The following is a 66,481-nucleotide window of genomic DNA, read 5'->3' on the forward strand; positions in this document are numbered from 1 at the left end:
TTATTTTTAATTTTTATAAAAATAATTATGGGTTTTCCCTTTTTTTATAAAAATGTTTTTTCTACAAATTTTAAATTATAGTCGTTAATTAATAAAAAATTATTAACTTAATAATTTTGATGTAAATTATTTTATAGTGATATACTGTATACATTGGGGAAGGGAGAGGGGGGGGGTTGAAAATTTTATTAGCTTATAATGATATTTCGAAAAGGGGAAATTTCCCCTTGCCACCCATCTCTGGCTACACTTATGGGTGTAGTTTAATTCTTTTTAATTTTTATTATAGTCATTTTCAGCAATCAAACTCCTATCTGCCAATTTATGAAATCATATTTTAGATATATTAACGATTAGTACAGTGTTGTGATGATTTAATGAAACATATTGAAGATTAAATTCAAACCCATTCATATAAAATTATAATATTTGCAAAAATAATTAAAATAACAAAAGGAATAATATAAAAAAAATAATGCTTTGTATATATTTTAATTATTTTTGCAAATATTATAGTTTTATATGAATGGGTTTGAATTTAATCGTCAATATGTTTCATTAAATCATCACAACACTGTAAAAAAAATAATACCTAAAGATCCAATATTTTGCAAATAATTGTATTTTTATTTTAATTTAAAATTTAATAAGAACAAAAATAAATTATAATTTTTAATCTTTATATTATAAATATAATTATATTCGTTCGCGTTCAATAATCGATATCTATATGAAATAACAAAATCTATTTTTATTTTCTTTCAAACTATAAGTTGGTTGAAAAAAAAAATTAAACACGATATCTATAATATGTAATAATAAAATCTATTTTTATTTTCTTTTAAATTATTTTATTGAAATGAACCATTAAATAAAATAACCCCAGCAATGTAACAATTGTATTTTAATTGGGTAATAATATTTAGCTTTGATCCTTATTGAATTTTAATGGGTTTCTAGGAAATGAAATAGCTCGTAAATTTTATCCTTATACACAAAATAAAATTATCTCGAGTTGCGCCTATGCCCGAGTCGTTAAGTGTATATGTCACCTTACCCTATATATCGGGGTTTTAATCCATTGCTACGGAGCATGATATATAAAATATCGGAAGTGGCCCCGTGATTTCGTTGATATACATAATAAAAATGGGTCTTATTTTATTTTAATAAAAATTTAGTAGTTGCTTAGCAAATTTATAGGATGTCCAACACTCAATTTAAATTATTATCTTAGCTTAATAAAAAACATTATAAAATTTTGGTACATATCCCTGATACTATTTTCTAACTGTTTAAGTAAAAAGTTTACGGGGCTGATTATGATACAATTGGCTGCAGCGGTTTTTAACATGGATGGAGGTGTATAAAATTTATCATTATGAAGGTGGGCCCTAGATTTATTTTTGAGTTTCTTTATAAGGAGTCATTATATGAAGGTACTCACTATTAGTAGGTTCTTTTTATAAATTGATTGCTTACTAACTTTTCATAGTTTAAATCGATATAAATTTCTAAAGAATTTTTATGAAACCTTTCTTAAGTACTTAAAATTTATTGAATCTTCTGTTTCATAATTCCACTCAATTTTTGTCCTTTTCAAATCCCATCATAAGTGGTATCCAACAAGGTAATCTTTTACTGCTTAATTTTTGTCTATGTATTGATTCCCAAATAAAACACAAATTTAATTTAGACTTTATTTATGGTACTTAGCTGATGTTAACTTATGCGGATTGATAAAATATTTAAAAACTTATTTGTTGTCTTAAATCCATTAATAGAGAACACCTATAGCTCTTGTTTTCCTCAATAACTCCAAACTGAGATTTGCTTTTTAACAGCAAATTCATTGATTGAATTGTCTACAAAATAGTGCCACACGATAAATTAATCTTATTAGATTCTCCTTTAACCCCTCAATATCAGAAAAAGCTTTTAATAAAATTTTAAGAAACTTTTTCAAAATGCCTCCAATTTTTAAACAGTATCGACCTATCAAGATTATTTTTAATTTATATATGTCTATACATACCAAAAATACATATTTTCAGGACCTCTTCTTTTCCAATGATATTTTTACAAAATTGCAGTTAATAACGTTTATTAAAATCTGTTATTTCAAGAATATGAATACTAGATATTAGTAACTATTTTTTAGAAAAATTCATCCTTCCAGAAATAAGATTCCAGATATTTTATTGAATACGTAATTTGTCATTCATAAAGAAAACGGTCATCGCCAATTTACGTGCTCAGTTTTATTTTACGTTTATTATAATTAGACCCTTTCTAATATGAAAATAAAATTGATAAAAGGATATTTTTCTATATAAATGATGAATAAGAATTAGAACAACTCGTTTATTCAAAAAAATAATGAATGACTATTAAAAATTGACATAAAATCATCATAATAATATTCAATCAATAAACATTAATTAATTATATTTCCCGTATTTTTGTGGAAGAAACACAGTAGGACTTGCTATATTCAATAATTAGTTTATGACAATTAACTGCATGGTACACTATGTAATTTCTTAACAGATACAATATACTACAATCATGTTAATGAATGAATAAGAAAAACATAAAGTGTGATCTTAAAATAATTATCATTATGATATTACCAATATCATACATTATTTTAATTTGCCTTATATACTCTACTATACTTCATAAATAAAATACTTATTAATTTATAGACTGAATTATTATAATTTATAGTCAACAATTACATAAACTATATAAAAGAATAATTACTATTTAAATAATTATAATATAAATATGATATTATAATACCCAAATCCAACTATTATTAAAGGGTAATATTTTATAAAGATTATTAGATTTTATAAATTATTATTAAATATCAAACAGTATAAACAAACACATCATTTTATTTTAATTTATCCTATACTCTTATATATTAGGGAATAAAATAATTATCAAACCAAACATACAAAATTACAAAATAAAATACATTTTACCAAAAATAAAGACAATGTTCATTTCCTTTAATTATATTAATTAAAAAAATAAACCTTAGAACGTTAAAATGGTATATTTTTAAAAACTAAGCCTTAAAAAATTTTTCCTAACCTGGGGAGGGCCGAAAAAGTTTGTTCTTAAAAAATAATACCAATATTTTGACCCATAAAATTAACAAAATATAGAAAATCAAAATCTAGGCCCATTCAATCCTCAAAACGGGTTCCATAAATACAGTTTTAGTTTCATTGAAGATGTCCATCTATTCAGGGCCTTGGCTGGGTTACATGTTTAAAAATAATAATTTTAAATTTTCATAAAACTTGGAAATTTTTAAGAGGGGAAGGGTGGCAGGAGGGGGGGGGGCGTAAACTTCTCCAAGTACGCTACCCATTTTTTCTGCTATTTTAATTTCCCACAAATCTACGAAACTGTCTTTAAAATTTGGTTATGCATTGATGACTTATTTAAATATATTTTTGCTTTAACAAGATTTATATTAGGCACAATGCAAAACGATTAACATTTGATCATATAAAATTTAATGTAACCAATCTTTCATATATTACTTGATGAATTCAGACTTAATTTCCTATTGTAATTCAAATTAAACACTGGGAGATCAGGAAAAAGGATTTAAATATATTAATTATTATGATTTTTTGTCTTAGGTATTTATTGGTTAGTAGTTAGTAAAAGGTTTTCAAATTTCTAATACGACCTCGCGCATATTCAACAATGGATACGGTTCTACTCAACATCTCGAACATTATTATTCCTAAGATATAAAAATCCATATTAAATAATTATATTATTAAAAGCATGTAATTTAAAAATAAATATCAGACAATATAATTTTTGGGTAATTATTAACCCCCAACCCCCCCCCCCCCTCCACTTTCTTCAAGCCTTTTTGTACATAATTTATAAAATATACCAAAAATATTATATTTGAAATAAGGATAAAAAAAATTAACATATTTTAAACAACCTCGGCCCCACATAATTTCATGGATTTATTATGTATGCATGGAAACAGAGGTCTCAGGTTCAATCCTGGCAAGGAGCCGTAAACATTTTCAAGTTTTTCTTCGATGACTGATGTGTTAGGATATATGGTAAGATAAATTTCTGAGCTTAGAGATGACACCCCGGTAACCGACAGGTGCTAGGATACTTGTCCAATAAACAAATGAAGGAAACAAACGAAAATATGATAAAAGCTAGGGCGTTCCCTCCAAGTGACGCGCAGGGTGTAGACCTTGATCCTATGAAAAGTAAAATAAAGGTCAAATCAAAGAAAACTAGGTTAGCAAGTTGAGTATTGGTACACTTAAAGGTAAGACGAGAGAATTAGCATCAATGTTGAACAAGAGAAAAGTTGATATAGCCTGCATACAAGAGACAAAATGGAAAGGTCAAAAGACTTTAAGAATTGGAGATGGGTATAAATTGTACTATAATGGAATTTTTAGCAATAGGAACGGTGTCGGCATTATCCTCAGTCAAGATCTAACCTCCTCAGTCGTAAAAGTCAACAGAATCTCTCATAGACCAATGAAAATAAAACTCTGCATTGGTCAATCAATACTACACATCCTTTCAGTATATGCTCCTCAAACGGGTTGCAAAGAAAAAAAGAAAGATGACAGCTATCCTTGATGAAGCTGTAATGGAAATCCCTAAGGATGACCTAGTCATAATAGGTGGTGACTTAAATGCGCATGTGGATAAAGCAAGAGACAGCTACAAAAGGCATCATGGTGGTTTTATATATGGCGAAAGAAATGATAAAGGAGAGCATGTACTGAAATTTGCGCAAGCCTTCGACCTTGCCTTACCAACACCTACTATAAGAAAAAGGATAGTCATTTAATAATATGAAAGTGGTACAAGGAAAACCCAGATAGATTACATGCTTATCTCTCGCAGAAGATTAAAGATGTAATAGACTGAAATGTTATCCCAAGAGAAGATATTGCAGCGCAACATAAGCTACTAGTAATGGATTTATACCTGATAAATAAATCCACTTAAAACAAGATAAAACACCATGCATTAAATGGGGTATTAAAATTGATGACAGATGCCTTTGCAATCAATGCAAAGATTGAAACAATAGATTCCTCACAAGTCAGTGAAAAAATGTGGAAAGACCTTTCATTCAGATTAATAGACACTGCCAAATCGACACTAGGCTTGACAAGGGGAGGGAACCATACAAAGAACTATGGTGGTGGAATAAAAAGGTACAAACGACTATACAGGATAAAAAAGCCATGTATAAAAATATGGTACGAATCCAAAAACCCAGATGACAAGACAAGATAAAAAAAATCCAGGAGAATAGCTACAAAGGCAGTGGCTAGGGCTAAAGTTATGACATACGTGACATGTATGAAGAACTACATACCAAAAAAGGGCAAAATAAAATCAGATTAGCCAAACAGCGAGAAAAGAATTCAGGGATATAAACCGAGCTTCGAAAGTAATCTAAAATAAAGATGGTAAATTGATAATAAAGGAAAAATAAATAATGTTGGAAAGAATATTTTCAGGAGCTTCTCAACTTTAATCTCCACATACTACATCTAGGTGAACACTCTTCATGTCAAAACCTTATACAATCAATAACAGAACAAGAAATAATCACATGCTTTAAGCATATGAAAAACAACAAAGCTAAGGGTACAGATGATATTCCAATAGAAAGCCTTAAAGCACTAGGAGATGATGGACATTTCCTCACAATTATGTACAATAAAATACTGGGAAACGAATTCCTCAAAAATGGAGGCAGAGCTATCTAGTTCCTATCCCCTAAAATAAAAGGGATCCACACAATTGTCAAAATTACAGAGGCATAAAACTAATGTCACACTGTCTTAAACTTTACGAAAAAATTATAGATAAAGGTTGAGAGATATAATCGAAATAGAAGAGACTCACTTTGGCTTTATGCCTTGAAGATCAACAACTGATGCAATCCACGCAATTAGGCAAGAACAAAAAGCTACACATGGTCTTTTTCGATCTAAAAAAGGCCTTCGATAGAATCCCTAGAAAACTTCTCTGGTAGGCGCTACGCCACAAAAAGGTTCCCAAAAAATATATAAGAATAATACAGGATATGTATATGGGCCATACAGCAATGGTCCGTAGCACAACTGGTACTTCAGCAGGCTGCCGAGGGAGTTCATCAAGTGTCGGCTCTCAGCACACTTCTCTTCATAACATTAATAGATGTATTATCACAGTCTATACAGCAAACAGTCCCGTTGAATATGATATTTGCAGATGATATTGTGATTGCCGAATCCAAGGATGAAATGGAAGAAAGATTATTTAGTTGGATAAATATCCTAGAAAGCACGGACTAAAAGTAAATAGAGAAAAGACGGAGTATATGGTGATAGGAGGAGATGGAACAGAAAGCATTGATAAAAATGAATGGTAGATATCGACAATTGAAAGCTGCAAATATTTGGGCTCCACTATATAAACAAACGGCACAATAGAGAAAGAGATAAAGAGTGGGTGGTTAAAGTGGAGATCTTTATCTGGAGTACACTTTGACAAAAGAATCCCGCACAAATTGAAGGGAAAAATTTACAATTCCATAGTGTAACCAGCTATTTCCTATAGTCCGGATACATAGACAACCAAATAATCAGACGAGATAAGTCTACAAAATATGGAGATGAGAATGCTGAGGATGATTGCTGGGGTATCAAAAAAGGATAAGGTGCAAAGTACAAGAATATTAGGAAGTTTAAAGAGAGTGCCTATTAAGACTAAGATAATAGTGAACAGACTTAGGTGGTATGGGCACAAAATGAGAAGGCCTATGAACTATATAAGAAATAAGGTTGAGAGTTTGTAAGTTATGGGCAAACGTAAGGAAGGCCAAGGGGCCATAAAGTTAGAGTCAATATGAAGAAGTATAAATTAGATAAAAGAGATAGCATGAATTAGATAAAAGAGATAGCATAAATAACATAAAGTAGAGAGAGATATTGAAGGAGCTTAAATTTGCCTTGAGAACCACATATGCTCTTTATTTTTTACCTATTATTCTAGAAGAAAAATAATACCATAAATTAAAATATATAAAAGTAAGAAAAGACCTTATAAAAGTGATTTTCTAGTAACAAACAAATGTATGTTATTGAATCTGAAATGTAAATTAAAATACGCTTTAATAAAATATGTTGCTTTCTAAAAAATTATAAATTATAATTAAATTTGATTTGCTCACCAGTTGGAGGTTACTTAGCGGTTGAAGCTTTTTCCAACCTACTTCTAATAATTTAAACAATATGAAGGAACTACTCATACAACTTCCCACACATAAATCTTTCTTCTTAATTAAAAATTTCTTCAATATACCAAATATTCTATATGCTCTACGGTCAACTGCTGTTTTTAATCATCCTAAACCCTTAAAAGCATAATAAAAAATATCATGGAAAAAATAATTAATTAACTTTTCGTGGCATCAAGGCACTTACCCCTGCAATAAAGGAGGTATAGGGTTACGATTACCCATAGCCTTATCAATAAGTGGTTCATCTCGTCCAGTTTGACAAGCTCTAAAATAATAAATGATCACCTGTCCTTGCCAGATGTACTGTTTGATGAAGCCTATATCATATGGAAAGTCTCAGTCGGAAATGAATGTCAACCACCAGTCTCCTATATACGAAAGGATTGGGATAATCTAATGATTGCAAGGTCCGTTGATTATCTCTTTTTGACCCTGCTTCGAAGATCATGCCTATTAGTTTTGCTCAACCAAGGTTCAGGATATGAATACTTGGAAGCCATACCCTCTAAAAAAATTTTCCTCGAACTTTTGAATCAGTTTTGCTGTAGCCATTCGCTTAAAGGTGACAGCCTCAGTTTCATATAAGTGCACCAAGTGCAAGAAGCCAATAAGTCAAACTGGTCGTCATTGCCTCCAATGCATCTTTAGCAGTGGACACTCAATCCGGGATAACAGATGCAATGCTCGAGTACAGTCCGCAGGCTTTCCTGCCACTTTAGAACCCGCAGGTCTCTTTACGGATGGGAGACGACCCGATAGAATTATACAAATTCCTTGGGAGAATAGCCAATTTCTAGCGTGGGATTTTTCCTGCGTTGACCCCCTCTCACCCTCCAACATCAATAAGAACTTTTTAAAATACACAGAGGATTTTAAAACGAATAAATATGTGGATATTCCTGATAAGTATAAATTCTTACCAGTTGTTACAACAACCTTAACATCCTTTGGAAGTCAGACTCTTAACCTAATTAAAAAGATTGGCAGAGCCTTACGAACCAAATCAGGAGACCCAATAGAAAGCGTCTACATACGTCAAAAACAGGAATTCAGTATAAAATCTAATTTCACATGCTCATGGGTACATTCCCCGAGGAGCCCGATTGATCTAGATTTTCTTCTTCTTCCCTTAATTATTTAGAATCCCCCCCCCTCTCTTTCTCATATAATTATTTGCATTAATTATAAATGTAATAAGTTATATATAATTATAATAATTTTGTGATTAATATTATACATTACAATATATATTTAGAAACATATTTTTTCGTTTAAATTAAATATTGTAAATAATAATAATTTTTAATTTTAAATGATAAATAAAACGAATAATATATCAATGAATATTTATAATCAAATAAATATACTTTTTTTATATATAATATTATCTCCATTTGTTATTCTTTTTTTCATTCAATATAATAATTCGTGATTTAGCTAGATCTAATTTACTTGACACATGTTTTACTACAGTCTTCAAGTGGGACAATCACACTCGACACTGTTTGTTTAGCATCATCAGAATAAATTGTTTCTCAGCATCAAATTTTACCCCTCCACCATCTTTTCATCAACAAATAGAATATCATTACCTCTAACTTTAGCATCCGCCTGCTTATAACCTCCAAGCACATGATTCCCAACCAGATCTCCTCCCCCTTTTGGGGGAGGGGCGCTTTGCAAACCCAATCTAGTAACCTAATATATACATTCCCTTTTTCATTTCCAATTATACAAATGATAAACATTTATACTTATTTTAATTTTTTATTTATCCCTTTTTAACTGAACATGCCCGTTCACATCTGAAGTAGCTTCTTATCCTTTTTGATACAATAAAATAATTTTTTGCTTTTGATTCTTGCCAAACCAACGATATAAGAAATTAAAATCTCTTTCTATTAATTTAAATAACATGTTTTAATCTTATTAATAATATATACCAAAAGCCCGGGAATCTAATATGGGGTCACATAAATTGCATGTTCCTAGAATAGTAGCAGAAAGATTGAACTGTTATACATTGACATGCTTAACAATATAAATTCATTTTCTATCGTTGTGCCCACACTAATAACCTTTGCAAGCCTAATATTAATATATGGGTAGATTAATCTCGTCAAGGGTTGTACCTTCGTCAACGACTAGTACATTATATCCATCAAAATTGGACACATTCTCTAAATGATTCGCCTTTATTTATTATGAACTTGCCCTCATTTTTTATCACAAACTAAAACATTTCATTAGAAATTTTCTTTTGGGTTTTTTTTTTAATTCAGTAGTTAACTATAGGAAAAGTTTATTTTTTATTTGTGTTAATAATAGTAAGTTTCAATTATAAATATCCTTCCAATAATATTTACAAATTCACGTGTTTATTATTGATTATAAAATGATAAATATTATATTTTGTTGCAAAATTTATTCAACTTTGTAGCTAGTGTTGTTAAATGGCTCGTTTTGAGCCGATTTTTAAAAACGGCTAACTCAATATTTTAGCCAGAAAAAAATTACCTAAAACTCGAGATTTCGCTAATAGATGTCCAAACCTTTGTTCCTTCTACAAACAAAATCGTCAGGCTTGCGTAATACTATCCTGGATGAAATACTGAGTTAGCCGTTTTTAAAATCGGCTCAAAACGAGCCGTTTAACAACACTATTTGTAGCATTTTAAAGTTATAAGCCTTGATTTTTTATAAAATACCACTTTGTCGGGTGTTATATTAATAAATAAAATATACTTCATGTTTTTACTTTAACCCTAATATTTTATGCTTTGATTTATTGTAAATAAATTTTCGTCTTAAAATTTGTTCTGGTTTGGTAATTAAATTTTTAGTTTATCCTTTAGACTTTTTTAAGTTTTCTTCAGAATTACAGCCTAATTTTTTGAGGTTTGATTGGTAATAAGGCATACAGTATTGGATAAATTGTGAAAATTACTTTTTTAATTAAAAATATTTTAGATTAGGTCTCAACACATGATTTAAAAAACTTATAAATTACCTATGAAGACAAACTAAACAAAAATTATGTGTAGTAATGTGGGAATATATTGTAATATACTATTTATACATTATGAATTATTATATTTGTCAATTAGATATGGTTATAATAATTTTACATATATTTATGATTAATAGAATATTGGGTGAGGTTAACTACCTAACACCCATAGCATCCATTTTGATTATAATTTTCACAATCGATTCCATATGATTTACAACCTTGTGAATGTTTATATTAAAAATTGAGTAAACCTGTGCATGTATGGTTTAGTATAAGAGGATTAGTTTATTGGCGCAACTTAAGGATTCTAAAATTCTAATTAAAACAAGTAAGAAAATAGTTTATTAATTATTAAAAATTGTGCCTCAAGCTAACCAATACTGTCATAAATATAAATAAGATCAAAAAATTACTGGTAAATGGGTCGATCGAGATTTAGTTTCAGTTATGGGACTTATAAATGTGATTAAAAAACTGGACACCGACCGAGCAGGAGAAAAGGACAAGTTCATAGTGAGATTTGGCACTGAGGGCATTGACATTTTTCGGAAACCATTCCAACGACTAAATTTGATAAACTAAGAAATTTTTTACTATAAATTTTTGTACTGAATGAAACCATTTTTGGTAGTCGATTAGAATTTATAAGGATAATTAGAAATAACAATGAAAAAATTGGAGAGTTCGCCAATAGGATCAAAACTGCGAAAGCGTGTTGTTTTACGCCAACAGAAGTTAACGGCAGTTTAAGAGATCAATGGGTATAGACCTGCCAGACCTCAAAATTGATCTTAGGGCTAAATATCCGTTAGCATTGGACGTTAACAAAAAACCGCTGACGTTCCAGTTTGTGCTAGATATGGCCACGGAAACAGAAAGAACTCAGAACAAAATGTCAATTAAGAAAAACCCTGTGAATAGTGTAATCAGGCCGCAGCATGACAGACATAAAATGCCTAATTCACAAGAGTGTGTTAAGAGAGATAATAATTATTGGAAGCCTAATAGTAAGTTTTACGTTAATAAATGTAAGGATTGTGCCTGTGTAGTATTGTAAAATCAATATAATCTAAAATCAATACGGTATTGATTCTACAATATTGTAAAATAAATACCGTATTGATAATATATGACAGACCATAAACTTTACGAATAAAATCTAAAATATAGTTTACACATCTTTGTATCGACAATTATAGATTAATAAACACAAAGTTTTATAGATTTCTCATTCAATCCATAAGGTACATTTAATTTATTTGAATTCATAATATCATTTATAAAACTTAGAGCACTTCACAAATTTTAATTATTCATAATATCATTTATAAAACTTTGAATCAACAATTATAGAGCACTTCACAAAATTTTTAATGAATATCAAACAATAAAAGAATACCTAGTAACAGGAGAATATCCTTTACTGCTTAAAAATTATGCAGGTAAAAAAAGTAATTTCAATGGCTGCCAATATTTTTGAAGCGATAAAAGCATCTCTTAAAAATCAATACTGTATTAAAGCTACAATTTATATTAATTTCATAATCTTACACTGGCTGGAATGAAAAATATTTATGACCAGCTAAATATAAAATGTATTTTAAGTGCCAAAGAAATGAACCGCAACGTGCTGCCTTAGTAAGCCCGTATATCAGAATTTAAACTCAGTGAAAAAACACTTTCCCCCAAGTGATTCAATAAATAATCTTTGGACAGGTGGATTAAGCAAAAGGGTAAAGATTACAAACAAAATAAATGTATCTAGTGTTGCATATGACTATGATACAGGAGCACAAGCCTCTATTATAGAATCAAAAATTTGGGAGAAAATGCAAACCGCCAACTTTTCCCACAAACCCATTATCAGCCTATGGAGATATACCCTTGAATTTAATGGATGAAGCCATGGTCCGTGCACAGGTGGGGAAGGAAATTCGCATATCAGTTAATATAATAAATCGAATAATTTACTTCTGTTTGGATTATTTTAGCATTTGGGTTTAAGTTACCGAGGCAGGTAAGCACACATCAGGTTATCAAATCGAATCGGGCTCCCATGGGTCATTCAAGACCAATGGTATCAAGTCGCTCTTAGTTCAACGATTCCCCGATGACCGTTTAAATACAATCGGTGCCCCCGCGAGCTGCGAGATGTCACTAACGGAGGAAATACATTGTTAATTAAATAGTTCAAAGCCGTTTTTGACGCTAAGCCGGGGTTGATACATAATTTCGCGTGCGACTCCAGTTGAAAATAAGGCTGTTCCAAAATCGTTTCCAGCTCGTCGATTGCCTTTTCCGTTACTCAGATTGGTTGAACTGGAACTAGATCGCCTTGCTTCTGCGGGGATTTTGGAGGAAAATCGATTCGTCTACAACTAAGGTGCGTGGGAGACCCCAGTGGTAAATGTCAGGACGAACAATGGCGAGATTCGTATTTGCGCAGATTTCAAGGTTAGTTTAAATCCCCATCTATTATATGATCATCACGTTATTCAAGATACAGGGAAACCGATTTAGAGTGATAGATTTAAAGAATGCATATCAACAGATGGCCGTAAAGAGAGAGTCCCAAAAATATTTGGTCATCTCAATAAATACGGGATATTTTAGATTCGGATGCCTTTTGGACTTTCGCCCGCCACTATTTTCTTCCAGCGTTTCATGGACAATTTTTTGAAAGACTACCCGATGACAGGAGTGTATCTAGACAATGTAATTATCTCTGGCTAAAATAATGCCTAACATCTGGCTAAATTAAAATAGAACTCGATATGATGCAGGAAACAGGTCTCAAAGCCAAATTTGAAAAGTTTAATTTAAGCAGAATGTTTCATTTTTAGCTGTCGTTATCGACCAGAATAGAATAAGCGAGGAAAATGTAAAAGCAATCCAGGTCATACCTAATCCAGAATGTTTTAGTTATGTTCATTGGTCTTGTCAGGCATCATGAAAGGCTCATTCCCAATCTTCTAGTTTTTAAAAGAAGTTTTAGAATAAAAATCTAGTGAGGTAGCAGTGCACTGATTGACTGGCGTAAAGTACCATGGTGTACCACAAGAGTGGAAGAGGAGGTTATCGACAAAATTAAGACACTGTTATCATCTGAAGAAACGCTAACGCCTTACAATGCTCAATTGGAGTTAATTTTAGAGTGATATGCTTCAGATACATGACTTGAAGTAGTCTTACTCATCAAGTTTTACAGAACCAAGAAAACCCCATCATATTCCTCTCGTTCGTTGTTGGTCTGAAAAATAGTATTCTCCAATTGATTAGGAAACGAGGGCACTGCTGTTCGGAATAGAAAAATTTCATATTTTATTTATGGTCGAAGATTTGTACTTCGGATATGCCATAAGCGTTTGGAAAGGTTGTTGGAGGAAAAGAGGGATCTTCCCGAGATATCAAACAATTGTCTGACTCGTTAGGCCTAGAAGATGGCCGTGTACGATTTATACAGACAGAGTGGTTAGAATCATATACCGACGCATTATCTATGCTACCGTTGCACGATATTATACCGAATCTAAATACAAAACGCACATTAGAGATTCATAATATCAATTTAGAAGATATGCAGGTTACGAACGGTAACCCGCGCAGAAATTTGATGCAAAAGATCTGATACTAAAAGGAGTGGCATGACATATTGAACAAGATTGGAAAGGTTTTGATAGGAAGGAAGAACAGGACTATTAAGTTTCTATACCCAACGAGAAGAACTAACAGTAGACAGAGGAATGGTTGAACGATGGTAGATTGATAATTCCAACTAAACTTAAAAATGCAGTGTTGCAGACAATACATCGGGGACATCCGGGAATAAGCGCGATGAAGTTTATTTTTCGGTTGTATTGTTGGTCGTCTAAGTCTGAAGAAGATATCGAACGGTATATAAAGCTGTGTGTAGGATGTCAAAAGACTAAACGTAATAAAGTTACCCTTATGCTCATGGAATATTACTAAATAGTCATGGGAGTACATCTAGATTTTGCAGGACCATTTGACTCTCTATAGGTTAATGGGCAGATGCATATCTTATGAAGAGAACATTGGCGAAGGAGATGATAATGAAATTAAAAAAGCGGTTTTCTACCTTTGGGGTACCTAAAAGTATTGTGATTGCCAATGGACCTCAATTTATTTTTACAGAATTTAAATTATATTCTGATAAAAACACCATTTGCTACATTTGTTCAACGCCATACCTCGAAGACAAATGGACAGACGGAACGTGCCATTTCGACCTTGAAAGGAAGGTATTATGCCAGTCGACAATCAATTAATGACCGGCAAAAAGCAATGACTCAAAAGTTAGCAGCGTATTATAAGAACTAGTCTAGACTGGACTAGTTCAAAGGTGGAAAATGAGATAAATAAATTTAATGATAAATATAGTGGAATTTGACGTTGGTCAACATGTATGGATAAGGAGCGAAACCAAGGACTGGAGAGAAGGAATAGTCCAAGATAGGAATGGGTTATATTCATATGTAATAGAGATACCAGATCTCATACTGCGAAAACATGCGGACCAGTTAAAAGACTGTGTGGCAGAAGATACTACAGAACGGGTGATTGCGGCAATGAAAGGGAGTGGGATGAGACGCCAAGACGAGGGGTGATATATAAACAAATAATTGAAGAGATATTGGAGTTTTTCGCAATTAATAAAGGGATGCAGTAATGTAGGAAAATATTGTAATATTATACTATTTCTAGATTATGAATAATAATGATTATTATATATTGGGAGATTAACTATTTAATACCCATATCATTAATAATTATATTATAATTTCCGAAATCGATTCCATATGATTAACAATCTTATGAATGTATATATTAAAGATTGAATAACCTTGTGCATATATTATTTTAGTATAAGCGGATTAGTTTAGTATATAAATCACTAAGTATATAATTCTCTTTGAACCGGATAAATATTTGTTAAATTTGGCATTTGATCTTTGATCTTAGCGGGCTATTTATAGTTTATTCAAATTTATTTTCTACAGTTCAACTAAAACAAGAATTATATACTCATTTTAGATAATGAAACTGAAAATTGTCTCTATATAAAACTTAGTTTTGTTTACGTTATTTTTAAAAGTAGCGCACTCCTGTAAAGTAACTTTTCAAAAAAAATAGCTTTTGCTATATACGTTACTTTATAAAAAAGATTACATTAAATCTAATTCGGAATTAAAACATTTAAAAAATAATATATCAACTTTAGACACCACTTTTTACATTTAAGCCATTTAAATAGTATAATATCCTTATCATCATTTATTCCTTTTATCCATTTTCCATATTTTTACTTATGCGATCAAATTGGTTGATTGGTTTAGATTTATAATACAAAAAAAAATTCAAAATATCTATTTAAAGTTTAGTTTTTTTAAAAAAAATATTATTCAATGGTATTGAAAGTATTGTAAAGCTACATTTCAGAAAAAAGTAGTTCCTTACTATAAAACTACTTTTAAAAAATAAATGTAGCATGCTATACAATATAGAGATTAAACTTTAAAAAGTCCATATTCAATAAATTATTCAAAAGATCCGAAAATTAGATTGTTCAAGTAAATAAGCCGAATTATCGATCCATTTTAAAATATTTATTTATTTTCATTTAAAAAAAATATATATAAATAAATAGCCAAATATATAATTATTTTATCCAGATAATCTTATACAGTGTCACACAGGAATTTTTCAATTTATTCGATCTTAAAAAGTATATTATATTATCTTCATATATATTTAGCTAAATTATTGTCCATTAAATTCGAATTATAAGTAATGGTTAACTTTACATGTTTATACTCGAGTTAATCTCTATAATAATTATAAATTGATTTTGTCATATGATGTTCACTTTCTCATATGTTAAATCAAACGTATATCCGGTTCACATTCGCAAATTCAAACTTTTCGAAAGACTAATATCAAAAATTCTGACCAACGACTTGACTACCACCAAAAATTTAATACTTGTTAATATGCCAATACCATATGTGTAGCCAAGGGACGGGGAAGTTACCGCCGCTTTGATAAATTTGTTAATTTCGTAAATATCATTTAAGTCAATTAATACATCGATTATTACTAAATAAAATACCATATATAAATATTTTATTTTTTTTTAAATCAAAAATTTTTAAAATTTGGATAATAATTGTTTTTGTTAGTATTTTAAAATCGTACTTCTCGAATAATAAATTTCCATTTTTTTAAATGACCTATATTAATAAATATTATTTTGATTTTCAAATTTATTATTTCCTAAAATAAAAATTACAATTAAACTTTCAAAATGCTGTTTAAAAACTTTAAAATTTTATTCTTCCAAATATAGATGGGTTATAAAAAATAATTTTTTGTACAAAATAAATTCGTTTAAATAAAGTAAATTATGATTACTAATTTTGAATTTCTCCAAGGAAGCCTTATTATTTGTTTTTTAAAAAAAATTATTTAAATTAAAGGATTTTGGTCTTTTCCCTTAATAATAAAACTTGGTTCTGTTAACTAACTATTTTTTTAATACGGTTCGTATCTTACCAGTCTTGACAATCTACTCTATTATCTATGGGCTTTATTCAAATTAACTCTTGAACTATTCAATTGACACCTCCTATTGGACATTATAAGTCTTATTTTCTTCCAAGTAGAAGAGACCGAAGTTATATGGTAGGTGTTTTTTTCTTATGGTATATATTTAAATTTCAAATTATGGGCCTAATTATATTATTGGATTGAATCATTATTAGACTATACTATAAAATAATTAAATGAAACTGAGATATTTAACCTATCACAGTGTAAGTATTATTAAATTAATTTTCTATTCACATAATTAGGTGTTGTTTTTTCACAAAGCAATCTCTAGGCTTGATTGAGGATCAATAATATACATTTTAACTTAGAAGAACACATTTGTTGCTGCAAGAAATATCGAAGATATTATCTTTTTGAAAATTAGGACTGAATTTTTTTTCCCAATATCCTCTAAATAGCACTTACGTTTTACCCCGCTTACCATATAGACTCGAACTTCCTTACCTTGTCTTTTATCAGGCTTTATTCAATTTCCTCGATCTATTTTTCAATTCAATAATTTTCGTAATCATTCTCTCAATCATGTAAGGCATTATCACGAATTAATTATCATGAGCGCACAATTGTATTACCTCAAATTCAATTTCGAGATGGATTCAATGTTGCAAAGGCATTACTGCAAATTTCGCTTAAATGTTATAAAGAATAAAATTTTGGATTTGATATGAAATGGAGTTTCCCTTAATAAACTAAGAGCCGCTTTCAATTCTAAATTATCAGTTTAATTTTTGTCTAAACAAATTAAAGGCTAAAAAACCTGATACAAGTTAGGGGCGGTAATGAGAAGACTAGGATCATCAAACTGTTACAAAACTTAAGGGTTATTATATTTAGTCTACAAAACCGACTATAAAAGATCTGACTGGCAGAAAAAAATTAATATTAAATGACCTGATGCCACTGAACCTTATATTGATATTTTTTAAATACATGCCAGATGCCTAACACAACCTCCACTTTGTGGTCAACCTAAAGGTCCATGAGGCCCATAGGAAGATAAAAAATTTGGGCTATGTATATATACTTTTTTCTTATATAATAAGAATGATTGATTAGTAAAGAAATGCAATAATTTGGAATTCATATAATCATTTAAAATTTTGCATAGGCCTGGCCCAAGCCAATGACCCGACCCATAGTTTATTTTTATTTAATTTTTGTCAGCCCCAATCCATACCATACAGGGGATTTATATTTTTTTAAGCAAATTTATAACGAAAATTGATTAACGAAATAAGCCCCGCTTTACAAATAGGAAGTAATATTTTCGGGGTAATATTTGAAGCAATGCATAACGTAGAAATAACTTCTCTGAAATACAATTTAACCGATTATAATATTATCATACGAAAACGATTTTTATTCGTGACTCATCATTCTAAATCTTTTAAATAAAACTATCTCCAAATATATTAATGAAAGTCTGATATTGAGAATGGTAAACACTATGAATAAAAAATATATTTTATTATAATAGGGAGATTGCAAAATTTTAAATATTTTTTACAAGCTATTTAGCTTAGTTTACCATGTTTTGTAACATTGGGCATTTTGTTTATGCATGTTCATATTGTAGTTATCTTTGAATTATTCAAACATTAACATGACCGATTCGATTCATTCGCAAATCGTTGCCACCATCCAATCAGGTAATTTTCAATTGAAAAAAACACGAGGGCCTGCTATAAATTCTTCCACAAAAATATTCGGTAAACTAATTTTTTTTCTTTAAAATAATTAAATTTAAAATATATATTATAGTGTCGAATAATTCTAATCAAATTGTGGCCAAAGTCTCTCCCAAATCAAATAACTATGAATGTGGTGATTGCAAGCCCTTAGAAACAAATGTTTTTCGTATTAAAGCATATGAAAAGCCGACAAAATTAGCCCCTTAGTTCATTGCCTCAATATATTTAAAAAATAATTATTATCAATCTTTTAGGAAATTTTAGCACTTTTATAGCATTAAAAAATATATTACACTATGCATTAATTAATTTATTTTCACGATAAAAAAATCATTTTGTAATATATAATTATAAAGTTGCTCATATCAATAAAATGCACATATTTTTTTACTTCATTGTCTATACTTTATGTATTTCTGGTACTTAAAAGAACAATACTTAAAATATTAAAAGTAAAGTTGAGTGTCTTAAAAAAACGTAGATTGACCTCTTTCATTTATCAACGAATACTTATAGAATTTTGAAAAATCAATAATTTAAGAAAACAAATTAAATAATATTGGTACATACCAATAAATATCACATGAAAAATTTCATGAGTTATTAACTTAAGTATTTTAAGTGTTTTTTTATAATATGCATTGTTTTAAAATTTATATGTTAAATATCAATGAAAATGATGAAGAAGCGTCTATTTTTTCCGCCTAAAGGTAAATTTATAGTATAAACGTGACGAAACGGCATATTTATAGTTATTCTTTCTAAATTTTATTTTGTGTAGACCATATCAAAAGTAAGCTTATCAAATAAAGGGCGGTAAATTTTCCTGTTGAGTTTTTGTCCTACATTCTCTAACTCTACAGAAATCTGAGATATACATAATAAGAAGTCAAAGATTTTTATAACGCAGGTGTTAGACTTCTATTCTATATGACCGGATGTCAATGAAGATTATATGGTGGTCAAGGGGGCGAAAATAAGTATCATAGAGTATATAAAACATGAAAAAGGATATATAAGATAATAATGAAACAATAGATATGAACAAAGTTGGGATATTAGGAGGATTTGAGGTTGAAATAGGCTTACAGCAGAAGGGATCTCGAATCCCTTTGATAAAGAAAGAAGTAGAAGCGCATTTAGCTTCATTTATAAGATGCTTTGATAAATGCGGAGTAAAAATTAACTTAGAAGAGCTCAGAAATTTTTTTCATATAAAAATGTTAAAAAAATATTTATCGATATTAAAGTTTAAAAAAAATCAAGAGCATGTCCAAACTAAAAAAAATAATAAGGTTTACATATTTTAGCTTTTTCCCAGTAAACAAATAATATTAAAATGCGTTAGAAACCTATTATTCATTTGAGTTTGGACGAAACCTGATATCAATATTATAAAATAGGAAGTTATTACAAAATTGCGATTTAGATAATGTTGAGGATTTATATCTCGTTTATAATGATCGCGTATCGTTCAAGCCATGTGACACACATCGCTAGATATTCCCCAAAAGCGAGCAAATAATAGGTAAAATTTATAATGACTGCGCGATGCGATGAAATGAATTACATCGCTATAGATTATAAATTTTGCCTAGTATTTGCTTGTTTTGACAAATACCCAGTGTTGGCATCGCTTGGTTTATATTTATAAGAAAAATTAATGGGGAAGGAAATATAAAAAAATTTTATTGAACTCCATAGACGTTTTATTAAAAGTAAAATTTAGGAAAGAAATATAAAAAGAAAAATTATATATTAATACGATTTGTGAAAAAAGATTTCCATATTGTGCTCGTGCCTTTAACGCTGCAAATTCAGAGCGATTATTTTCATGTTAAAAATTAATTAAAAATTTATTATTAATGATATATAATGTCACAATATATTGTCTAATTTATCATTAATTTCAATTTGAATATAAAAAAAATTTAAAAATAATTCAATAAAAACATTCATAATTTTTTTTTTCTTAAAAAAACAGCGATACCTCTTGTATATGAATATTATATTATTTCGCACTAATTTCAAATTTTTTCCTTATTTGTCCCTTTATTACTGAACAATACAAAAAAGGGTTTGAGAGTAGTAGACTTAACGTGAGAGAGGTAGAGACAGGGGTCCACTGGGAAAAGAAATTCCCTATAAAATTAACATTTTGAGGGGGGGGGCAGGAAATATCACCAAATTTAGCACCTATTTTATATATATATATAATTTTAAATATAATATAAAAAAAATATTAATTGAATCTACATTCTTGATTGTCTTACCTACATAACCGCATTAATAATAAAAATTTACATAAATAATTAAGAATTTTATTTAATTCCATTTGCTATACTAATTCATGTCCAGCTTTATTATTAAAAAGTCATCATAATAAATGAACTGGTAGTCTATTTTCTATTATTTTTAATTTACTAAAAGTTCTTTGGCAACTCACTTGTGTAAAAAATAATGTGATAAGTTAAATTATTCACTAAAATTGGTATATGAAGATGTAAACACATATTAAACATTTCCTACATTGTTTGCATTTGGATGCGATTCTGTGTCGTAATCTTCTTTCTATCTTCACTCTCTGCTTCTAATGTCATCTCAACATGAATAATTAAGTTTTCCCTATTTTTCTGCATGCCATCATTTAAATTGCTAAAAATGAAGCAAGTAAATATTTTCTTTTGTAGTTTATTACTTTACTTTCACTAAAGAAGATATTCTTTATTTTTGATAATTTGCCATATTTGTGGCCTTCATACGTATTGAAGAAAAGTCTATAGCCAGAGAAGATTTTGTGTCTTCAATAGTTTTCCAGACTGTTGGGATATCAAAACTTCTTGTTTGTAGATATGCTGATGGTAGCCTAATAATTTCAAAATTTTTCAAAGAATGTTGAGGCTTTAGTAATGTTATAAATTTGAATATTTTATTTAAGAAGGTTTCAGATTCTATAGTCATCATATATATTTTTAATAAGGATTTTAGTCATAAATAAAACAAAATTGTAATTTAATAAATAAAAAATTCTTAACCGATTTAAATGATAGTTTTTTATTTCGAGTAGTGAAACTTCGATTCTATTGGACTGAATTCTTTAATAAATTGTCATAGAATTAAATTGGTAAAAATTTAAATAAAAATAAACATGTATGATTAAATTTATAAATAGATTAATACTTTACTGTCTTAATCTTATAAATTTGGTATTAATAAACATTTTACAAGCTAACTTTGTAAATATTTATTTTAACTCTAATTATCCCGATTTAAAGTATAAAATTTTAAATATAAAAATTTATAATAAAATTTTAAAAAAACATACTATTTGTTATAGAAAAACCCAATTCAATAACTAATTTTCTTGCCATATATAATCGTTCCATATTTAACGGTATTTCAATAGAAACTCCTCAGGAATTGGAATGCTATAATAAATAGTATGAATTTTTCCTCTTAAAAATATTTAGCATTTTAAAAACAATTGAAAAACTGTAATATAAATTTTTAGAACCAGAAATCTCAATCCATGTCAAAATTTCCAGGTCGCTACTAATTTCTAACAAAAGGCTACTTATATATATATGTGTTAGCTGCAATTATTATTTTTTCAACTTTAACTCATTTATTTAGCGCATATGATGAAATTTTGATTTTACTGGAAATGTATTCCAGCATGTTTAGAATACTTATCTTATGAATGTAGACTATTTTGCCGTTAACCTTTGACTCATTTATAGTTTGTATGTAAAATTTATGAAAACATTAGATATTCCAAACAGGCGAAATACATTTCTGGTAAAATCAGACTTTTAAAATTTAAAAAAGCGCTTAAAAAATAATTTAGAGTTTAAAACACCCTGAAAAAACACATCGCCGCTAACCAGGGATCCAAACCGAACCTGAAGCGAACCATTAACTACTAAAATCAATTATTTTTTATTGAACCTAAACCGCTAAAAAAAATTCTAGCCGAACTAGAACCGAACAATTAAAATGCCTCTGAACCGGTTCGAGCCTCATGATTTCATGCTTATAAAATGATGTGTAAGTTATTACTTATTGCAAACATTTTAATTATATTCGATTATTTTAAAGTTAATTATCAATCATTTGATTGATAAGTGTCAGTCATAATTTTTATAAACATAAGTATATTGCCATTTTACAACATTTTTTAAATATTTTAAGCTTATAAATTATAATGCCTAAAAAAAATTAAATCCAATATATAAGTTACATTTAGTATTATAAATGACACATCATATCTGATGTCATACGTGCCGGCTACCTAAGTTAGTGTGGAAAGATGTTTTTCAACAAATAAATTTAAACTATCTCCTATATAGATGTAATTTGATTGAGATAAATCCTGAAAATATTGTAATTGTGCGGCTTAATAAAAAATTTTTAAATAAATAAAGCTAGATGTTGTTCATATTAAAATTAATTATTGATATTTATTGTTATATTCATCAGAGATCTGCAGAGGTACCATTTGTACGGCCCGGCCCGGGTTTAAAAATTTTAGTCCCGGCCCGGCCCGAATATTTAAAAAAATATTTTTAGGCCCGGCTCGAAATTTTTAAAAATTGTATTCGACCTGGAAATTCATTATTTCGTATTTTATCATATTTTTCGGCGAGTATTATCATTTAATAAGCAAGTATATTAGTTAATATTGTTAAACGGTTCGTTTTGAGCCGATTTTTAAAAACGGCTAACTCAATATTTTCGCCAGAAAAATATTTACTATATATGTCTAGACCTTTGCTCCTTCTATGAGCAAGATTTTCAGGCTTGCATAATATTTTTCTGGATAAAACACTGAGTTAGCCGTTTTTAAAAATCGGCTCAAAACGAGCCGTTTAATAACACTAAATATTTATTTTTTTTTTATTCTAAACAGATATTTAGTATATTACAAATTGATACTATAAAAAATTTGTGTAAGTAAAGAGAATATACTATGTATTTATAAAAAAAATAAAAATGATATTTTTAATAAAAAATATAACATATATTATATATTATATAATAATGTATTTAATCCTTTGCGTATTTATTCCATGGCAGGAAAACTATAATTTTATTATGTAATAGATACTATGAGTGTTAGCTAGTGTTAACTTTCACCAAACATTATATTAATCCTAACTATATATAATCATTATTATAACCATATCTAATTGACGAATATATTAATCCATGTTTTATAAGTTTTTTTAAAAAACCCGGTGCGGTCCGGGTATATTTTAAAAATTTAAAATACGGCCCGGCCCTGGTACCCTTACCGGGCCTGGCCAGGCCTGCAGGTCTCTGATATTTATAAATTAAATATTATTTTATAATGTGCAATTAAAAATGAAGGTTTTATATATGTGTTTAATGATGAAATAAAAAAATATATTTTTCTCTATACATAAATCGAATGTAAGTTTGAATATAAAAATGTTCAATCCGGTTTATAGAAGTTCAAACCAAACCGATATTTTTAATTTTACCAAACGAACCTGAACCTTGATTTGATATTTTTATCCGAACCGATATTCGTTTGGTTTGGATCCCTGTTACCTAATATATTGTTCCAATTTTTGTGTGATATATTTAATAGATTTTAGAATTGGAGAACCTGAAACCCTTGAAACTGCATCAAATTAAAGAAGTGAAACCAGAATCTTTTTTAAAATTATATGAGGACCGGAAGTAGAACTATTTTTGTTTAATATTTGGAACGGAAACAAAAATAGAACTTTATTTAAAGGGTCGAAATTCTAATATATAGTATTAGCTCATCTTTGTTATTAAATATCTATAAAACAACCTTCTCAAATACCCATGATCAACTATTTAGTTATTAATACCATCTAAGTATTTTTTTAAACTTATTACCAGGCATATTTGTCTTTTCATATCTTTATTAGTTAAAAAAGGAAAGAATAATTATACTATGAAATAAAAGAATTGAAAATTTTTAAAAAGACGAATGCCTTGCTTTAACAATTTGTAACGAAAAAAAATAGTAATTTAAGTTTCTAATTTAAATAAATAGTGGGTTTTTTTAGTTAAAATATTGAATGTTAAATTAATTTAGCTTTAGATAATAATTTCCAGATTTTAATAGAACAAATAAATTTCTCAAGTCTTCAAAAAATAATTCCGAAGGCCCCATTTTTTTTTAATTTTAAGGCACCATGAAACTTTTTCTCATTAGGCTAATTGGCCAGTCAGTCCATGGGCAGAGACATATAAATATTTGGGTTTATTTTGGGGTATGAAGGGACACTTGGGGTTTATTTATAAGACAGAACTAGAGTTTGAAAAAGACTTCAAAAGATATTGTAGACTAAAAATTTGAGCAAACTATCTTTGAAATTTAAAAATTAAATATTTTTTTTAAAAATCAATTATGATTTATGAATAAATTTTTTAAATAAAAATAACAAAAAATTCCATTAAAAAAGATGTTTATGGAAAAATTATTAGATATTATAAGTTCAATTAAAATAAAAAATTTGAAAACCTACAGAAATTTACCTGTTCTCGTAAATATCATTTAGAGCTAATAAAAATTTTCCATATACCCTCCCCCCTTGTACGATAAGCAATCATTTAAAAGAAAAACAAGTCCAAGTTATTAACTTTTTTAAATATTGACTATGATTTAAAATTTTAAGAATAAAGGCATTAATATATTTAAAAAATTAAAAACTATTATTTTAAAAATGTATTATAGCCTTAGGCCATCAATATATGTTCTTATAGATCTCCAATAAAATTTATAGGGAAAACCTAATCTAATAATGCCCCTTCTATCGTAATGTTTGGCAAAATAGAGCACTTTCATTTACATCTGAAGAAAAGGACCCAGACAATATTAAAAAAATTAAAGCAATTGTGGGAAAGGGAAAAAAATCAAGAGCAGATTGAAAAATGACTGGATTTAGTCTTAGAATTAGAATGGACTTATAGGAGTCAGACAGTATATAGATCAGAGTTGTACATTTGCTCAAAATAAATCGTAAAATTTGAAGATCTTTTATTTATGAAAAAATTTGAGCAACGATCTTAAAATTCAAAGAAGATCTTTTGTACAACTCTGATATAGATATTAAATAAATGGACACCTTTTATAGAACGCTGATATGTAATTATGATAAAGAAAAATACATTTATCGTCCATAAATTTATAATTTATATCCTATAATATATATAATTTCAAAATTTGAAATATTTATTCCAGTAATATATATTTTTAACCTAAAAAACTTAAATTTTCGAAACACTATTTGACATAGACGGTGTCAATGAAAAAGATTTTGTCACTTTAAATTCTTTAAACAGATTTATTTATAAATCATATGGAAAACTCTGTGAATCTTGATATATTTTTAGTAAGCTTTAATTTTTAACTCATCAACTAAACTAATAATTAATAGGATAATAATAATATTCCTTATGAAGAAGATATAATCCGAAATCCATGCCATGTCAAATCATGGTTAAGATATATTCAACATCAAAATGATGAATTTATATCTACTAATTTATTATATGAGAGAGCCTTAAAAGAAATTCCTGGAAGGTTAAATTACAATTTAAAATTATATAAGAAAATTATTATAGTTATAAATTATGGAATAGCTATTTGAAATCATTAAGGACCCAAGCATTAAAACACAAAATTTCACATCCATTCTATAAAAAAGTTAACAATATTCATGAAAGAGCATTAATGTTTATGAATAAGGTACAATAAGTTTTAATTATTTATAACTTATCTATTAATTAGATGCCAAGAATATGGACAGAGTTCTGCATTTTTCTTAAAGATCAAGGATTAATAACTTATACACGTAGAACATTAGATAGAAGCTTACAATCATTACCAATAACACAGCATCATCGTATATGGCCTGTATATATTGAATTTGTAGAACTTCATGATATTCCTGAAACTGGGAAAAGGGCTTATAGACGTTATTTAAAAGTTAATTATAAAAATTTTAATTTTTTGACAATTATTTAACATAGTTTTATCCAAATGATTCTGAAGATTATATTGATTATCTAAAAGGAATTAATGCAATAGATGAAGCAGCTTGTGTTTTGATCAAAATTGTTAATGAAGATAGTTTTGTATCAAAAGAAGGAAAAAGCAATTATCAAGTTTATTTATTTCTTCCTAAATTTCCAATAAAGAATAGAAGGGATTTACTCAGCATATTTAAGTTAGGAGTTGATTTTAAGTTATTAATTACCAATAAAGATAAAAAAAATATTGATTTTTGTTTCATGCTAGAGCACTCAATTTTGTGTTATTTTTATATGACAATATAATTTACAAAGCAACACATCATTTTATAATCAAGTTTTATTTCTAATTTTTTAAATTTTATATAGGTGTCATTTTTTAAATTTTATAAAAATATATGAAATAAATTAGAATAATACAATAATTTTCTATTAAAAACTATTCCCCACCAAATAAACTGTTGTCCCAACTCTCAATTGATACTTCCTGGCTATGAGCCTTATTTAATTATTATTTTGCTTACTTCTAAAAAATTGAAATGGAGCATTTTGAATATAAAAAAAATCTAATTATTTTAAATGTCTTTCCTATTTAAATTTAAAGTTTTTCTCTTAATTTTGACTTTCCACAATGGAACATTTCAATTTTGAACTTATCAATGCCAAATTTATTGATATCCAAAAAACCAAACTTGGAACCTAGACTGAAAAAATGGTTCCAGTTTTGAATATTTTTTAAAAAGGGATTCCATTAGAATCATTCCATGACAAATTAACTAAAAAACTTTGTACTACCCTTAATATGAAACTCGGTATGAGTTTTATAATGTGTAAATTTTATACAAAATCATTATTTTAAAGTTCTAGTTCAAATATACCCAGAGTTATGGGCCTTTTAATCCAGTGGACGTTTTTATCTTTAACTAATCTCAAATCAACTTGAAAAATGTTTAATTGAAATTCATAAATTATATATCATCTTGTAGCCAAAAATTCAAAATATTTTTTTTATTGCTTTGACACATTTCCGATAAAACCAGGGATCCAAACCGAACCTGAACCGAACAGTTAAACCACTAAAAACCGGTATTTTTTATCAAACCTAAACTGATCCTAAACCTCTAAAAACATTTCTAGCCAAACCTGAACCGAACCACTAAAATGCATCTGAACCGGTTCGAGTCTCATAATTGTATGTTTATAAAATAATGTGTAAGTTATTACTAGTAGTATATTGCAAAAATTATTCAAATTGTTTGAAAAATTATTAATTTTTATAAACTTTAGTATATTGCCATTTTACAACATTTTTTAATATTTTAAGCTTATAAATTATAATGTCTAGAAAAAAATTAAATCTAATATATAAATTATTTACATATCGTATTATAAATAACACATCAAATCTGATATCATACTTGCAATGCCAGCTACCCAATAGTGTGGAAAAATGTTTTTCAACAATTAAATTTATATTATCTCCTTATAGATGTAATTTGAGTGAGATGAATTTTGAAAATATATTAAATGTGCGGCTTAATAAAAAAAATTTAAGTAATTGTTCATATTAAAATTTATCATTGATATATTTATTTGTTACATTTATAAATTAAATATTATTTTATAATGTGCAAATAATAAAAATGAAGGTTTTTATTTTAATTATGAAATAAAAAAAAATTTTCCTTATACATAATCCTAATGTAAGTTTGAATACAAAAGTGTTCAAACCGGTTTTTAGAGGTTCGAACCCAACCGATATTTTTATTTTTTGCCAATCGAACCTGAACCTTGAACCGTTATTTTTATCCGAACCTGAACCTAAACCGAACCGATATTAGTTTAGGTTTGGATCCCTGGATAAAACAAAGAAAAAATATTTTAAATTAAAGATAAAACTCACCTTATATGTATTATTTAAGTTAAAAAAAATAGAATTCTAGAAAATAAGAATTTTAATTTTAGGTTCTTATAATTTTTCGAATAAAATAATCGGACATATATTTTAATCGGTTTTTATATTGAATTATGATAATGAAAAAAGGGTTATTTTTACGTAATATAGGATGTTTTAATATATATAATCATTCATTATAATATAAAAGGCCTATTTTTATTATAAAAAAAATGCATTATAGTTATTTTTAACAATAGCGCCCTCTACGTTAAAATTTTCTATTGTTTTTTAAAAGCTAAATTAAATTTATTCTTATTTCCGCAATTCTAATACGTAGATATATTTAAATATTTTGGAGTTCCATCATATTATTATTTTTTGTTTTACCGGATATGAATTTGTGTCTTTAAACAAAATATTTTCAAGTTAATATCAGATTAGTTAGAAAGAAGAAAACGCCCACATAAGAATTCCATAAATTCTGGATATATTTGAGATAAAACTTTTAAAATTATAACCTATATTCGTTTTAAAAAGGATCGTCCGAATCATTGGGTGATTTGATAGTGGAAATGACGTCTACTAATATTTTTTTAAAGTGGATCGGTTCTTAAATATACTATAGATGGGTTCTAGTTCCGGTTTTAAGATTTGACCTAATGAGGGTTCCTGTTCCAAACTCTCTTAATATGCTAATCGCATTATAACATTTTGAACAATATTACATATAAATTACATTTTTTGTAACACATTTAAATATTCCTCTTTATATATTTTTTTAGCTCTGGTATGATTTGTGCGATTTAGTTTGCAAACATCCTTCCCAGATAAAATCTATAAAAATAGATCCCATTATCAGGAGTGGTATCAAAAGATTTTCGAATGAAAAGGGCAAATTGTGGAATTCATTAGCAGATTATTATATAAGGGCTGGCCATTTTGAGAAAGCTCGCGATATATACGAAGAAGCTATTTTAGATATTATGACTGTCCGTGATTTTACTCAAGTATTAAAACTTATAGGATAGGAATATTATTTATAATAAGAAAATATATCATTTAAGTAAATCGTACAAAAATTATACTGGACAAGTATTACTTCAGATAAAAATGCCCCCAATTTTAAAATACTTTAGATAAAGAGGGATTTTTTTAAAAAAATTTATTTGGGTAAAATAAGACGACGAAAATAATATGTTTTTTTTTGATAATATTTAAGACTATAAAAAAAATGATGTTCAGAGTTATATTTTCTATTAAAATTGTAACGATTTTTGATATTATTCAGTTTTTAAAAGAAAATTTTTTAATATATTAAGGCTGAATTTAAAATTATATTAAGGCTGAATTTAAAATTTACCCTGATAATCTATTTATAGAGTTTGAAAATTGAATAAAAAAATGACAAAACTTAATTCTTAGGATTATTATATAATATATATTCTTGTGAGAGAATTGAATTTTGATATTAAATTAGTCTAAATTTATACATATAAAATTAAGCAGAGGAAATGGAAAATATTATATTAAAAATTTATCATAAAATTTTACACAAATTCTGCTAAATAACAAATTCAAGTTGATTAGCGAAATTAGATATGTTATAAGTTTTTGCATTTTTTTTTGTATTCAAAAAGATTAGCACCGGTTTTTGTTGACGTAAGAAAACTATTTCCCAAATTTTGCAAGTTTCGTTCAGTTTGAGGTAGTCCTAAGAATAAAATGCGAACTCTATTTTATTTATAAGTCAAATTATGGCCTCATAATTCTTTTACTGAAAAAACTTTTTAATAAAATATTAAAAGACCTAAACACCAGCCCTCCAGATCCTTGCAAACCATGAGGTTATCCCCTAAAACTAAAATATAAAATAAATGCTGATTGTATGTTGACTAAACGGCCCCAGCCCTGAAATTTCAATTACCTAATTGCATCGTACCCTATCAGAGGGCCATGCCAAACACATTGAAGCCCTTTAAAAATGGGAAGTTCTTTTTAACAATGATTTAAAACGGGGATTTCTTCCGGTGTCCTTTTTTTTGTCCAACGTTATTTTTATCCCTGAGGAAAACTATTTTATAATTTTTAATTGTTATTATTTCATTTTCTTTTAAAAGGTTTTTGATGCGTATTCTCAATTCGAAGAAAGTTCTATTAATAAAATAATGGAATTGAGTTCAGATTCAGATTTAACAGAAGCAGGTTTTTTTCAAAAAAAAATTGTTATCTTACTAAAAAATTTATAAATTATTTATAAAACTGGAAGTTTTTATCAGTTTTTAAACAAAAAATCTTCTTTGAATGAAGTTTTTTTTCGCATTAAATTTCTAACAAAAATCTTTTGTTATTTTTTTTTTGATCATTTTAATGTAAAGAAACTTTTATGATAAAATTAATCGTATAAATTTTGTTTTGACAATCTCTGAAGATTTTTTTATATTAGCAAATGCTAAACCCTTTCCTTATCAGCCCGGATACACGGGTTGTATTTTTATTTAAATATAAAATACACCAATCAGGGCCTAAAAATTTTTTTTTTAATGCTCGGGCCCAGCCCTATATTTTAAATCGCCATTATTCGCGAATTAAAAATAAATAAAATTTATTTTAAATAAATCCGGGTCGGGCCTGTAAATATAAAACCCGGGCTGGCATATCCGAAAATATTTTTTAACCAAAAAAATCTGGGTTGGGTCATGCAAATAATACCTCTATAGGTCTCTAATTTTTGTTAATTGAAATCTATAAAAAATAAAAAAACCTATTGATCGATCTAGTGAGTTCAGAGTCGATTCATGGTCCATTGATTCAAAGACCCGACATGACTTAACTACGTTCTGGACTACTCTCCTTCACTATAAATTTTAACTCACATTATCTCTTTTTTTAAAAAAATGATACTAAATTTTGGCGCATTAGATCGGCCAATTTAACGATATTAGGTGATAACCGATATTTAAAAATATACGAATAGTCGGATCGATCCGATATTTAAAGGTTGATTGCGTCCCTTAGTTATAATTACCTAATATTATTTTATCTTTATAATCTATAAATATTTTTAAAAAAATATTATCAATTCTTCATGTATTTAATTAGAAGACAACGAGCTAGAATTGAGGTTGGCCAGGCTCGAAAATTTAATGGAACGTAGGTTGCTTTTGCTGAATTCAGTTTTATTGCGACAGAATCCTCACAACGTTCACGAATGGCTTAAAAGGGTTAAGCTTTACGATGGCGATGATCAACAAGTAAAATTTTATAATTGTTTTGAGTTTGCACATTTGTTTTTTTTTTTTGGTTAGGCGAGATTTGATTATATGATTCGTTTTAACTAATAATTTATTATTCATATTCGTCGGATATGATTATGTATAATATGTTATTCGAATCAAATTATTCAAAGCCAGATATGGGCTGATTACCACCACTGTTGGTATCAATCGGTGTCAGTTAATGCTTCTATATTGAATTAATTTTGATATCACTAGATTACATCTTTTTTTTGATACATGAATTAAATAAAATATTGTTAAGTTATAAGTATGCTTATTTGTTTTTGTAGCAATAGAACCGAACATAAGCCTGAAATGGAAGACATAGGATGAGAACCACATTTATTTTAATTTTTCTTATGTTATTTCTTCTATTATACAATACAAACATCGCTATATATATTAAAAAAATAAAAAAGTTGTAAAGTGCATCTTTTAAATCCGGAAAATTTTATTTATTTTCAGGTCAGAATTGAGTTATCAAAAAAAAAATATTTTTGCAAAAATTTGGATATTATAGAACAATATAATGGTCGGGCAACGAGGTAAGGAATTTCCCTATATTCATATAAATCGAATATGTTTTACAACAATAATATAAATATTTATTTTATAGTATAAAACGTTTAAATTTGTATATACTTTTTATAGATATAATCATGGAACTATTAGGTGGGTTATTCCCCTAAATTTTATTGAAGGTCTTTAGATCCACTTATTGTAGGCCTTATGTCTTTATTTTATATTTATAAAACATAATTTTGGGTTTTCACTTATTTTTTTTATAAAAATGCTTTTTTCTAAAACATTTGAATTATAATTTATTTTAAAAAGTTAATAACTTTTACTTTAAAATATTCATGATGTATTGTGTACATTTTTGGAGGAGAATAAGGGGTTGGTGATTTTTATTAGCTTAAAATTATATTTACTAGAATAAGCAAATTTACGACCCCCCCCCCCTTTGGTTACGTTTTTGGGTATATTATTATTTTTCATTCATTTTTGAATATATATCCATTTTCGTTTCAAATTTATTGGTGTTGCTATATCCTGCTTGTTTTAGCTATTTTCTAAAAAAAATTATAGTATTCAAATTCTAGTAAATATATCTATTTACTTTTATTTTTCTATTTTTTTAACCATATTTTAGTATGTAATCATATCGTACCTCTATTTGATTTTAGAGTTTACATGAATTCGGTCCTACAACAACCAGTGTAAACTGGTTATTCCATCTTCAGCATACATTAATTGCTTTAGGAGAAATCTTCTCAATAATATTTTATGTTTTCGGGTGGATGAAAAGAGTGATGATAATCTTCAATATTCTATATTGTTTTTTCAATTGGTTTATATCAATTACCGAATACGTCAATGACATGTCATGCGAACAAGGGAAAGATTTTAATTTTTCTGTCGATGGTAGATTCATAGGCCTTTTTGACTTAATGCGATCTTATCAGCGGGATTAGTACCGAATTATGGATTGCTCTTCACGCCACGCGAAAGATCTGATTTAATAGATTATTTTTATGCTTCATTATAAATAAAGCTTTAGTAAAACAGGTGAACCAATTATAAAATAAATATTGATAAAACTCGTTAATCCTTTTTACACTTAAAACCTTTTTAATAATAACTTTGAATGACGGTCCCAACCCAGAAACATATGTGGAGGATGAATCAATCGGTTTTGATCAGTTTGTGAAAGCTATTCATATATATAAAAACTCGATAAAAAAGCCGCTTAGTTTATTACAATATAATTTAATATCGAACTGGTGTTTCGAAGTAATACATCTTCTTTAGATTTAAGTTAATTCCCAAAATTGTAAAAAAAAGGAAATAATTTCACTATCATAAATTTTCTAGGAGCTAAAACAATCAACATAGACCCTTTCTTTCATTCATATTTTTAATTGATATAATCCTTTTTTTCAACAATGAATATATTATTTACCTATTTAAAATAAACAAAATAAAATATAAATTATAATTGGAGATTTTTACTTTATTTTCAGGGAATTTTTATCCAGTAATTCTTGTATTCATGCCAAGAAGAAAATAGAGATACTAAATTTAAAATTAGCAGCGCACTACATTTTGAGAATGTAAAAGCGTTTACAGTACCTAATATAACATTTTTAAATATACTTATGGATTAAAAGATTATCTTAACTTTCGAAGATGCCATTAAAACGGTGAATGAACCAAAATTGACAGTGGGCCGTTTGTCCGATCTTTGGATTGCATATGCCGATTTTTACGAAAAACAAGTTTTTTTTCTACTTTTGAATATATAATCTTTTACAATTTGAATTAGTCGTCTACATTACCAGACCCTCCCTATCGCGGATCACATATTATTGATTTGGAAAGGAGGTGCGTGGTTGTGTCATTTATATTTATTTTTGTATTGGTTTCAAGTATTATTTACTTTGAGAAGAATATCCAAAGAAATTCGGTTATATAAATATTTCTTTGCTTCTTCTTCTAGACTAGAAAAGTCATTTATATATTTGTGGGATCGGGTTTAGATAAATCAGGTCCAATTCAAATTTGACTATTATAAATGCCCAAAATTGGTATATTAAGATTTTTATAAAAAATTTAAATATTCATTTCATTTACCATATATATAGTTATATTCTTGTTAATTTTAATCTGGAATAAGAAATCAATATTAAGAAAATATGTATTATATTATTATTTATTTAACAAAGCATTAACAAAATATGTTTATTTTTTTTTTTTTAAAGGCCGGTACACCCCCATCAAATCATGCAGAATTGGCAAATGAAACTGCCGAGGCAGATAGTGATAACATTACCCACACAAAATTCCTAAATCTAGCACGGCAGATATATTCCAGAGCCGTTAAAGATTCTCGGTACGCTAAAGTGGACCACCTTGCCCAAGTCTGGTGCTCGAGCGTAGAAATGGAGATCAGGTGGGAAAATTACGATAAAGCCTTGGATATTTTACAAAAAGCTTCCACACCCTATATGGGGTCCACAATTGCAACTAATTACTTTGATGAAACGGAAACCGTGCAAGCTAGAGTGCATAAATGTCTCAAAATTTGGGCCCTCTATGCCGATTTGGAAGAAAGCTTTGGGACATTTAACGTTTTTTTATTACTAATATTTTTTAATTGTTTTATGTTATATTAAGCTAGAAATTTACGGTTGTGGTTTGAGTGCTTCTTTGGTTTATCTAGAAAAGTATACGGACGTTTTTTTAAGCTTAAATTTATAGTTCATTTCTAAAGATTACCGAAAGGTGCATTAGTTATTTGCCTATATATGTTTATTTCGAACTCTTTTTAAGTGACATTATTTTTCCCAAATATTACCATTACTTTGTTATGTTATAGTATGTTCTGTTCTTTTGTCTTTAAATTTTCAGGCCGTATTCTGGTTCGTTTTATTTCTAAACAGTAGCCTGTTTAGTCTTCTCTATAGTTCCCTCTAAACCGCCTAAAAAGGAAGAGACTATATGTTCTGTTCTTTTGTCTTTAAATTTTCAGGTCGTATTCTGGTTCGTTTTATTTCTAAACAGTAGCCTGTTTAGTCTTCTCTATAGTTCCCTCTAAACCGCCTAAAAAGGAAGAGACTATTTAGATTTAATTAGGTTAAGTATTGTAACTCTTTCCAAACCAAAATATTTATTTAATGATGTAAACATTTGAAACAAACTAAAATAGGGTGCTCTAGTTCAAATCTATTTAGCCAGTTTCAAATATTTGGAGGCGAATTAAATGATTTAACAAAACTAGTACTAATAATAACTCATAAACCCACTTATATAATAACTATAAATTTTACATTAGTCAACCAAAGCCGTATACGACCGGATAATTGAGTTAAGGATAGCCACTCCTCAAATAATTATGAACTATGGGTTGTTCCTGGAAGAAAATCGATACTTCGAGGAAGCTTTCAAGGCTTACGAAAAAGGGATCGCCTTATTTAAATGGCCGAATGTTTACGACATATGGAATACCTATCTATCCAAATTCGTCGAACGATACGGTGGTACTAAGCTAGAAAGAGCTCGGGATCTATTCGAACAATGTCTGGAACATTGCCCACCGAAATTCGCTAAATGTTAGTTTCTTATTAATTTTATTTATGTGTTGCAGCGATGCGTTTATTTTGCAAGAAATAGTTTCCGCGGGACGCTTATTTTTTTATCCATAAACTAGATGGAAATTGCGGTATCTAATCGCTTTATGAGAGTTATACTCAATAAATTTGAAACTTATTTTATAGTTTATAATCCTTATATTATTTTATCAATTGATAATTAATCTTTAAACAATGTTTACATTTTATTCTTTATTTTTTTTAAGCCATTTACCTTCTTTACGCTAAACTAGAAGAGGATTATGGTCTCTCTCGCCATGCTATGTCAGTGTACGATAGGGCCACTTTGCATGTTCTTCCTACCCAAAAATACGAAATGTTTCAAATCTACATCGAAAGGGCAGCTCGTATTTTCGGTCTACCCAAGACGAGAACCATATATCAAAAAGCCATTGAGGTGCTGCCCAACAATCAGGCTAGGTAAATGTGTTCTTTATGTAATTTATTTATCTATCCAATCTAACATTAATGATGTTGGGATGGATGGACGAAAAACTTGTTTTCCCGTCTAATTTTTTTGAATAAAATTGCTGCATAGTATATCCAATGATCTATATATAAGTATATTGGCAATTCTTTAATTAAAATTTAAAAATTGTTCATGCATAGAAGTCAGCTGTAGCGCCATTTAATGTACTTTAATCGACGTATAGATCAAAAAATAGCACTACAGCTGACTCCTATTTTGAATGGATTTAATTAGTGAATCGCCAATCTAGTAGTATATATTTATACATTATTGGGTATATCTTAACATTTTTCATTTTAGAAGTTTTTGAAATAAATATCCTGCCATCTAATCCTTGAAAAGTAACGATGAGAATGTTAAGTTATTGGGTATATTTGAATTGAATATGTGTATTTATATATTTTTAGAAAATGATACTAAAATTAAACATTATATATTATTTATAATTAATTTTATCAACTTTAGAGAAATGTGCTTGCAATTTTCAGAACTAGAATGCAAACTAGGCGAAATTGATAGGGGCCGAGCTATATACGCCCATGGTTCCCAAATGGCCGATCCTAGAGTAACTATTTTTTAATAATAACAAAAAATATTAACCAGCCGATACAGGTACTGCAAATCGATACAAAAATGATATTATATTTATATATAGTGTTTATTGAAGAAAAAGAAGCAAAGATACAATTCATTAATATTTAAACTCAATTATGATTAATATTGAAATTTTTAAAAGTATCATAATCATAAATTATAAGTAAAAAAAATTAAGAAAACCTCCTTTCTTTCTTTATCTGATTATAATTTTTTTTTTAAATTGAGTTTAAGAAAATAATTAGATTAGTATAAATTATTTTAAGTTAATAACAATTTCAAATTTATAAACCATCACGCTTCTTCTTACTCCTATTCGTCATCTAATTTAATTTAGACCCTTTACTCGGCCCAATTTCTTGAGGTCAACCATTTTCATGAATAGTAGATTAAATATACATTTTTAACTATCTATTTCCTCAAATTAAAAGACAAACCCTGAATATTGGCAAATATGGAAGGAATTTGAAGTTAAGCACGGAAACGAAGATACAGTAAGAGAAATGTTGCGCATTAGGAGAAGCGTTCAAGCCATTTACAATACGCACGTTAACTTCATATCGGCTCAATTAGTCAGCGCTAGGGGTTTTTAAAAAAATTCTATCTAATTTTTACAGTTGTTGTGCAAAACCGAGCGGAATATTTAAAATATGTTGTAAAATAGACAAAATTTTAGAGTATACTTAAGGATTTAAGATGTTTATAATATTATCTACGCCAGAAATTCTTATATTGTTAAAGCTAGTTAAAACTTTACATCTTTGAGTAATCTTTATTTTTTATTTTAGAAAATGTATGGTTCATGATTTAAAATTTTTTTTTTAATGTTTTATATGTAGAAAGCGCAGCTCAAAAAACAATGTCTGTAGATGCTCTAGAAGGTTCCATGGAGCAAGAAGAGCAAGAAGAAGAGTTAATAGATTAATTACTTTTATTTCAGCTTTAAACTATATATTGTATATTATTTATTATAAATAAAAATCAATGTGTATATTATTTTATAGAACAAAATGTGATACAAATACAAATGATGTAAATAATTTTATTGTTTTCAATGTAAATTAAAATGAAAAATATTTTTCAGATTTTCTTTATTTTAATAATATCAAAATATGTCTAGATTTTGGATTTTAAGGAATTTGTTGTAACGCCCTAAAATATAAATGATAGGATTAATACAAAATTTTACCGTCTATTTAAAATAAAATCATGCATTCATTGACTAATACTAAACCAGACTGATGTTTAACGACCTAATATATTATAATAATATAATATTAATATAAAATTTTTAGTCTATTTAAAATAGAGTATGCATTCATTGAATAATACTAACCTAGACTAATGATTTAGAATACATTAAAAGTGTACATGCATTGAAAGGCATTTAAACAAGATGAATTTTAATTATATCTAAGACGAATTAATAATTTTTTATCTATTATACGACTAAAATAATTTATAGTATTAATAAATATTGGAAAATAATCATATATTATTAGGAATTATTTGAAATTATTTCTATTTAATAAAAATTACATAGTGGAATAATTAAGAAACATTTTATTTTTCTAAAATTGTTGTTAACGGCTGTTTTAATTTGAATAAGTTCATAATACAAAATTAGCTTCCGAAAATTGCTTTATGATGGACAAAGAAAGTATTTATTTTTATATGCAATTTATTATCACATATACAATTATAATAAACTAGTAACTATCACGTCAAGAATGACGGGCGAACCATATACTTCTCCTTTGTTTGATGATGGAGAAATCATAAATTTAACTTTTTGCCTAAATTTTTATCACTTTATTTGTAAAATGTTACTAGATGTGAGTTTTGCATACGTTATTTTAGATTGCATAACTTTTTGATGATTTATTATTTCCCTGCAATTATTTATATACAAGGTACTAATACTCTATTAACGTTTTGTTAAATAATGGAAATTTAGTAACCATCTTTCATCAAAATAAATTTTTGGGTCACATCTCATAAGATAGGCAAATTTCTAATTTATTCATTAAAAAAAGGAGAAATATCTGATTTACCAATCATTCTAAAATTTAAAACTTTCTTTTTAATATATAGATAAAAAATACATCATTAATTTAGGGATAATTTATAAATTTATGATTATGGGGATTAAAGATCACCATTTAATCTCAGAGGAATTTCTCATTGCCCAAAGAGAGGCATTATTAATAAAAGGATTCAACCCCATGTGTGCGACTCTCTTCTGTTGGTTGGAGCGCATATGGTTACCAAATATAAATCCGAAAAACTGTTTAAAAAGTTGGTTGTTGTCTGGTTTGTCTTCTACATGATATGAATATTATATTTTCTTCATTACTATATCTACTATTTTATCTTACTAATAAAATTTGTTTGTCTTTTATCCATAGTTAAATTTTACAAAATAAATTAATATTCAATCTTTTTTAATTTATGGTTAAATAAAATTTTCGAATCGAATAATCATTTTATTATTCGTACGAATGCGAATAATTCTTTTCGAATCGAATACGAATAATGCAATTATTCGATTTGTATTTTTATAGGTATTTTAATGGCGTCTACAGCTGAATATACACAATAATCAAATTTTGTAGCACCTAATTTGGACATTTCCTGGCAATGATCTAATATTTCGATATTTTTAATTTCTTGTTTTTCCAAATGTAGGGTAAATTATAAAAAATAGCTATATTTTTTCAAAAAATTTTATTATGAATTATTTTCCAAATTAAAAAAAGAAGAAACAAATTCTATGTGCAGTCTCTTTTAAGATTTGATCTCCTTCTAAATAATTATAAAATCGCTAATGAATCTCATTAAAATTGATTAAACCCTCAACGTTTTCTGAAAAGAAACATATAATAATTTTGCAAGTTTATGGATAAAGGAGTTTGATAATCAAAGAAAGAATAATTGTAAATATGTATTAAAGAAATAACCTTTAATGTTATATGGGGTACCCTTAGATCGGAATTTTTTTTATTATAAATGTAAAAATATAGCAAATTCAATATCATTTTAAAGCTAACAAATTATTTGAAGATAATAAAGCATGCATTAAAATATTAAAAGACCCGTATAAACCAGGGCCTCAGAAAAATGCATACCTCCTTTATATAATCCCAAAATCAACATAGCATTTAACCCGGTTTAAGAATCGATTATTCGATTCGTTCTGAAGATTAGAATCTGATAGTAACGAAAATATCAAAATATCCAGAATTATTATTACATTTTTTTTAATAAACCTTCTAATATCTATTCATAACCCAATAAAAAAATCTGTATTTTCTTATTAATTATTTTATAATTTAAAAAACGAATATTTCGAATCGAATAAATATAATAGCAAATTTTATTATTCGTACTAATACGATTAGTAAAATATTCGATTCGTTAAAAGAATTGTATACGAATAATGTACTGCAGGTCTAACTAGACCTGTTCCCTAAGTTTTCCCATTAGCGGTTCTACCTCAACCATCTTCTAAACAAATCTGACACGCCTTTCTTAACTTTTCATTTTCAAAAATTATTTTGTTATCACTAAAGATATCTTGACTTTTTCATTGATGGATCTGATTAACAACTATTAAAGGCCCTTGCAAAAATGGATCAATCTCGTCCATATATTCTCCCTTGGTTTTTTACTTAGTGAAAATTAATTTTGAAGTTGTGGAGTGTTAATCGATATATGGCCCGCCTTGATTGATTTAGCATGTATAAATATAGAAGGCAGCCGCATTTTTGATAACAATGTGAAATCAATATTATCTAAATCTCTTATCACTGATGAGTTCCTGACACTTCTGATATTTTCCAACCTAACTGCTTAAGATCTATCGCGATATTCATACCGGTTGGGAAATGGAATTATCTTGACATGGAATATTTCAATGTCAATATTTTTTTCCAACCTCAATATCAATACCGTTTTACAACCGGTTAAAAAAATTAATAAATACTCTCACTGACAAGGATATCACAACTCTAATTATTCCAACCCTTGCCTAAATTCCCATATGATATGCAAGGCCGTACATAACTATAGAACTCCCACAATATTTGCATACTTGTATTTTATTTTTGGAATAAGCTTATTTAATTTTTTAAAAAGTATAAATAATTAAACTTATAAATTAACCAATTCAGTCATTTACTACGTCCCATTACAGACTTAATATTATTAGCACATGATAGGATAACACAGAATATGAATTTGCAATTTTTAAAAATGCACCCGTCATAAATTTGGCCAAAATTTTGTTATCAATATTTTTTCATTTATGCTGGCTACTTAAGTGGTTAGAGTTTAATAAAGCACTCCCCCTCTCAAAATATTTTGGTTACGACTCTGAAGATATAATTCACATTGATGGTCAAACAGTTCAAGGAATATTCAACTGTAGAAAATTTTTTAATTAGATAAAATATATTTACAATTAAACAAGTATTTTTAGGAAATAGGATTAAAGGTTAGAGATATGGGCTAGGGAAGCTCTGAGAGATACGAGTTAGTTAGGGTTTAAATTGGTTAATTCAATCTTATTAATAACCTGTCAAACCTGACAGATCATGTGAATAAATGAATAGAAATTTAAGGAAATCAGCAGTGGTGATGATTATTTTCTTGTTGGGCCAATCTTAATATTTGCCTATATTTATTACTTAAAAATACTTTATTCTCATCTTTATATAATGTTATGTTAGAAATAAAAAATTTCCTTGAAATTAAAATTATTGCTTGACAAAAAATGTATATAAAATAATACAAATTTATAAACAAGATTAACAACTTACATTTTTTTAACAATTATAATATGAGCATGATTTACAATTTATTTAATTTTTTTATATTTCTTTTGTACAAATAGAAGAAAAAAATCTTTTAAGTGGGGATAAAATATGAATGATGACCGGTATTGACCAAGCTTTTCCCAAAAGTTTTTGTCTTCTAATGGGGCTCAAATTGCAATAATCGGTAAAATGTTCCGGAAATCCAAAAATTCTAAAAGAAAACATTTATTTTATAGTAAGAATCTGTAAGGAATTTTAATCGTGTTACTTTTCGATTTCATTGATCCATAGATTATCGTAGACCGGGCATTTAAGCAGGTTATCTTCTTGAGAGACGCATTCTAAATTTGTTGTGCAAAGTGCGCTCTTTTGAACACTATTTCTATTCGTTGTTATAGAGTTGACTTTAAGGTTACTAGCTGTCCTACCCGTGCGAGGAGTTATTACATGAGAAGCTTTCAAAAATTCGCTATTCGGATCGTGTTGAAGTTCTAATAATTTGTTATCCCAATTTCTAAAGAATACATATATTTTTTTGGAGAGAAAATTTGGAATTAGCCGAATTTAAGTTTTTCGATACTCTAAATGAATTATATAAATATAAAAAACTTTTATAACCTATATAAGCCCGGTACATTTCCCCAGAAGTATCGAGTTCGGTTTTGCGGGGAAAACATGGCTGCATTTATAGCTACAGGATCACACTTTTTTTATGTCGCAAAGGTATGTAAAGAATTATGAATAATTTAATTAACACAAGAATAATATGATAATCTTCTCGTATATCATTAATATTAATTGCCTTAAAATATACTAATATATATCGTATTGGGATATGGAATCCGTGAGGATTCAATTTCTCTAGATTCTAAGTCTTTTACCGAGGGCGATTTAAAAAATTTTAATTTGATTTAACCCGAAAAGTATCCTAGGATGTGCAGAGTATTAACGCTATAAATTTCAGACAATTTCCGCCATACATATTTTCGTAATATAAAAAATTCATGTAAAATTTAATATAAATTGAGAGTAGTTCTACAGGTCATGGCAATATTGTTTGAAATTTACATTTGGGTACTCTATACATGCTAAAATACAATTTCTGTCAATTAGTAAATGATTCCAAATAGAGAGATTCCGAATCCCCAAGGATTCCATATCCCAATTCGACATGTATACTAAACAATGGCCTGGTCAAGGGGCCCTCTGCGCCACATAACTCCCTGAAATTTTATTTAAAAAAAAAATAATAATTATAGATTTAATAATATATTAAAATGTAGCTAATAAAGTTCAGAACTAGTTTTTCCAAAAGCTTGGCTCCATGCTTAAAGCGTGACGTCGTAGTTTTTATTTTGTTTATAACTTAGTTTATTTTGTTCTCTTATTTGATACTCGTTAAGGCAATAAATATTAGCGCACGCCAGATATATAAGTTTTTATATTTTCTTAACATGATACCCATTTTGGCAATTATACTGTCTACCAAACGGATTAAATTAATATACAATTAAGCACTAAACATTGATAAAATTTACAGAATAAATGCTACTTTTTAATCTTAAGGTTAGCCAAAATCTTGTTACTAATTTTTACCTTTATATTGGCTAAAGTCAGACAATAATAAAGCACAAAACGTTGCCATATTTTATAATTAGTTCTTCCTATTGTTCAGGCAACTTAAATGGAGATTATATACGGAAAATAATATATAATAATTTTTTATAGAAGAAACCCGCCCGAAGGCCGGACAAAACGGAATTTGGGACAAAGCCCTTATGAAAATATTCTACTGCACCCTGATATTAACCTTTAACTATATATCGCATTTTACTTCGTAAAAGTTTTATTTTAAACAATCATTTTCAACTTAAACTCATTACAAGTCCTATAGTATTTAAATTATACTTTTTAGAAATAAAATGCTTATGTATATTAAGTCGGAACGGGCCTATAGTATGTATAATGTAATTTTAATTAAACAAGATTATTTACTAATTTTTAAATTAACCTCTAGGAATCTAGATATCGTATCACGCGTTTTAATTTCCATCTTCAGAACATTTTCATAGAGCCAAAAAAATGGTATGACATCTCCTGATTTGTTCCTATTAAATCTCCTTATCAAATTCAGGATTCTATAATATTCGAAGAATAGTTGTCCTGTACCATCTGTTCTAGATAAAAATGTTGGTTCAAAAATTAACAATCTAATTATTATAATATTAATTACCCCACAGTCCTTTTCTCATATGATTAACTAAAGCTAAGTCATTGCACGGAGAGCCTCCTATGTATAGATCTATAGGACAGAGTTCCTCTATCTTTAGTATAATATATATATGTCAAAATGGAGTTAATATAAGATTTTTATATATATTGGATTAATAATATGTTCCAAGTAAGTCTGCGAAACAAAATATGTATATAGGATCAACAAACATAGTCAGGGCCAAGAGTTATTTCAAGGATGGGGGGGGGGGGGCGAGACTTCAGTCTGTACGCAATTAGTTCTAAAATTATCGAATTTTTTTTGAGGGAGTGAAAGGGGGGAGAGAATATAGGGTTTAGAGGTCAGCATTGGGCGGGTTTTCAGCCCACCTGCCCATCATGGGTGGACGGGAGAGCTGGTTATTTTTTTAAAGGAGGGCGGGTGAGTAGGTTAAGATAAATATTTAAAATATGGGTGGGCGGGCGGATTAAAAAATTTACAACTTTTATTTGTTATATAAATCATTTAAGTAAACATTAAAAAAATTATGCTCCCTGAAATTTCAACATTTTTAATAACAATGTACTGATAACTGGGGATGTTGTTATCGGTAGAAATTAATTAGGTAAAAAATATACCGAAAATATGTTGGATTTGTTTGCATGGATGAATATAACATCAATCAATGGGGATAAAAATCTGATTTAACTTATTCCTTAAAAGCAAAGATAATTCATTTAATGATTATTAAATTATAAATGCAATGTTTGAAATAGGTGGCATTCACGTCAAAATTAAACAATAGATGGGAAGATGTGGCTGTTACTGAGGAAAGCATAACCTAATGACATAACAAAATGTTTAAATCTTAAAGTAACGAGTTTTTGTTTAATCTAGCAAGATTTTAGGCTACTTAGTTTAATTTGCAATTTATAAAGTAATTTAAATTATTTCTCTTTTTATTTATTATTAATGGATTTACTTTTTATTTAAATATCTCACTTGAGTAGAGGATATACTTCAAATGGATATCCTACTTTGATGTAAACTACAAGAAAAGATTTATCAACGCTATCTAGATTAGCTAGAAAAAATATTGGCAATTCCAGCAATTAGTGTCTTTTCTGAACGAGGAATTAGCATAGCTGGAACGTTTTTAATATTAAATAAAAATTTATAATATTGCACAATAGATCAAATAAATTCCTTATCCGTAATTTAAATTGAATTTTTTTTATGTTTAATTATAGCAATTTCCTATACTATAAAACTTTTTTGTAGGGATGTAGCGCTGAAACTAAATCATTTTTTTTATTAGATGCTTAAAATTGAAAGAATTATTTTTTTGGAGATTTATTTTAAGATGTTAAATTGTTTTTTTCCAAATTTTCAAGGAACTAAAGATTTCAAACAAGCAGGAAAAGACGATTTCTCGCGAAATCAAAACTAAAAAAAGCTATAGATATTTTTTTAAATGTATAAGTCCTCTATATTTAGTAGAATTAGAATATTGTAATTTATTAGAATTCCTGATGAGTGTATGTTTTTTTTTCTTCTTAATTATGATCCTATTATATATATGTTACAAGGTCAAAATTAATTTTCAATTATATTTTCCAACAATTAAAAAAATTCCTTTATATTTTTATAATATGCCATATTAATCATTATAAATACAATCACCACCGTTTTTTCAGTCATTTTTGTCACATCTCCCAAATATATGGTTTGAGAATTCCCGTGAATGGTTGATATGAGAATCGCGTCTTTGTCAATTTCCGAGGCAAAATATTTGTCTATGTCGAATCCCAACTGCTCGAGGGCATATCTGCCTATCAATTTTAACATTGAAAATGTAAGTAATGCTAATATCGAATGAGATACTCTAAATATTATAGGCAATATAATATTTTTTAGAAATTCTTTTGAGTATTCTTCAAATTTTTTTCCCAGAATTTTATAAACCATGAATGAAACCTGATGCTACAATTCTACATAGTTATACCTTTAAATACTTTTTTATGAAATCTTATTTATAGTAAAATTAATTTATCTCTTGGATGACTATTTTACCGAAGGTTTTTGCTTATATATTGATCAAAAAAACAACCTGAACTAATTCCATCGAAGAGTGATAATACGCGAATCGGATGTAGTACGGTGAAATGTGACTTATCTATCAATTCCTTCAAAAAAGTTAAAAACATAAAGTAAGATTCGGGTAATAATATATGCCGTTTGTCTATTTGCTAAACAACGACCAACATTTTTTAAATTACAATATGACCTATTTATTTTTTAAAGAAATAACGAGGTCTAGCCCCATCTACTATATATCATCCCTTCCCCCTCCAAGGAAGGAACCAAGTAGTTGGCTTTAGTAAAAAAAACATGGCCCTTGTTGGATTTGAACCCAGAACTATCGGATTGTGATACACGCATCGGATTGTAATGCACGCACTGAGCAGACTAGGCCATATATGCTACTCGAAAACATTAAATGTATATAAGGATAAAATTACAAGGCTAATATTTTAATAAATCATATAAAAAACAAAAATTAATTACCATGTTAGGTTTTTTAGGCATAAACAGGTTCAGTAAATTTTCTCTCCATTCATTCCTTGGTTGCAACAATCCTAAAGTAGTTTGTGAACACAAAAAACAGATCCAGTCATCGTTTTCTTCTATCTTTTTTATTATTGTCAATAGAACAAAATAAATTATTAACCTCCGTAAAATTTAAATAAATTATTAAAGTAATATTTAAAAAAATTAATTTATAAATATTGAAAGAGTGATTTTTTTTTAATTTTTTTTATTTTTTATAAATTATATTTAAAAAAAATATTGGCGTGCAAAAGTAATGTTAGCTTCAATAATTATACTACTTTTTTTAAACTTTTCAATAAATTCATAAATAATTAGTTTTCATATCGGTACTTAACAGGGCTAAAGATTATTAACAAAATTATTATAAAAATAAAATCATATTATAACTTGTTTAAAATCTGGAGTTTGGTCTATTAGAGACTTTAAACATTTTACACAATAAGATCGCAAACATTTTTGTTTCGAACACACGAACATACTTCCGCCCTCGAAGCAAATGGCGCAGTAGGCCTACCGATTGATACAAACAAATATAAATTTTATAACAGATTGTCATTTATAATTACTCATAAATCGTTTTTTAAGCAAGAAAATAAAAATGTATTTCGATTTCCAATTCAAAATAAGAGAAATAAAAACACGAAAAACTCTTTTATTTTTTTTACGATGATGCTATGGATAATTTTATTTCTCTTCATTTTATCAATTTATTATTCGTTTGTAATTTTAAATACTTAATTTATTTCCAGTGTTTGAAACCTTAACTAATTTCCAATTCCTGCAAATATTGTAAAGATGTTCTGATGCCCTTTCTTAGATATGAAAATTTTAAAGATTTATAAATGATTAATTTTGTAAAAAAAAATCACTGGGTTCTAATTCCGATTGATATAAATTTATGAGATGGTTTTCTGATTTCCGGTTCTAAACAATGAAATAAAGAAGATCATTCTAATTTATAATAGTTTAAAAATAAAAGATTCTAGATATTGTAGTGAAATAATATTCATAATTATTACATAAACATCGTCGTAATGTTGGATCGTGATGCATTGCAACATTTCATCCTTTATAAAATAAAATAAATTATTTTTTAATAAAAATAAATGGGTTAACTCATTCATTATTTATTACCTGCATAAAAATTCGTATTAATAATAATGTAGTCCATTTTGACCGAAATGGACGAAAACAAAATCTTACGATTAAAATACAAGCCCGCAGTAAAAAACATTTTAGACTCAGGCCGGGCCCATATATAATATTAAAGAAATTCCAAACCTGGACCAAGTCCATAATAAGTTTCAAAAAAATTTCTAAGCCCGGTCCAAACCCATATTCAAAAAATTAATTTATTATATTTAATAAAAAATTAGCAATATTTAAGTGTATTTGCAGTCATTTTGTTACAATACATAAATTTATTATTAAATAAAAAAAAATGGCAATTTCTTTGTGTCAAGCTAAATTTGAATTAAATAATTTTAAAACCAAGCCTACTAAGCTCATTAAAAAAATATCAAAACCCCATGCCCATACCCACTAGAAAATATGATATTAGACTCATACCCGGCCCATGATGGTCTCTGCTCTATATCACTTATTTATAAATTTCATGAATTTTTATTATTACTAAAATTGCGATTATACAAACTAATTTATTGAAAATTAATTTTAAATTTTTTTAAAATTTGATATTTTCTCAATCGGCTTGGAATAGAGAAGGTCGATGAAGGAACAAGACAAGACAAAATCAAAGAAATCGATATTAAATTATAAGACCGACATAAGAAGAACGGCCCGGGAAGTAGCTGCGAAATATGCATAAAGTGACTAAAGTTTTCTCAATATTATGCTTAGGCAGCACAAAGTTTATATTATCATTATTATAAATTCCAAACATCCACCATTGCATATCCACCTGTGAAAATTCTCGAATATACCAGAGTAGTATAGTTAAATTTAGGTATTTCAATCATAATCATATTTAATACTCAATTCTTACAGTCAATATAATACATTTTATTTAATAATTAGTATCGATTTGAGTAAAAAATATAATTAATTGACCCTTATCAATATGAGTTTTTCTGTTATAGTTAACTTGTGCTGAAACCAGGGAGGCACAGGAGTCACTGGCTGCCACAAATGATAATAGCAAAAGTTTGCAAGTACTTTAAAGAGTTTTTAAATAATTGTATTCATTTATTTTAATAATTTAACCTGACATTCTGAGCAAATGTGACCTTTAAAAAGAGGATGCTCTTGAACCAATGTAACTTTGTCACGATCATTCTTACAGGAGAGACAAAAATCTATATCAAAATTTATTTTTAAAGGAAAAAAAAATCACAATGAAATTAAACACGCAAAACCTTCCATCTTTAAAGAATATTAAGGCCCTAAACGTATAAAATAATTTTCAATGGCAACCTTAGGTCAGTAGATTTTTAACAGACTTTAATTGTACACTTATCTTGCATAATCTAAGTTTTTTATTATATAATTAGCAGACATGCAGTCTTGATCCTAATTAAATATACTCGGACCGGGCCGGGCCTAAAAAAAATTTTTCTAAATATCCGAGCCTGGCCGTATATTTTAAAACCAAATATTTTAAATCGTCATTATTAGCGGAAATTAAAAATAAATATAATATATTTTTAAAAAATCCAAACCCGTATTAAAAACATAAAACCCTAGGCGGGCCAAAAAATATTTTGAAAAAAAATCGGGCCGTGCCAAAAATCTTTATCTGTAGGTCTCTGATAAAGTTTAAAATGTTTTCCCCGTAATTTCAAATTCAGGATTTCCTATTAACTTCGCAGCCTTAGGTCCGATTCTTGACCGGATTTGGCTATGCATTTATCTTTTATATGATCTTAGTTTTTCACTATAAATTTAAACTCTTTTCAATTGAAATTTAGATAACAGAAACTAAATGGAGACCGATTTTCCAAAAGTGGCCCTAATCTACCCCGGTTCAACAATTGGATGCCAATATATCGGTCTGTTTTAAAATAATTTTAAATACTCCTAATTTTAGCCCAGGGGCCAATGATAATAATAATCCCCTTTTAAGCCATACTAAATAATAAAATAAAATTTAGCCCAAGCGTATACTTTTTTAATATAATATATATTAATATCCACAAATGAAAGCAAATTTAGAATCTTTTATATGAAGTTGATGTTTGAATACATAGATTTTTCATCATCTATTTATCAATATGATATATTAATATAACTACTAACCTTCCAGTGACATTGAAGTTTTGAGTTTCGTTGAAAAGCCTACAAAATAAAATATTTTTAAGATATCACCTAAAACTTGAATATGAGTATGAGCGGCGCGCAGCGCAAAATAAATTTATGCTGGACAGGGCAACTTTAATAATAATTTAAAAATTGATTAGAGTCGTATTCAAAAATTATATAGTTGATAACCACCGAAAAAATATGCTAGAATTTTCATAAAAATATTAGGGGTTTGTAAGTTTAAAAAAAAATTCTATGGGGTGGGATTGTCAAGCATAAGAAATAATGACTTAAATCGTAAATTAATGATATAATTTTATATATTTCGTAGAATTATTAATCGATTTTCCAAAAATTAAAAAACCAATAGGTGAAAATTCGGTTTGCGTTTTAAATTTCCATGATTCAATTCGAAATAAGTATTAAATTTAATAAAAGCGATCACTATTAGTTTCGTATATGATAATATAAATAATTAAGGAAGAAGCATAGGATACCTATCGTAGCTTTCTGGTCATCTTCATCTTTGGAATTATCTAAATCGGTGTCATCACTTCCTGTATCATCCGTGGCAAAATATTTTTTGGTATTGGCTAAATGCTTTGTGATATTTTCGGGAAGCTTGTAATCTTTTGAGCAAACATGGCAGGTTAAAGTTTAAAGAATACAATATTATACCTATATTTTTTATCATAATTTTGTTATATATTTGTTATTGTATTATAATATGCCTTGGTCTTTGGTCAATAATTCCTTTTAAACTAAAAAATTTAGTAGTTTTTTTTTTACTTTTAATATGTTAAAATAGTTTTTTTTTTAAAATGTAATTTTTTTCTTAACTAAAATTGAGCAAAAGAAATCTATTTTTAAAAGGCATTCCAAAAATACTTTACAAAAGATATATTATTTTATAGAATAAATTAAAACTTGGAGCTGGAAAGAATGGGTCATCTTCGCTTGCGTTAGGAGTAACGTGAGGAGAACGCTTTGCATTTGTATCTCTTAGCACGGAAAAACTTTGGGAAAATCGTTTTATTATATTTTTGAATTCCGATAAGCATTCTACTACCTGGTGAGAACTATCATATTTATCTGTTAATACTTCCGAATTTCCATATCTCCTGTAACACTCCTGATACCAAACATATTTTAAATCTATGAGCAAGAAAAATAACTATTGAATAGAAAATTTAATGGAATAAACCCATTTATGCTATTGCGATATAGGGAAAAAGTTTATTTCAAGCTCAGAATTTTATACATATTTGATACTTAGTAATTTTATCAATATTTTTAAAGTGAGGGGCGTTTACTGTTTTTAAATATAAAGGAGTCACTCGAATTTAAATTTGAAAAATACCCAATTATATATTTATACATCCAAATTAGTGATGCAACAAGAAACGATCCTTTTATTGCTTGAAAAAAAATCTAATAAATTATTGTCATGACTAATAATTAGGGTCATAAACATCATTGGAATAAAGTAATGGCGTTAAATTCTTACTCTGCAAAGATAATAACGAATTAAGTTTAAGTTACTTTTTTAAAGGTATCGCCGTTACCAAGGTATTTTGTTTTCCCATGTTTGAATAATTACTCATTGTAAAGTAAACAACCTTGCTATAGAAGAACAAATATTGCACTTTTACATTGAAAAATATTTTATTTCCATAATGTCTTTTGGAACACGGAAAATATTTATCATGATTCAGATCAAGGTAATGATAATGGAAATGCATGAAGTGAGATGACAAATAATATAATTTGTTTTAATTCAGTTTATTATTTGTACGATACTTTTTTATAAAAAAAATCAAGTAACAAGTAACACTTCAAAAAAAAGGAAGGTAACTCGATACTTTAATTTATTGTCTGAACAGGAGCGCTACTTATTTTAAAAAAAGTTAGGACGTCACTATGAATATTATAAAAAATAAACAAACCTGAATTATTTCAAACAAGGCCTGTCTGTGATATTTGTTAGAATAATAGCGAGCTTCGTTTACCATATTATCCTTGTAACTAGTGGCAAAATTTTCTAATTTATCCTTCCGTAGCTGTATTTTATTTTATATTATTTATTTTAAAAAAAAAAAATTAAGCCGGAAATGAGTAGCAAGCACGATCTGGGCGGCTAAAAGTTCTATAAAAATTTATCAGTCTGAGCAGTATTTAAATTGGTCCGCGCGGATCAAGTTGTGGACCTTGCGTAATATCTAATTTCTAGTATAATAAGATAATGATTTTTTTTTGTTTTTAAAAATCTTACGATTAAGTGTTATTCATTATAATAGTAATTAATTTTTGGTGGAGGAAATTTTTTTTTATTGAATTTGAAAACAAATTGAAGAATTTTGGCCCAAAGTTTTGAGCAGAAAATCTTTGATGATAACTAGTATTTTTTTAAGATCAAAATCATTTTTTAAATAATTTGTGATTTATAAAAGACTTTTAACCAAAAATGGGGGATAAAATCGCTAAAACAAAAATTACTAAAAATTGGGAATCTCGTTAATATCTCCTGGAAATTTTTTAAGTATAATTAAAATTAATATTAATAGATGCTAGGGAATTAAATACTGTATTTAAATTATTTTTTTAAAAAATTCACCAAAAATGGAGGAAATATTATTCATATAATGATAATATTTCCTCTATTTTTAGTAATTATTTTAAAAACATAACTTAAATACAAGTGTTTACTTCCCTTGCATCTATTTAATATTAATTTCTAATATACTTATAATATTTACTAAGAGATATAAGTGATATCCAATTTTTAACAATTTTTGATTTAGACGTTTAGAACGGATCAAAAAAAATTAAAATTTTAGGTAAAATTTAATCAAAAAATTTGTTTGAGCATTCTCAAAATTCTCTTTTAAAAAAAATTCATATAAATTCATATATAAAAATCATTGAAGATTTTCTATTTCGAACATTTCAAACTCTGCTAAGATGAAATTATTATTTACATTGAAACCCTACCATAAGATAATAATTTAAATAGGAAGTCTTATTAAAAGATATTGATGAAGATCAACCGGACCGTCTAAGATAGCCCGCAATCCGAGAAAAATTTTAAAAATGGTTGGAGGCATTAGGAACGAGTTTAGAAACCAACTAGTTATGCTGTCAACCAAATAGGTCTTGTTGAACAATGTGAACCGGCCTTGTTTATATGTCAACTCATTCGTAAAGATTTGGGTAGATATTTATTTTTTTAGAAATTTATACTTGAGATATTTTTTTCTCGCCAAACCAATAAATCCAAAGGTGATCTTTTGCAGGATTTGGCATATCGCCATCTGTTTGGTCTACGATAATAGCGGGTAAAGGTAGGTAAGAGCCGAATTTCCCCCAAACTAATTCGTAGCGGCTGAATATTTTATGATGGCTTATGTTTTTTTAAAATATTCAATATGATAAAAGCATCCTTTTTTAAAAAAAATTAATATTTATATAAATAAAATGTAATATCATGTCAAGTGTCAAAAAATTAGCAATATTTAGTAAGACTTTTGAATACCTAGAGATCTGCAAATCACGGCCCGAGAGATCTGCAAATCACGGCCCGGCCTGTACCCGGGCAGGGTCTATTTAAAAAAATGATTCGTTTCTGGCTGGGTCGGGCCTAATATTTTTTTAAAATTACGAACCGGAAGGCTTAAATTAAATATATCATTATATTTTGTAAATAAATTGATATATTTTAATATTCTTGCAAGAAACAAGTCGCTTATATTTTTTATTTGTATAATATTTTTTTTTATAAATTCGGGCTGGGGCGGACAAATAATTTTTAATTTGGGTATGGCTTTTCGGGACCAATAAGAAAAATTTTGCTTGAGATCGTGGCGGGCAGGGCAAATTTTTCTAAAAAGTTCCGGGCCTTACTGGGTTTAAAAAATTAGGCCCGATGCAGATCACACACACATCACTAAAATGTTATATACATCACATTTTTTTAAATCAATAACTTTTATTTGCTACGTTAAAATTAAAATCTAGCACTAGTTTATTTTTATCGTCCCCAAGAGTTAAGATTTTTGTGAAAAGTGCAAAAAAAAAAAGATGCTTTAAGAATTCCACTTATTTCAAATATTCATTCCCTAAAATTATTTTTATAGAATTTTAAATATTTAGATATGTTGATGAAATTAAAAATGCCATAAACAATTTTAAAAATAAATTAACCAATAACAATAATTTTTTTTTATCGCCAAAGTATGCATGTTTTTTATTTAGATAGAAATAAAAATTAGATATATTTTTTTATTAAAAATATTATATATAATGATTTTGTAATTGTTATTCTTACGAAATTTTATTGGATGTTTGGGCAGAATTTTTGCAAGGCTTCCTTTTCATAATAATAATGAATATTCCTTTCCTGTTAATATTTTTTTCATAAAAATTATTAATATTTTCTTTTAATCGAAATTTATTTTTTATTTCTTTAAATTTTTTTTAAAAACCATAACAAGGCGCCAAAAGAAAGTAGCATTTTTTTTTATTTTTTTGTTTATTTTTTTTGAAAGGAACAAAAAAATAAATATTTTCAAATTTCATTTCGCATTATATTGTACTTTTTTATTCTTATTTATTTTCTGTTTTTCTGTAACTAATTAATAATGTCCCAACTATAGGATTATGATCCACATGGAATTGCCGTTAAAACGACTGATTTACTTATAATCACAGGAACTATCATATTTGATAGGTTATTAATAAAAATGATAAAATTTACCCACTTTCTAACCTTTAATCTTGCCATAGGCGCCTACTTTATATGGGCAACGGGGCTCTAGCCCCTATTGACAAATTTAGATAAATTATTTATTATTTAAAAATGAAAAAAAAACATTCATATATTTCTAAATTGCTATGCTCTTTCATCTAGTTGCTCTATCCATAATATAAATGATAGTTCATTCTTTATCCCTCGTAATTTCCCGACTAAAAAATATACAGCTCCCATCAAATGTGTGGCAAATAGAACTCCGACATACACTACACTCTTCCAATAATTCCATGGGATGAAATAAGACTATTGTTCCTGTCGTTTATATCCTTATGCCTAGCGTCACGTCGCTAACGATTATTTAGATATTTTCGAAAATTTTTTTTAATTAATCTTGATCCGAATATGCTTTCAACCAATCTTTTCCATTAGCTGATAGCCTTTGGAAATTTTTCCTGGCACAATGTTATGGACTAATTTGCATGACATAATTCATTTTCGAGATATTAATCGATTCTATCAAGAAAGGCGGAACCTTTGATTAAATCTGGATTCGAAAGTGATAGAAGGAGAAGAGATCCTTATTGTTTAAAATTTCCTTATGAAAATGCTACATTTCCATTCTAATGCAAGTTTCAAATACCACCAATGTAGTAGATACTAAAGATCATAATCAGCTTGTCAAAGTACCAGTATTCTCTCCAATTGGAAATATTTTGAGATTCTTACCTATAAATTAATATCAATGAATATTTATTCAATGTTTCAGATAATATAGTTATCATTAAATATAAATTAGAGTGCAAGTGTAACCCACTTTGAAGATGAGTTGCCCATTTATTATTATTAGCATTTTAATCAGATAAGTGGCCATAAATTTTCTACGGAAGTGGGGGGGGGGGGGGGGGGGGGGTAGAATATTTTTTTATGTCGAAATTATTTTGTTATTTAAAATATATTAGAACAAATAATCTATAATTTTATCAAAAATGACAATTTTGAACTAAAATAAAAAAATATTGCAAAACACAAAAATATTTAAGAGAAAATATAATATAGTTTAAAAAATATTATAGCTTCGGTATGTAATTCACTGTAAAATATATAATTTAACATTTTTATGATGATTTAAAAGGTTAATCAAAATATCGTTAACAAATGAAAATTTAATCTTTTAGATTGCATCAATTTTTCAATAATTTGTTCTGATTGGGGATTAAATCTTACTGAACATTAAGTAAAGCTACTCCATTCAATCTATTTTAATATGTCGTACCTTTGAGATAGGTTTTTATTCTCCCCATAAAAAAAGAACTTTTCATTTGTGCTTGCACTAATTTATATTGTTGACAACCATTGCGTTTCTTGGAAGATTATTTACTAAAATTAATCCTTCATACCAAGGTTTAAATTCTGAAATTAATAGACCTTCCGATATATTTATATCCTCTGAATAAATAGTTAAATTTTTTCCAAGATTTAATATATCCTAAGAAGGATTTATTCATATTTGTAAATTGGATAGAGCAATTTGATAAATCATTGCAATCGTTCGTTGATTTGAGTCAAAAATATATCTAAATGGGGCTTAATCTTCAATTGAGTGAACGTTGATTTAAACCATTTGTCTGTCAAGGTGCAAGCCGGGACTTGTGATTCTCAAAACATATAATCTTGTCGACATTATCTTTTAGTTTTCTAAGTTGTAATATAATAATGTTCGCGATTCTCATATATTCCGCCAATTTTTATAAGGTATCTAATCTAAGTCTAAATTTTTAAATTATCTACAATATTGGTAACAAATCTGAAAATCATTTTTATTTAGCAAAGAATATTGATCAAAATATATGCTTAGAATTTTTAAAAAAAGTCAAATTATGGCTATAACATTATTTTTCTGTAATAAAAATATCATTCAACAAAAAAAAATTGTGTAAAAATTAAAAATGGTTTGCGATAAAAAAAAATATCATCAAACAAAAAAACATTTTTAGAAAAATAAATAAAAATAAACCAATCTATCCTTGAATTCACAGTTAGCATGAATTTGCGGCTGAGAATAGATAAATACCGTATTTTTATATACTTTCGTGCTACAATGTGGGGTATGAAAAATTAAAAATAATCAATGGTAATTATGGCACACAAACCATAATTTTATCACCTTTTTTTACAAATTACTTTAAAATTTCTAATTTTTAAATCTGCCATTATTTTTTAAATAGAATAATACCCTTTTTTGGCATCTCTAACCAAATGTTAAACCAAACTGGAAATATTCTTAACCCGTGATACCAAAGAGATGACGAATAATGAACAATGCAACAACCAGGCAAGTTATGTTTTATCATATTAAATGTTTTCTCTTCAAAGTCTAATATTTTATAAACAAATAATATAGATACACAAGAGGGCGCTTAAATCATATAAAATAGCTATTATGTTTTTATATGATTTTTTTTCTCTTTTCATTATTGTTTTATTTCTTTTTGAAATATTCTTAATTTTTTTTCATTATACTATAACTTTTTTCGATATTATTATTTACATTAACCAGGTCCGATATAGAGACTAATCCCAAATCAAATGGCAAAGCAAGAGAAATTGGGATAATAAATGTTATAATAGTGAACTTTTCGCTAGGGCTAATTTAAATTCTATTTTGGAAAATTTGGAAGGAGGTGATTATAGAAAAATAAAATAAAAATTTAGACATCCTGATCTTCGATTGACAACAAAATATTGTATCATAAAAAATGACCTTATTAAATTAATGAAAAATGGAGTTACAATACAGTTCTATAGTAGACTGCTTCTAATATAAAGGCCTACATCGGGCCTATTTCAGGTCCGTCCCAATCCGAAGAAGCATTTTATAAATTTTGTCTTACCGACACCCTTGATTTTTTTTGAATGTATAATTCCATATTTTATTGTGGTGTACATACCGGTATATGTAGCTATAAAATTATTTAACAATATTATATTCGCTCTTAAATTTTTTTAAATATTTTTTAACAATTATTTGAGTTTATTGTCAGATTGTTTTAATAAATCTTATATGATGATTAGATCAAATAAATTTTTAATGTTCCAAAAAATGATTTTAATGAAAATTACCCCCCCTAGAGAAAAACTTGGCTATGCGCAGTGGCCCCTACACTTTCTGAGCGAATGAAACAGAATACCCCCCTGAAAAGTACCCCCTTGAAAATTACCCCCCCCCCTCGAAAAAATGATAATTATTTTATGGCACCCATAAATTTCAAAAATAATTTTTATTGCATCAAAATAAAATGAAAGAAATATATACTTTATAAATATTATTTTTAAATTTATAATTTAGATAAATTAGGGGAAGAGAAAGCGAAAGAATTTATAATTTCATCAATATTTAATTGTTTAGATAAATTTTTTTCCATTGATAATATGGTTAAATTATTGAGAAATGAATTTTTCATGGTACTACGAAGTCTTGTTTTAATTAATTTAATTTTACTCATGACTCTTTCAGCAGTACATGAGGTTGTAGGAATGATTAATAAATATTTATATAAAATTCTTAAATTAGAAGCAGAAAAATTTTAAAGTAGACGATAAGGTAAAATAAATGAATAGTTTTTCCAATCTTAATCGTAAGTCCCTGAATTATCATTACCATCAGAAGAAGCTAAATAATGTATTGGTAAAAATATTTTAATTAAATAAATTTACAATTCTCAGAATCTGATAAATCTTTAGATTCTTGAACCTCTAGGTCATAAGTAATAATTACATTCCCCATTTTGGCCAACTTATAAATATTTCTAAACTTCAACATTTCTTTGAAAATTTGACTTGAATTTAAATTGTAAAATTCACAGATATCCTCTATATCTTCTTTAATAATTGATTTTTCTGCCATTCCCTTTGGCGTAAAAAATGATGTTTGATGTAAAAATTTCATCGAATCATTGTTAAATCTTTCGTTAAACTGCATATGTTGTATTCATTAAAATTTAATAAAGCTAAATTAATATTTATTACCAGTAGAGAGATAATAGGAATTTCTTGTTCTACTTTATCAAATCTCTGCTCTGTGTCTGCCTATAAAAAATATAGCAGAGATAAAAAATAATTAAATGACCTCAGGTTCACTAATTTCATGATCATTATCAGAATCATCAGATACTATATTTTCTTCTAATACATTTTCTTTATTATTAGGACACTTTTAAAAGATAATTATATTAACTAAAAATATTTATTATACCAACAGCATTGAATTCCCAATTCTTACTTTTTTTTTCTTAAATTGCGATTTAATACCCTTTATTATAAGATAAGTATAAATAATTAAATATTTAATAAAAAATTACTTTGCTATTTGTCCAATTTTAAGTAACATTCTTAAAAGCTACTATTTGAAAGTTTTTCTTTATATCGTTAAAATTAAGCCCACCATGTCTTTTTCTAATGTGATCTATCCATTTATCATCTCTTATATTATGCGATTTGCAATTTTTAATTAGGCATTTGTATTTTTTTTTGGTTAATATTTTTAGGCATATTTTAAAATTGGAAAAATAATTTATGACAAGAAATCTCGGATAACAACTTAATTTACTAAACATCGACCAAAAAAATATTAAGTTGGAGGGGGGGGGGGGGGTGTTATATTATTACATTTATAAACCAGAAATCACTTGATCATGATGGATGTAACAAAACAGTAGAAGAATTAAATAATAAAGAAAATTTTTAAAAAAAATTTTAAAAAATTAAAAAAATATATTTTAAAAAAAAAAGGTACCCCCACTCAAATTTACTGAAGCAGTTGCTTCGGACCCCCCCCCCGTTGTAGGAGCCACTGGCTATGCGCCTGTAATTGACATTGTGAAAAAATAAGATATAGATCAGAGACCTGCAGAGGTACCATTTACTTTTAAAAAAATTTCGGCCAAGCCAAGCCCGTATTTTTTTTAAATTTTTTTTCAGCTCAGCCCGGATTTTTTTTTAAAAATTTTTAAATATATTATATTTATTTTTAATTTTTATAGATAACAATGGTGATTTAAAATATTAGGTTTTAAAATATTTGACCCAGGCCGGGTATTTTTTTTAAAAAATATTTAGACTCCTGTTATTTTTTAAAAATAATTTTAGGCCTGGCCTAACCTGGCCCTGGTAAATTATAAAAAATTAAAATAATGCCTGACTCGGAGTCTCTGATATTGACATTAAAAATGTGATGACCGGAAAGTTCGTATAAAAAAATTTAACGTCTGTTTGCATTTTTTCCCCCTCTAAAAGATTATTTAATATTATTTAGATTCTTTAATGATTTCCCTCTATTTTCTATTTTATTTAGTAAATTAATATGGCCCATCATTTATAATTATTATTTAAAAATGCCTCCTGTTAAAATTCCTGAAACAATCATGAGAATGGATAATTTAAATTGTATCAACTAGATTATAAAATTAGGCACAAGTTGTATTTTTTAATATTAATTAAGAGCTAGTGATTAAGAAATTATCGAATTTTACTCGAATATTCAAGATATCGGTGGCGTAACTATTTGGTGCCATTCCTAGTAAAACACACCCCATATGCATATCCAATACACGGTGCATAATATATATTAAAATATATTGGTTAATTATTGATTTAGACAAATAAATTTTTAACGATATTATATTTCCTGTTCCTTGAGTATATTATTTTTTTTCGAATTTTCATCGTTGGAATAACTTATTAATTTATTTGTGATTTTACAACTACAACTGTGCACCAAAATCTCTTCCGGCGATGATGGTTTTTTAAAAAAAATTTATCAGCGTTCATCGGAACGCCGAATTAGCCGCCACCTAATAAACTGGTTTTGGTTTCGGGGGCGCTCCATTAATCATTTTTTTTATAAATGAATTGAATTTATAATTCAATATATTATAATATTTATAATTTATTTAGGCACTCTTAGTTCCAACATTGTTAATATTGCTTCGTTCTTAAATCATTTCTTTCTCACTTTTATATAAGCTTATGTATTTATTATTCTTCGAAATAAGCTAAGGAATTGCCTTTTGACTCAGGTCAGAATCACATATCGCATAAGTGATATTCTATCGATTTTCATTAAAATAAATTTAAATTTTCAATGCAACAAAATATAGAGTGAGAAAAATAAATAAATTAGAAATCAAATTTAGATTGTAATTGTCGTGAATAGGATCATATTCTACTAATACAATTGTTTGTTCAAAAATCAGAGTTTGACCGGGAAATAAAAATTATTTAAAGGAGGAAAATATGATGGAAAAATTATAAGCGGTAAGAAAGAAAGTATAATTTTTGTTATTTTTATTGAAAATGATTTAAATAAGATATTTTAGTTGTTATCTATTTTTGAACAAGCATCAAAATAAGATCCAGGATACGGCTCTACTACTACTGCTTTTAAATTTACAACATTTTTCTGTTTAGCATTTTTGATTGGCCTTACCAAAATTTATTTTAATATCATGAAAGTTTTGAATGTCATTTAGGTTCAAAATTTTTTTTAATGTCGTAAACGTTGATTTCCTTCTTTTTTTTTAAATGATCAATCTATTTGTCGCTTCCTAAATATTATAAAAATGGATTACAGATTTACATTTTTCTTTTTGTATGAGGATTGTATATATTTAAAATTCTCAAGTGATTTATTTTTTTAAATAAAAATTTTAATAAAAAAATATCTACTGGAGGGAGCGATTGTTTTAGAGGGATATAAAAAATTCTCAAAAAAGAAATCGTTTTAGACGTTTATATCCCCATACAGATTTAATAATGCGTTTGCTTAAAACTTACAAGTTGTAGAATCTCTAAAAAATTAACTATCCTCATGATGCGATTATGGAATTGGAAACAACAAAATTAATTTTTGATATATTTTTTATTATATTATATGGTATCATGCCAAAATTGTCTCCTATCACTTAATCTAATACTTATCAAATCTGACAGAACCCCTGATAAATAAAAGGAGTCAGTGTTACATTAATTTTGTTGTAACAGATTGGTTTAGTAACATATCTTATTATAAAGGTATTTAAAAAATAATAATTACCTACAAAGTTATAATATTATGGGGGAAAAAAATAAGAAAGTGAAAAAACTATTATTAAATAGGGGAAAAAAAACTTATTTATATGTGTACCGAAATTTTAATAAAACTAGGAAAATATTCTTAATAAAATATTAGGCTTTAAAGATGGAACTTATTTAATATGAAAAAAAATGACTTTCGTTTGGGTTGTAATGTTTAATAAAAGAAATTTTAAAGAAGGATTTGGGTATAGATGTTAAAAAGCGGTAATTTATTTCAAAATAGTTAATTTGGATTGGCATTTTTGCTAGTAATTTATCTTTCGATATCTAATTTTTGATTCCTAAATTAAACATTAATGAAATAAAAAATTAATTTTATTTTATGTTTAATATTTTTTTAAAACAGGCATTCAACATTAACAAACCGCTATTAATCGTTTTTTGTTATTTTTATCTCTTTTAAATTTGACTTATAATTAATTTTGAGTTGACTGATAAGTATCAATAATTATTTTTTCGCATTTAATATATTGCTATTTGACGATGCCTTCCCCCCATCCCAGCTATCATAAAGAAGAGGGTTTAACAAAAATCTTAAGATCAGCACCTAAAGATGATCTCGCCTAAATATTTTGAACAAAAATCTAAATTTTTTTAAAGAAGATTAAAAAAAATTTTACAAAAATTTATAATTTTATCAGAGACTTATAAAGATTACAAATTTTAGGTAAAATTTGATCAAAAATTATGTTTGAGCATTTTCAAAAAAATCTTCTCTTTAGAAAAATTTTCATTCTATAAAATCTTCCGAGATCATAATCTTTGAAGATTTTATATTTTTTGGACAAATGTTGCACTTTCTATAGAAGTGTTCTAACGCCATTTCCGGGCAGAATGCTTTTTTTTCAAAGTGTGTTTCTTAGGTATTTATTTCAAAACAAAGGATTATAATTTGTAGAATAATATATTTTTTTAAAACTTGGTATGTAGTATTTCATGTATGCTACCGACCGATGTCGATTATTTTTTAAAAAAGTATTTTATTAGACAAAAAAAATTAATTCAATAATTTATTATCATTTGTTTTGAAATAAATAAAGAAAAATGCTAAAAAAATGTCTAGGAAACAGTTTTGAAAAATTGTTCTGTCTGGATAATGACCTGAGCCATTAAATGTATTTTTCCTCCTTCCCAACATTGATGGTTAGAGCGAATTTGTGGCAAAGTATACATAAATACTTTTGTATGAATCCCGGGGAATAAAACCCACAAAAAAATTTCCAGGAAAAAAACCCCCTGAAATAGAACCCATGGATTTTTTTTCGGTGTTTATCAAATTTACTTAAGATCTATCCAAACACCATTCAACCTCACATATTTGGAGTCCGGCTAACAACCTTAAACAAAATAAATGGGTATATCAGACTTAAGTAGGGTCAGTATTCCTGCGAATAACTTCTAAAATAATTTTCTCCCGGATAAAATCACACATGCCTTAATTTTTAAAACCTAACCATCTTGGCTTTAATATTCTCGAAGTTGTAAGACTGTGTCCTACTCCACAGTGTCCTCATTAATACGCATGCATCCTCAAAATAGATCTACAAAATGCCTTCAATTTACTTAGAAAGGAATTTTATACCCTCGTTCTGTGAAACATTCCCAGAGTATTCAATATTCATTTCAGCATATTACAACCAATCCACCTTTTAAAAATTTAATTATTCAGTCATTCTCTCCAAACAAGGTATTCAGCATGGAGATCCTTTAGATCCTACATTATTCTGCCAGGGCATTCAATTTTTCATTAAATCTCTTCCATGTGATTTTAAATTAAATGTTTGGTAGCACGGCACATAAGTGGGCTCATATAATGAAATCATAAAAATACCTACAATTATAAATCGTTTAGCCCCCATAATGGGACTATCACTAAATCCCAATAAATGTGAATTTTCCCTTCCCTTTTGAATGCCCACCTGAAAATTTTATTGTAATGGACAAAGATAGCTTTAACCACCTATGTTCACCCATTGGAGGTGAAAATGCTATATTTCATTACAGAAATAAATTTCTTGCCAAATTCAATAAAATGAAAAATATTTTAAAATATTTACCTGCTCATCAGGCCATTTGTTTTCTTAAATTTTTTTTATTCATTTCTAAAGTTTTACTTGCATTTCGTTCATCGACAATTTTTATTTCCCCTGAAATATTATTAGACCTCGAATTTCATTTAAAAAATACTCGAATCTACTTTAAATATCAAATTCTCATCACTCTCCTGGATGCAAGCTCCCCTTCTACCAAAGCTAGTGGTATATCCATACACTCTTATCCTTAAGCATTTCAAATTTTTTATCCGCAGTTGCTAAATTTCGATACAAACTTGGATACTATAGATCATCATATGGCAGCATTAGACCTCTGGAACAAAAAAGCTCCAAGCTGCTCATATTCAAATTCTGTTAGAAAAAGAGATTGGAATTTACCATTGATACAGCATTCCATCGAATACTTGCACTTTAATGTTCAAAGGAAATCTCTATCCCTCTTTCTCTACCTAAACCCAGCCCCGAGTATATAGAATCACAACAATTCAACTTTTTTACCCAATCAAATAATTTCAGCTTAAGCCATATGCCACCTTGGGTAATGGTTAGAAAAAATACCTAGTTCTAATTTAGAATTGCTCCTAACTAACAAAGAACTTAGAATTGCTATCGATCTTCGTTTAAGGTTGTAAAATCACAATGCCGACATCATGTGTCCTCTGTGAAACTCATAGAAATAGCCTAGGCCACAACCCTTTACACTATCCAAAAGGCAGATTACGCAGGCATTATGCCATTAATTCAATCATCAATAGAATCTTGAAATCCACAAATATTCCTTCTACGCTAACCTTCTGGCCACAGCCCTGACAATCAAACCAGACTTGATGGAATGACGCTAGTCCCCTGGAACCAAGATATACCCCTCGCTTGGGATTGTATTGTGTAGATCGTTTTACCAGATCTCTATCTGTCAACTCCATCATGAAAACTGAAATCACCATGAAAAATAAATATAGCCACCTTAACACTCTCCGGTAGTCTCCGACCTGTGGATCATTTGAATCCCAAGCCCTAAAATTATTCAAAACAATAGAGCAAATGTTGCATTTGGGCAAAAGCTCATCGTGTTGAGAAATACTGAGCACCTTTTTGTTAGGTTGTTTTCATATGTTTTTTTAAAAAAAATTTAGGCTGATATATCATTTTTAGAGATATTACTATAATAATATTGAGTTTCCAACACTTAGATACCTTCGAAATTCATATAATTAATAAATTTTTGATAATAAACGATATATTTCTGAGATATAAATTAACTTTTTGATTATTTTTTTTGTTTTATGTTTTCTTACATTCCTAACGAAATAGTTTTCAAATTATATTTCATTACTGTTCAACAATACTAATAAGTTTGCATGATAAAGTCAAAGCAGGTTTTAAAGACATGAAAATTATCATTTTTTATGAATTCAAATTTAAAACGTATTTTTAAATTCAACCTAAAGCCATATTTCATTATGATTTGAATTCATGTGTAGGACTTTCAATGTTCAGCATCGTAGTGTAATGTCAATAAAAAATAGTTATAGGAGGAAAATGTCAGGGAGGCTAAATTAATTAAATACTAATGGACTGCGAAACACGATTTATTCAATGACAAGCTTTTCTGAAGCTTGCGCAAAGGGAGAGGAATAAATAGAGTACCCTAAATTTAACAAGTTCAGTCGCTTCCTCACACTTTGTATGTAGAAGTCGTGAATTTATATTGCTAACAGTGTTAAATAAAATAAAATATTGTTTTTTATAAGTATGAAATACTTAAATAAAATTTAAGTGATGTGTGCTCCTATAAAAACTAAACTCCAAGACCCATATAATATGTCATGTCTACTGTTAAACGGCTCGATTTGAGTCGATTTTTAAAAATAGCTAACTCAATATTTTAGCCAGAAAAATATTGTTTAAGCCTCGAGATTTCTTTAATAGATGTTCAAACCTTTGTGCCATCTATGAGCAAAATCTTAAGGCTTGTATAATAACTATCCTAATAAAATATTGAGTTAGCCGTTTTTCTTTTTAAAAATCGGCTCAAAATGAGCCGTAAATACTAGTTAATTGGTATTAGTATGAAAAACATAATATTCAAGTTAGTCATAAAATCTAAAAACTATCGCCTCAGACCCAAGATTTAAGTCTAAAGAATGGTACGACTTTGAAAACAAGAAAATCAACTTATCTTTCTCAGGGTTTTACGCATGCCTAAGGATAATCTAGTTTTAATACAGATTTTTGTAATAGTGGAATTTCTTTATTTTTGATATATGTGAAGAAAAGAACAAAAATTTTAATAAAGTTTGGTTAAAAATTTTGATATATTATTTTGAATTTCCCAATATTTTGAATAATATTATTTTACAATTATAAAGCTTTTTTCTTGTGATATTAAATCTAATAAATTTAGAAATAGCCTAGCAAGATTAATAAAAAAGAATTTTTTAAAAAAAAGTTGTACTTAAAGCTTAAAAGATATATAGAAAGATATATATCGATTCATATTTTTAGGGTTTGAAATATTAATTACAGTCTCAAAATCCATTTAAACATTCTTGATAAAATTTTGATTTCATC

The 66,481-nt window shown here is 27.7% G+C and overlaps 3 protein-coding genes and 1 long non-coding RNA gene across 4 annotated transcripts; 3 read left to right on the forward strand and 1 right to left on the reverse strand.

Moving 5' to 3' along the window:
• The first annotated feature begins 5,974 nt into the window (after positions 1-5,974).
• On the forward strand, positions 5,975-6,374 carry LOC135930803 (uncharacterized). Its single transcript, XM_065467592.1, has 2 exons — positions 5,975-6,069; positions 6,122-6,374. The coding sequence occupies exons 1-2, from the start codon at positions 5,975-5,977 to the stop codon at positions 6,372-6,374; spliced, it is 348 nt and encodes a 115-aa protein (XP_065323664.1).
• A 9,637-nt stretch (positions 6,375-16,011) lies between these two features.
• On the forward strand, positions 16,012-18,858 carry LOC135931041 (uncharacterized). The gene is made up of 3 exons (XR_010572915.1): positions 16,012-16,080; positions 18,541-18,673; positions 18,726-18,858. It is a non-coding gene; the product is annotated as an uncharacterized LOC135931041 (long non-coding RNA).
• A 7,144-nt stretch (positions 18,859-26,002) lies between these two features.
• Positions 26,003-38,115, forward strand: LOC135930268 (pre-mRNA-splicing factor SYF1-like). The gene is made up of 15 exons (XM_065467050.1): positions 26,003-26,049; positions 26,095-26,240; positions 26,282-26,405; positions 26,448-26,645; positions 26,690-26,824; positions 29,369-29,593; positions 30,704-30,788; positions 31,686-31,837; positions 34,033-34,140; positions 34,624-34,992; positions 35,697-35,973; positions 36,219-36,432; positions 36,947-37,046; positions 37,507-37,660; positions 37,915-38,115. The coding sequence occupies exons 1-15, from the start codon at positions 26,017-26,019 to the stop codon at positions 37,998-38,000; spliced, it is 2,406 nt and encodes an 801-aa protein (XP_065323122.1). The 5' UTR covers positions 26,003-26,016; the 3' UTR covers positions 38,001-38,115.
• A 3,831-nt stretch (positions 38,116-41,946) lies between these two features.
• LOC135930804 (DNA (cytosine-5)-methyltransferase 3B-like) lies at positions 41,947-60,295 on the reverse strand. Its single transcript, XM_065467593.1, has 17 exons — positions 60,254-60,295; positions 58,852-58,935; positions 58,752-58,811; positions 51,922-52,035; positions 50,903-51,149; positions 50,473-50,604; positions 48,941-49,032; positions 47,737-47,784; positions 47,105-47,227; positions 46,673-46,795; positions 46,215-46,290; positions 45,791-45,936; positions 44,126-44,216; positions 43,904-44,064; positions 42,511-42,596; positions 42,161-42,406; positions 41,947-42,103 (listed from the first exon to the last, which is right to left on the reverse strand). The coding sequence occupies exons 1-17, from the start codon at positions 60,293-60,295 to the stop codon at positions 41,947-41,949; spliced, it is 2,028 nt and encodes a 675-aa protein (XP_065323665.1).
• Positions 60,296-66,481: the final 6,186 nt, after the last annotated feature.

The sequence above is a fragment of the Gordionus sp. m RMFG-2023 genome, chromosome 1 (genome assembly GCF_954871325.1).
Source record: "Gordionus sp. m RMFG-2023 chromosome 1, tfGorSpeb1-WG-v2, whole genome shotgun sequence".
NCBI lineage: Eukaryota > Metazoa > Nematomorpha > Gordioida > Chordodea > Parachordodidae > Gordionus > Gordionus sp. m RMFG-2023.

Excerpts from the sequence above, each read along its gene's own strand:
- LOC135930803 (XM_065467592.1), top strand. The coding sequence starts at position 5,975 with ATGCAATCCACGCAATTAGGCAAGAACAAAAAGCTACACATGGTCTTT. Across the intron at positions 6,070-6,121 it reads ATCCCTAGAAAACTTCTCTG|GATATGTATATGGGCCATAC; the intron begins GTAGGCGCTACG and ends AGAATAATACAG.
- LOC135930268 (XM_065467050.1), top strand. The coding sequence starts at position 26,017 with ATGGAAAACTCTGTGAATCTTGATATATTTTTA. Across the intron at positions 30,789-31,685 it reads TTCAGATTTAACAGAAGCAG|AAGACAACGAGCTAGAATTG; the intron begins GTTTTTTTCAAA and ends GTATTTAATTAG. Across the intron at positions 34,993-35,696 it reads AAAGCTTTGGGACATTTAAC|TCAACCAAAGCCGTATACGA; the intron begins GTTTTTTTATTA and ends ATTTTACATTAG.
- LOC135930804 (XM_065467593.1), bottom strand. The coding sequence starts at position 60,295 with ATGGCACCAAATAGTTACGCCACCGATATCTTGAATATTCGA. Across the intron at positions 52,036-58,751 it reads TTCCTATTATCTCTCTACTG|CTACGGAAGGATAAATTAGA; the intron begins GTAATAAATATT and ends AATAAAATACAG. Across the intron at positions 44,217-45,790 it reads CAAAAATGACTGAAAAAACG|ATAGAGGAACTCTGTCCTAT; the intron begins GTGGTGATTGTA and ends ATTATACTAAAG.